General features: G+C 39.6%; 1 protein-coding gene, 3 long non-coding RNA genes and 2 pseudogenes across 14 annotated transcripts; all 6 read left to right on the forward strand.

Moving 5' to 3' along the window:
• Positions 1–9,655: 9,655 nt before the first annotated feature.
• On the forward strand, positions 9,656–21,401 carry LOC147480742 (uncharacterized). Its single transcript, XR_015206046.1, has 3 exons — positions 9,656–9,801; positions 9,928–10,094; positions 21,315–21,401. It is a non-coding gene; the product is annotated as an uncharacterized LOC147480742 (long non-coding RNA).
• A 145-nt stretch (positions 21,402–21,546) lies between these two features.
• On the forward strand, positions 21,547–21,967 carry LOC147480743 (uncharacterized). The gene is made up of 2 exons (XR_015206047.1): positions 21,547–21,582; positions 21,678–21,967. It is a non-coding gene; the product is annotated as an uncharacterized LOC147480743 (long non-coding RNA).
• A 1,947-nt stretch (positions 21,968–23,914) lies between these two features.
• On the forward strand, positions 23,915–25,030 carry LOC147480744 (uncharacterized). The gene is made up of 2 exons (XM_086578269.1): positions 23,915–24,525; positions 24,608–25,030. Exons 1-2 carry the CDS (start codon positions 24,124–24,126, stop codon positions 24,674–24,676), a joined length of 471 nt encoding a protein of 156 aa, XP_086434395.1. The 5' UTR covers positions 23,915–24,123; the 3' UTR covers positions 24,677–25,030.
• A 429-nt stretch (positions 25,031–25,459) lies between these two features.
• LOC147480745 (uncharacterized) lies at positions 25,460–34,450 on the forward strand. Of its 11 annotated transcripts, none has more exons than XR_015205384.1 (9): positions 25,499–26,499; positions 27,772–27,852; positions 27,968–28,141; positions 29,236–29,406; positions 30,282–30,431; positions 31,853–31,917; positions 33,080–33,220; positions 33,339–33,452; positions 33,544–34,450. It is a non-coding gene; the product is annotated as an uncharacterized LOC147480745 (long non-coding RNA). The 11 variants fall into 11 exon arrangements; XR_015205387.1 differs by having other exon boundaries at positions 25,505–26,499; positions 28,064–28,141; XR_015205383.1 differs by having other exon boundaries at positions 25,460–26,211; positions 26,334–28,141.
• A 27,308-nt stretch (positions 34,451–61,758) lies between these two features.
• Positions 61,759–63,371, forward strand: LOC147480746 (AUGMIN subunit 6 pseudogene; annotated as a pseudogene).
• A 5,703-nt stretch (positions 63,372–69,074) lies between these two features.
• Positions 69,075–71,592, forward strand: LOC147480747 (uncharacterized; annotated as a pseudogene).
• Positions 71,593–72,089: the final 497 nt, after the last annotated feature.

A 72,089-nucleotide genomic window follows, 5' to 3' on the forward strand; every position in this document is an offset into this window, starting at 1 on the left:
TGACCCTTGTTATCGTCACCATTGTCATCAGCGTTATCATCATACTCATCAGCATCACCACCATCATCATCAGAATAACCATCACCATCATCATAGTCACTATCATCATCGTCGTCATAATCATAATCATCACCATGATCACCATCACCATCATCGTCATCGTAATCATCACCACGATGATCATCATCATCAGTATCATAACCAACGCCATTACCACCATCACTTGAAACCAACCTATCCCTTATAATCAGTAACAAGTCCCCAGATGATTCGACAAGGTACAAGCCATCAGCACCATCGACGGTGATGTCAACACCATCGCCATCAAAAGGGGGAGGTGCGACCCTTGAAAGGTTGGGACCATTGGGATGACTTACATCACAAGAAAAGACGTTTGTAAGGCAATCAACAAAGTAAAACTGATTTCCAAACCAAATAACATCTTCAATGCAAGTGTAATCCAAGTCTAATTTGGTCCAAACTCTGTCACCCATCTTACAGAAGGCTATCCTCCTCATGTCGCAATAAATTGCCATGACAAAAATATTAGAATTTGAGATTGGGTTCGCTGAAGATATTGCCTTATTGACATTGACATATTGGGGTTGTTCAAGCAAATAAGGAATATCCAGTGTAGTTAAAGAAGGCAGATGAATCTCATTATTTAATAATAAGAAAGGATTCAGTAAACTAACATAATAGTTTTCGTAACACGTCACCAATCAGCCATGGCTAGAAGTAATTATGAATCTATTTTTAGGGACTGGTAATTCCGAATGGTATTGTCTCTTCTCAGAGACGCTGTACAAACTTCGTGTTGGTCCATCACTGTTAGCTTGGCTAGGAAGCATAAGCAGAGGAACTTGATGGTGTAATCGAACTTCAAATTCAGTTACAGAATTATGCCATTGCTTACAAACAGCACCAAAATAGATTACATGCTTGATGTCAATTAACTTATCTGCAACGAAATGTAGAATATGGTCCGGAAGCTCGGACCAGTCAACCTGTCTTCTTCTACCAGAAGATGGAGGGGAGGAAGATGATCCAAACATGGAGGACGCGTCATTTGTACAAAGTATTCCGCGATTTGAGGCAGGAGATTATCAGACTCTTACTCTGATCTTAGAAAATACCACAATGATTCTGAATCCTATTTTTATACCCGTAAGCGAAGTGCTCTACAAACTTCAGTAAGTTACTACCTATCTAAGTCAGCCTCCATAGTTCACAAGAAAAAGAACAAAAGACAGGCAACGAGTTGGGACTGATATAATTAGGCAGATTATTTTCTACTACAACTTCCTTTAGGAAATCATTTTCCTAAAAGAATTCAGACAATAAATTAAAAGGTGAGTTTGCATGCTACGTACAGCCCAAGCTTCAATTTTAACTTTGGTTTAGGCCCCAAGATCAGAAGTGGGGAATGCCGTCCATGAGCTCAAATGAAACGTTTCTACTCGCATTAGCTTCATAAACATGCTTATACTAAATTAAACTCCATAGAGTCAATCAAGGTTATCAAGGTATAGCCACATTATAAAATCTCATGATACATAGATAGATATAACAACTAAAAAAACTTTAAAAAATACTTGTTTCGCTATTTTTGATCAAATATGGTGTGACAAATGAATACTCAAGAGAGGTTGTGCTTAATCTTTATCTGGAAGAAGTGAGAAGATCGAGGTCATAATTATTATATATGTTCATGTGCAAACTATTAGCATAACTAAATCTGTTGGCCCTAGACCTTCTTATGTTAACATATCCTATGTGTCTGATCTTATTGATCAAGACACAATGTCTTGGAAACTTGATCTGCTTGAAAGTCTTTTTTTACTGAGGTCACTGCTGCAATTCTCCAAATTATGCTTTGGATCCATCGAATATATGTATATGACGTCGACAAATGAATCAAATGAGATTCTGCAGCTGAATGATAAAGATACTTTGAAGATTGAAGTTTATTTTGAAACTTTTACATTTTTACTTGCTCAACTCTTTCTTTTACAACTGAATCATCATTAGTTAAACAACTCTACCAACCTTATGAGGTTAGACAAACACAATTGCAATAATAAACAACTTCAAATACTTGTTTTTTTTTTTCGTTAAACTAAATACTTTCGATAAACAACTTCAAATACTTATGCTTAATAAACAGTAGCATATATCCAAATTTTAAAGTTGCAATAGCTTAATATTTGGGTTTCGTTAACACATTTGCCATAAAAATGGGCATTCTAGGTTGAAACAGTACAGAGGCTTTAGAGATTTCGCTTCTGTATCTGGATTTTTTTTTAATTTTTGCAAAGGATAATTTATATTAAGCAAAAGAAACGGTTACAATGAAAGAATCATTAGAACTGGAGGCACTATTGTGCAAGTCTCCTCATTACATTGTTAAGGTGCGAATCTAAAATAGGTTGTGTTTTGGTCTTCGAGCTTTGATATGAAATCTGCTCTATAGTTCCACCATTACTTGAAGCCTTTAAGAAGAGACGCCCCCATTCTAGCGCATGCATCTGCTAAGAAGTTGACTTCTCTCCAAGTTGAGGAGATGAGGAGCCACTGCCATTTTCTTTCGAACCCTCTCCCATGCTCCCTTTCTGGAAAATTCTAATCACACGTCGAAGATGAATGATATAGCACGACACATAAGAAACTCCTTGTGTTCAGTCACTCCCTTCTGCGAAAGAGACTGAACTGTTTGAAATCGAAAATGCCCCAAACCTCATTTCCAATAAATGGAGGGAAGTGGAGACAATAAGATGATGGATGATGATGTAGATGAGGTAAAATAAGAAGAAACAAAGAATTGAGGAAAAGAAACCGAAGAAATCAAGAAAGGGAACTAAGGAAAAAGAAATGGCTATGAACTAAAGGGAAAAGGGAAGAAGAAATCACCGCCATAGATGTATATAGGGGGGCACGTGTGGCCGGTCGCATCCATTGAGATTAGAAAAACTCCACTACTACATAACTAATTGCCTTGAAAAATCTTCAAACTATAAGGACTTGCCCACACATATACACATTTTTTACAAACTTCCACTACCGTACCCCAAAATTTTCACAACTATAGTGAGATTATAATAATAAAAAAAAATAGTATGAAAAAAAAAAAACTAATAAAAAATATTCCAATAAGCCAATATTTTTTTTTTGCTTAGCTTCTCTTTTTGCCCTTACAAAATTATCATTTATTATTTATTTTGAGTCTAAAACCATTAAAGATGGACAAATGTGTCTTTGAATGTTTGATGAGTTTATGAGACTAAAACAAATAGTCAAAGGCCCAAAGCATAACCGATGAATTTGTATAATTATAATAACCCATAACAAACCCCTAAACTCTCTTTCCTTTCTTTCACTCTTAATTCTTGAACAAACGAACCCAAAAAAAAAACAAAACAAAAAAAAAAAACTTGGTGCTGCCACGCCGTTGTTCACGTTTTCTTCTCCACGCCGCACCTCTTGTGCCAAGACCTCACTCCACTCCACCGCCGTCTCCTTCCACCAACACTAACTTGGTGCCGCCACCGCCACCGCCACCACCAATCCTCCACCATCTCCACTTATCCAAAACCCAATCCACCATCTCCACCGGTTTTAAACCCTTCTTCCCGGATCACCGCCCTCACCCGCCACCACCGGTCCTTCACCTCACTATCACCACAACCACCAAACCAAAATCCCAACCCGACGGCGGTGCGGCACCACACCGCCTCCCACCGCGGCACCACCCACTCGCCACCACTTCATCCACCAAATTGAAACCCGACCCGCAACACCACACGCTGCCCTCCCAACGTGCACCACTTGCTCGCCACCACTTCTTCATCCAACATATTAAAACCCAACCCCACCAGCCACCATCATTATCATTATCGTTACCATGTTACCCACCGTCACCACCATCATTACTCATTACTGTCACAAAAAAAAACAACAAAACAAAGCTTTCCGTAGAACTATCACTCATCACCGTCAGCATCTTTGCCATAGCACTGTCACATACTCCGTCAGCAATAGGGCAACAGTGTACTCACTGGTGGTTGGTGTTTAGAATTTTGTTACCGGAACAAAGATTTGGTTTTGGATTTGTTTGTTGACTGGTTTTGGGATTTGTCTGTATTGGGTTCTGTGTGTTGTTATTCGACGGGTTTTTGGGGTATGGGATATGTATAGTTTGGGGTTTGTTTGGTTTGGGATTTGTTTACCTGGCTGCGGGATTTGGCTATGAGAGGGAAAAAAGGTCTCTCTACCGACTATTTCTTCGGTGGTTTGTGCCCCACCCCCTAAGAAACGTGTCAATTGTCCTTTTCGGGATCGTCATGGATGCACCAATGGAGTGAACGGTAATGGGTTTACTGTTCCCTACATTTTCACACATTTCGATAAACAATATTTGGATTGCCAGTTGAGTATCGATAGGGTACAAGATGAGATTAAGGATGATTGTGAACTGTATTTGTCACTAGAGAACTCCTTAAATTCATTAGACAAATGGATTTGTGGCATTTGTCTTTGCATCCATGCAATTGGGATATCGTGTCGTCATCCAGATGATACCATAGAACCGCCTACTTTGATGGAGAGTGGAGAACCCGCATGTGTTATTGTGGGCATACCACACAACCCTCTAAGCCCAACACTACGGACCTTACACTCACGACAATAACGAGGATAAAGTGATACCCCTAATCAGCTTGGTGAGGTTTCACATCTTGATGAGACGCGTTACTTGATAGTGCATTCCGTGATACCTTTCCATCCTTGTGGAAATGTATACCACGCGGTTTGTCGTTTGGCTTTTCGGTGTCGTGAAATCTGCAAATCGGGATATTACGGGTGATCCTGGTTCGGTTATGCCCTGGTTCGTCTCTCCTTCTTCTACACAGTACTCGCAAGTTTTTCAACCACGTAATCATCGGGAATGTCGTTCTGGTACTAGAAAAAACCTTCAGCAAAAACAGATTCTCCATGCTTTGATGACATGGAATGAGCCTGGTGGGATGTTTCGCCTTTTAGAGTCTGTAATAGAGCCTCCTTCAATCCAGTCAACCAGGAAATCTGTTCCCACTCAGAATGTGCGTCGATGCTTACAGAAAATTGCCGATGGACATTTTGCTGCAGCGGTACAAGTGTTATCATCATCAGGGGTTGCCTCCATATCAGCAGACCGGTGACATGCATTAAAGGAGAAACACCGATCGCTATTGCATTAAACCACTGTGAGACCAACGGTTCTTTTGGCCGAGCCCCTTTATTAGTAGAGAGAGACACCTTATTGTCATGTATTAAGTCGTTTCCGAAAGGTACTTCTTGTGGTCGTGATGGTCTCTGTGCTCAGCACTTGTTAGATGCCATGAGTGGAGGCCGCAGCTGCCTATATCGCCTAACTTGTTAGATGCCTTAGCTTCGTGGTGAATCAGTGGTTCCAGGGCAATGTCCGCAGTAAGCGCAGAGCGGAATTCATAGCGAAAGTGCTCCGCTCACTCCACTTCTTAAGCGGATAATAGCATTCGTTCGATAGTCGTGGGTGGGTATGGTTGGCGCACGCCTTGTTTCCAAAATTGCAATGAAGGGGGTTTCCAAAGAGGTGGTAGGTATTTATAGGATTTCCAAGATGGGGTCGGTGTCCCCGGTGGAGCGTAGACAATTTTGCATGCTGTTAATCGCATGATATATGCTAACTTGGTGACAATACATATCTTTCTATGTTGCTAGTAGATTTTCAAGAATGCCTTTAATATGGTGGATCGGACCACTATGTTGAGAGAGGTTCGCATTCGCCGTCCCATTATTTCCCTCGGGGTGGTATTTGTATTGTCACCGCAAGATTATACTTAGGGGATGATTACATATATTCCGCTCTATGGGGTTCAGCAAGGTGATCCTTTGGGTCCCTTCTAGACATCGGTGTTGCACCCTCTGATTCTATAGATCCAGTCAAGTTGTCAATTATTGCTCCAGGCTTGGTACTTAGATGATGGGACTCTAGTTGGGGATACAGAACAAGTGGCGGCAGCTCTGCGTATCATTCAGGAAGAAGGGCCTTCTTATGGGTTGGTTCTTAATGTGGCCAAGATTGAGATATTTTGGCCATCACTGGATCCGCGTCGTTCCACTCCCAGTCTCTTTCCTTCAGATTTATCCTGTCCTCCGCATGGGGTCAGATTGCTTGGAGGGGCAGTTAGCACTGATTCTTCGTTTGTCATGAGTCTTGCTCATAAGTGTGTCGAAAAGGCTATGACCCGATGGACCATTTAGTGCATGGAGGATCCACAGTGTGAGTTAGCACTTTTACGAGCTTGTGTTGGGCTCTCCAAGTTGGTTTTGCAGTTAGTACTTGTCCACCACTTTTTTTAGGGAGGCAGCTAAGACCTTTGACAAAGACATTCGCATGGTTCCGCAGGCATTATAGTTTCGGCGGTCCCGGCCGGTGATTTGCAGTGGCGTTTAGCGACGCTTCCATTGTGCCTTGGTGGGTTAGGTATCTATTGTGCCTCTGATGTCTCTGCTTTTGCTTTTGTGGCCTCCCATTTTCAGACTTGAGCTTCAGAAACCACATTCTTAGGAGTTGTGGTCCCGTGCCTATGGGTGAGATCCTTGGTGATGCTACCGGTGCATTGGCGTCTCTGTCTTCCGATTTTGACTTTGATTCTCACGGCGTGAATGTTACTGGTCCCCTCAAAAACCACAAAAGTTTTGGTGGAAGCTTTCTGCGAAGAATTGTTGCTAGTCTTTGAAAGGGAGTTTGAGTTCTCAACTTCGAAAAGGATCATTGGATGCTTGCGGTCGGAACATGCAAAAGATTTTCTACTTGTTATTCGATGGAAGGATGGGGACGATGATGTCACAAGGTGGAGTATCGTGCCATTCTCGTGCACCGTCTTATGATTCCTCTCATTACCTCGACGGGGGTCTTTGTCCTGTATGCAAAAAAAGTAGATTAGATGCTTTTGGGGACCATGCAGCACATTGTAGACATTTTCCTGGTTTTAAATACAGATATGATCATGTTAGAGACATTTTGTGTGATGCATTTTGGAGGTCAAGGGGTACAAGTGAAGAAAGAGGCTCTCGTTAACTTTCTTACCGATCCTAATGAGGGCAGATTGACGCCGCCCGCGAATGTATTCATATACAGTTGGGTCCGAGGGAGACATGCATGTGTTGATGTAGTAACGCCTCTCCGTTAGTAGGGCTTGGGAATGGAGTCTTTGAGGTGGGAGAAGCAGCTAAAAGAGCATCGACAGGGAAGATGGAGAAGCATGAGGAAGCTTGCACGACTAACCAGCATTGTTTCATTCCATTTAGTTTCGACACTTTCGGTTTCTTGAACAACAGTCATTGAGCTTCAAGAGACTTCGAGAAAGTTATGGACGATAACGTTATGAATGATTGGGTCTAACGAGTTTGTTTTAGAAGAATAATAGGATTTGCTATTCAGAAAAGGACTTAGGGCGCTACTTTGTTGCACGCTTGTCCTAATTATTTGTAAAATTCCTCATGTGATTATCAATAAAATTTCCACTTAAATAAATAAAAAAAAAAAAAAATTCAGAAAGGACTTGCTAATGACTTGTTGCACGTTTGTCCTAATTATTTGTAAAACTCGTTACCATTATCAATAAAATTTTCACTTAAAAAATAACTTTTACTTTCAATGTTAATCTTTTATAGTTTTTCTCCACATGATAGTAGACTTATAGCATTATAGGAAGTTAACAATTTGTAATTAGCCATCTATGTAGTAAATCACCATAGGCTCGGGCCAAATGGCTAGTTCTTTCATAATATGTAGTCAAAAAGACATTATAATTATTACACCTTGAAGCATTTTCAGTTTATTTTTTTCAATGTAGCGAGCCCGTACAGGTTTTGACATTATAATATCTAAATTGTATAATTTTTCTTTATCAAATAAATGTTCAATTCTTTCTGATTAATGGCAATATAGTTTTTGAATTCTCCCCCTTTTAATTATTACTAAATTTCTAATTTTTAATACCATAATTTTACTTTCAAATAAACCGCACGTCACATTTGGATTTGTGAATATTTAGCATCACTTACTCAATTTTAGAGTGTTGCTACATCCCTACGTCGACTTTGCTAGTTACATATAAAAAAAACTTTGCTAAGAGTTATTTCACTTGCTTTTCTCTCTCACTCTCATCTAGCTGACTAGCTGCAATAAGTTATGTTAAAAAACTTGTTATAACATATTATACCAGTAAACTCTCTACTCTAGCCCCAAATTAGTGAAATACTATTCACCTCTATCCAGTATGCTCAAGGCAATCGGCCCCCTAAACAAAGTTCTAATTGCTATCTACGCTAATAGAAATCCTAAAACAAATAGGAAACAAATTGTACAAGTTCTAAGAGAGTTGTTTATTGAATAATAAAAGCGCCGCTTCTAGTTGTACTAAAGTAGAGGGCGGCACGCCTCGACTTCCAATACTCCCCTCAAGTTGGAGAGTGAATGTCAAGAACTCCCAACTTGCGAATTAATCTCATAAAGGTGTCATTGCCGAGAGGTTTAGTGAAGGTGTCGACTAACCGATCCGAGGATGGAACGAACGGGAGATAATAACTTGGCTTGTATCTTTTCAGAAGAAATGACGATCCGGTTTGATGTGCTTCGCTTCATTCATGGAAAACTGGATTCTAAAAGATATGTAGGGCTTGATTGCCATAGAACATGGTCATCGGAGAATTAGACATAATGAGGAAAAATGATCCATATCATTAAGAGAATTTGATCACAATGGATGTAAAACAATCATCGAGGCCTTGCATGAATTTCATAGAATGACTATCTTCAATCTCTTTGGTAAAAATAGATGCATGACCACAAGTACAAGCAGGCATAGTTGACAAAGAACTTAATTCATCCCATAAAGATTTAAGCAAAGTGAAGTAAACAGATACTGGACGGTTGTCTTGTTTGAGAAGAGTGAAATCCTTGGCCTAAAAGACCTTGGGGTGCGTTAATTTGTGAAAAAACGGGTCACCTAGATCTTTCCAGATTGGATGCAGAGTGGCATAGAGGATGCTTCCACGGATATCCGGGTCTGGAATAAATGTAATTAAAAATCCATGAAGCAAAAAGATCATCACATCGCGACCACTTGGCGTTCTCTTTGGGGAGTAGTGGGAGGTGCGTAGTGACCCGGTAACCATGTCGGATAATTGACACGGATAATAGAGGAGATACAAAAACAGCCGTAGGGGCTATCCGAGTGGTGTACAAAGAAAGGATCATCCAAGGAGAGTCATTATTGGTGTTTGAGTTGTCGGTCATTGAGAATTGAGAGGAGTGAGAAGCTTAGAATACTGGTTAGGGTTTGGATCCAATTAAGTAATAAATTAGAGAGAGATAGATTTGAGAGAATATTTACTTGATTGATTTCTACGTTTACACTTGTTTATATAGAGTTTACAAGTTCTAATCCTAATCCACATATTGTTGCTATCTATGTTAATAGAAATCCTAAAACAAATAGGAATCGACTTCTAATAATGCCGTCCATGAAAAAGAAACCTTTCTACACGCATTAGCTTCCTAAACATGCTTATACTAAATTAAACTCCATAGAGTCAATCAAGGTTATCAAGGTGATACATAGATAGAATTAACAACTAAAAAAACTTAAAAAAATCCTTGTTTCGTTGTTGCAGCTAGACTTAGCAACTAAGCATTTTGATCAAATATGGTGTGACGAATGAATACTCAAGAGAGGTTGTGCTTGATCTTTATCTGGAAGAAGTCAGAAGATCGAGGTCATAATTAAACCTGTTGGCCCTAGACTTTGTGATGTTATGTGTCTGATCTTATTGATCAAGACAAAATGTCTTGGAAACTGAATTTGGGCTTTTTTCACTAATATTGGGCTTTGTCCTTTTCAGGCCCAACTATCTGTTACCTTAATTTGGTTCTGATTCAGCCCGTAGCACAAAAAACAGCGAGAGAGAAGAAAGAAAGATGCGCAAGCTCTTTTCCAATCCCTCCGATCTGCTTACGTGGCTACACCCACCAATCTGAAGGTCCTTATATTCTTACTGCTGTCATTCAGGTATAACTTCCATTTTATATGTTAGGCAGTCAGATTTATGAATTGGATTCTAAATTATGTGTGTTATTTTAATTGATAATAAGTGTACCAAATTTTTTAAACTTAAATGGGTTAGATGGAAATAAGACACAAAGATTTGATGGAGCACTTAGGAGACTTAATTCAATTTGTGAAGAGCTCAAGGTAGCTGTAAAGTGGAAAAATGTAGGATAAGGATACCGATAGCAGATTTGTTATTCATCATGAAACATATTTGTGGTTGCTTCTGTTGAGTTAGTTGAAGGCCCTTGTTTCTGCTCTTATTCACGGGTTATCACATTGCAGTGATTTTTTGGAGAAGATGTGCTTCTGGGCAACAGAACACAATTATTAAGGTTAAAATGTCCTCTAGTCTTGAGGAGGGATCATAGGAAGAGTTCGTCTTTAAAATAGTCCTAGCGGTGGCATAGTCCAAGCTTTGGGCATCAGGCACGAAGATATTGAGGCTTCGCCCCCCCCCAAGACAGTCCCTAAGGGGTGCTATGTTGACTGAAGCAAGCAGGGAAGACTCCCTATGGCTCATTCCTGTGCTCCTTCATCAATCTAGGTTCGGTTAGGCTCAGGGGACAAGGCTGGCCGGCAAAGCAACAGGGCCTTTGGTTGCAGAGCGCTCTAGGTGCACTTGTAGCGAAAATCTTTGTTGCTTGTGCCACTGACCGAGAATGACGTAATAGTGCGGACTAGAGTGATCTGGTTTGCGTGGCGCGCGGGCCTTGTCTACCAGAAGAACCTGTAGCTTGAGGTGGAACCCTTTTTTACAAGACTCCAGACTAGAAAACTAGCGACTCGCTTTCTTTCTTGCCCCATATCTATTGACTTAGATGGTCTTTGCATCAAGTGGGAAGCCGGTACGGCCAATCCCACAAGAGAAGTCTGCTTCTTGGTGACAGGCCCCGGTAAAGAACGATTGGGCATTTGCATAGACAACCTAGGGGGCTCGGCGGGATGAACGCTTGGCTCGAGACATAATAGAAAGTATAAGTATGCAAGAACCCTATAAGGACAGCGAAAGGGATCCATATGTGCAGCTGTGAAGAAAATAAGCGAAGGACCCGTGTGGACAAAGGCTTCGATGATGACTCTCGTCCATAGCTTCTGGTTGCAGTTGGTAAAAAAACCCGATCATTGCGTTAGCAGAGCTCTGGGAATTCTGCGGATAAGTAATCGGCAGCCTGGGCGGGGGTGGTTCGGTTAGAGCGGGGGGTAAGGGAGATCTTCTAACCAAAGATCGAGCAGCTCTTGACGTTAGGCCGGAATGCCAGTGTCAAGGAACTGAAGGAGTCTAGAAAGAAAAAGCGTTCAGAGAGGCCACGGCATAGTCTTCTACTCTTGGATCAGAGGAATGGGCAGAATAGAACTCCATCGATCGGGTCTCAAAAAAGATAACCACTTGGAGTAGATAGAACTGATGATTGGATTGGGAAGGTCACTGAGCCACTAGAAGAAAGATTTCGTATCAAGTACACGCTAATGGAAGCCAAGCCGACAGGCCTTCTATTGAGGGGGCGTATTCATTCTTGAAAGAATGGACTATGAGAGAGAATACAAGACAAAGCCCCCTGGCACCTCTCGGACATCTCGGCCAAAGCATATCATATCGTAAAACAAACAAAGATGGTTTGTGGTGTTAGGTCCGAAAGGTACCCTATATCTGAATTGAGGTGAGCCCACCCGGTTGGAAAGAAGAATGGAGAAGCTGACCTGGAATAATGCTACGCTTCATAGCCTCTTATTTCACACTTAGCTAACTGGTCATTCTCCCATCTGTCCCTGGGACCAGTTTCTGTTCCTATCGGTCTTTAACCCACCCTTCCATTCATGTCTGGCTCCGTTTTTCATTCCTTTCGGGATTCGATTTCTCTGCATCCGTAGAGGCCAAATCATACGCTGCTAAAACTAAAGCCAAGTAGTCCTCCGCTTCAGCAATCCCCATCTGCTGCATCTAAATATGCTGTTTCATCCGCCGAGACAAAAGCATATGCCTTTTTTGTTTTTCTTAGCCTTCCCTTCCTTATGGAGTTGGTTTGTTCCAGGAAATAATCTGACTTAACTGGGCTCCCAGCTCCATAAGGACTTATTCAACCCGCCTCCCATTCCAGACGAGAGTCAGTGCTAGGTTTAATAATTCCTCTCTTCCAGGTAGTAGCTATTAGTGAGTGATCGGGTTGCTAGGACGAGAGGTCTCTCGAGCCTCCTTAGACCTCTGATCTTCCTTTTGGCCTGTCTCTTCCGATTTCTTATCTGCTTTGAGCCTCTGTTAGTAGCTATCTTTGACTTCCTCTCTTTGGGGATGGTTATAGAGCTTTTTTTTTTTTGATAATTGAATTTTATTAATGGAAGGGATCAATTACATACCTACATATACTTACCACACAAATCAACAGTCTTGATGTACTATATGGTGACAGAGAGGATCACCCTTAGCACAAACATGAAAGAAACAAAGAGCTACACCAACTAGAAGAATACTCCAACCTGAAGGATATCACTCCACCAGTTACAAAGAACTATTTATGATCCCCTGCCAGTTAAACACCAAGTCCCTGAACCTGTAGTTCTTCCTTTATAGTGTTGCCGATGACCAATACCATAAGAAAGCCTTCACTTCCACACAAGCTCTTTCAGCTGTAGTACACTTGTTTCTGAAAACTCTATTGTTTATTGATTTCCACAATACCCAAATCACCGCGCATGGAGTCATTCTCCATACCTTAGCAAGCCAAGACTCCTCTGAGCTTAGGCCATGCCACTAGCCATTCTTCCAAAGAATCTACCCGAGCTATCCGAGGAAATGCAATGCATACCGCTGCATCATAAGCGCCCACAATTCCAGCAAAAAAGAGCAAATGAAAAAAGGTGAAAAATATTCTCGTGAGAGGTTTGACACATAGAGCATATAGGGGAGATGTCCATTCCTCTACTTAATAAGGGAGTTTGTCATTAAAGTTCGTCCATGCAATCGCTACCCAAAAGAAGAACTTGACTTTAAGTGGAATGAGGACTGGCCCGCACCAACTTTGTGGGAAGCTTGTAACGCCGTGAGCATTGCCGCATACTTCCCATCAAGGCCATAGAAGGAACTAATGTAGAAAACACCATTATTAGTCAAACGCCAACACCACGAGTCCCGTTGATCCGTTAAGACAATGTTGCCTAACATAGCAGTAAATTCTGCATATTGTTGCATTTCCTACCATTGCTAGCTCTCCCCGAGATGAAGATTCCAAGAGATACTAGTCGAATCCATACCGCCAAACTCACTCGACCATGCCGCTTCTTCAAACTTGAAGCCTGAAAAATGAAAGGAAACTTCACCCGTGGCGGTTCAAAGACCAATCCATCGGTCCGACCAAAATCGAATGCTATTACCATTCCCAAGACAAAGGATATGCCGTTTAAAGTCGAGAGAGTCATGGAGAATTCCTTTCGCAGACATACACCATGTGAGTGTGTAACCCGGTTAGGCCATCCACCATACCTACTAACTCCGTGATTTTCGCAACAATCACCCTCTTCCATAAAGGATTGACCTCATTTCCATATTTCCACAACCAACGTCCCAAAAGAGTTTTGTTCATTGTCACAAGGTTGCGGTAGCCAAGACCACCACTCTCCTTGGGTGTGCATACAATCTTCCACTTCATTAAATGGTACTTCCTTTTAACTTCTGTGGAACCCCAAAGAAAATCTCTAACCCTTCTTTCGATTCCCTCAGCCACACTAACCGGGATCGTAAGCAAGGACATGTAGTAAACAGGCAAATTAGCTAACACACTTTGCATAAGTATCAATCTCGCACCTTTAGAAAGAAGTTTCCTCTGCCACCCACCCATTCTTCTTTGAACGATTTCTATCACGGGATCCCATATCTTCTTATTCTTGTACGATGCACCGAGAGGTAATCCCAAGTATCGACAAGGCAGAGTACCAATACCACATCCCATAATTCGAGCCAACTCTTCCAGGTTATCAGCCTTACCCACTTCATACAAATTGGTCTTCGTCATATTAGCCTTGAGGCCTGACAACGCCTCAAAAATCAGAAGTACCGCTTTGACAACCAAAAGTTGAGACAATGAAGCATCTATCATAAACAGAGTATCGTCGGCAAACTCTGTAGAATGCCCACCTCCGAACCAGTAGAAGTTGGTTTAAAGCCTTTCATATATCCTGTGTCCATAGCTTTTAAGGCTAAACGGGCCGAGAGCCTCCATCACAATATTGAACAAGAACGGAGATATTGGGTCTCCTTGCCTCAAACCCTCGCCGGGCTTTCTAAAGTACCCCCGTAGTTTAACCTTCGATGAGCACGTAAAAAGAGGCCAAGAGGTACTCAATCTGATCCACCCTCGGAATTTATCACCAAACCCCATCCTTCTCATCAAGTAATCGAGAAAATCCCAGTTAACACAATCGTATGCTTTGGTTATATCCACCTTTAATAATTTGCCTCACTCCTTCATTCTAAGACGGGCGTCGATACACTCATGTGCAACAAGAGGGCCATCCAATATCTGTCTACCACCAATGAATGCACTTTGCACACACGACACAATTGTCGGTAAAACTGCCTTAATCCGTGTAGCCAAAACTTTGGATATTACCTTATAAATACCACCGACCAAGCTAATTGGTCTATAGTCACCAACAGATAATGCACCCTCCTTTTTAGGGATTAAGGTAATGAAAGTTGAGTTGTTTCTTCTGTCCATAGACGTAAGCTCCTGAAATTCAGTTACAACAGCCATAAAATCTACCCGAAATGTTTGCCAACACTTCCGAAATACAGTCATTTGGAAACCATCTGGCCCTGGAGCTCTCTCCCCACCCAATTCATTAATTGCAGCCAATATCTCAGTTTCATCAATTGGGACTTCAATACCGACTGATTGCTCTTCAGAAACTTTGCTAAATTCCATTCCTTCCATCTCGGGCCTCACTAGCGGATCTTCTGAATAAAGTGCTTCATAGAACTCAACTATATGATCTCGAATGGCTGTTTCATCACTAACTTCCTCGTTCCCAATAACCAAACGGTTTATACTGTTAACTCTTCTTCTCGCGTTAGCAAACTTATGAAAAATAGCTAGTATTATCTTCACCTTCTTTAAATGACCGAAGTTCTAGACTTCTCGCTCCAAAGATATTTCATTCTTCCTCATGAGACTTCTCAAATTTCACTCCAAGACACGCAGCACACTTTCTTCATCTAGTGATAGTGTAGATGTTTCCTCTTTTTTGTCAAGCTCATCAATCTCTTGAGATTTAGATTTGATAAGCAAGTCCACCTTGCCGAATATTTCTTTGTTCCACACCCTTAATTTTTTCTTGAGTTCTTTTATCTTGCACCACCACACAAAGCTTGGAGGACCCTCAAAAGCAAAAGAAGACCACCACTCATCAATCAAATGCATTAAATTCTCATTTTCAAACCACATAAGCTCGAAAACGAAACGGTAAAGGTCCTCTTTGTCGACCGACCAAGAATCCAACAAGATAACCCGTGGTCGACATATATTTAGGATAGGCAATTTCCTTAGCTTGAGGAAATTGTTCATCCCATTCCATCAAGCAAGGAACCTATCTATCCTACTCAAACTTCTATTATCCCCCATGTATACAAGGCCCCATTTAAAGGATAGTCGACCAAGCAGGCCTTAGAAACAAAATCATCAAACTTACGATAAATTTCGTAAGTCTACTCCCACCACTTTTTCATGACTAAACCAGATAATATTAAAGTCACCACCGATACACCATGGTAACTCAGACCACTCTTTATATCTTCCAGCTCATTCAGGAAATGGGTGCGACTACTATCATCATTTGGACCATAGACCCTAGTCATGAGCCAAGAAAATCCGTTTGATTTAAGATTGCACTTCACAGATAATGAGTATGCCCCAAACAAGCTGTCTGTAACTTCAACTAAGTCTGAATTCCATGCCACCATAATTCCCCCTGACAATCCACTTAAACCCATTGCTGGAACACATGCATACTCCCATGGCTGTCTCCACAAATCCCCAAGAACAGAATGTTGTCCCTCCCCCAGTTTGGTCTCTTGTAATAATAACATTACAGGGTTATGATTCCTTATCAGTAACCTTAAGTTATTGCATGTTTCATCGTTTCCGATTAAGACCCCTTAAATTCCAAGACACAAATTTAATCGACATGGGTACCTACATTATCCCCCGCCATAGTCAAATCCTGACCTCCTACGTCATCCCTGTCCACCACAACATGTCCAATGCCACCATTGCTGCTGTCGTGCAACTCCCCAAACAGTTTTTCTAGACCAGTTCTGCCCGACCAAGTAGAAATACCGAGATTTACGGCAAGAGGAATCACCATAAATCTAATCCAATCGCTCACATCTCCTGGATTTTGACACCTATACAAGTTACTAGCATTTCCCATACTTAAAGCGTCGTTGGGAGCTTCTATAGGTTGTTCCTCAATCGGCTCACGGCATGGAAGAGCATTATCTGCTCCATTGATCGAAGAGACAGATTCATTAAGACTCAAAGATGGGCCTGGATCTGTTACCTCCATTCTCTTTCTATGGTGGGCTGGATTCGCAGGCCTACCCCTACCTTTGTAAGCAGTAGAAATACCCATTCTCCAATTAAATTTGTTAGGCCACGGTAGAAGCCCATATGCACCCACTGACTGAGATCTCCTACCCTTACCCATATGGGCTTCTTTTTGACCACCGAAAGATGTCTCCTCCCCCTTGTTCTATGGGCCCCATACTTTCTGTTTTGTGCTACAATTAAAGACTCGTGTTCTAGCTGGACTATTTGAGGTACAGAATGTGTGGCCACCTCAACATTACCCTGTTTTGCCACCTGTTCACTCCCAATATTATCATGTTCTGCCACCTGTTCACTAACTACATTATCACACCCTGGTACACAGTTCTGAGGTTGTTCTGTACTGCTCATCTCAATATCCCTTGCCTCACACTCTGCCAGAACGTGATGCTGACAATCACCAACTAGAGGGATGTCACCATCTTGTACAGCTAAAGGATGCTCCTGCGACTGTATCCCCAATTCAAAATTTGAATTCTGAGCATTTACCGCGATGCCCAACAGACTACCTGATGCGTCCAGTGTATGGCTGCCACCTGGACTGCTAGCTATATTCCTGTACACATCATCCTGATCTCCTGCTCCCTCTCCGGTGTCATTCTCCGCCACCACACTACCAACGTTCGCCAACTCCGGCCAACTAGGTATATCAACCTCCTTTTCCCCATCTAATTCCACCTCAACCCAAATAGGGAACATATACCCCCTTTCCTCCAAACGAATAATTCTAGGAACTAACCCCACATCTCCCACCTTTGATTTTACCCGAATCTTCTTTCTGCACACATCTAAAGAGTTCTCGTCTAGGTTCATCGAGCTACCGCATGCTTTAGTTAGAGCCTTTGCAATCTCTCTGGTTTTTAAGTGAATAGGGACTCCTGAGAAGGAAAGCCAAACTTCCGTCAACTTCAAGCGATTTTCATTGACACTCCCGACTTCGGGGTTCCATCGCCTAAAAATGATTTCTCCTTCGCCACACCGAAGATGCGGCATCTTGATAAGTCTCTCAACATCCTTTTCTGCTTGAAAAAAGACTAGCGCTTCGTCTCCTTCTTCCATGATCCTGAAGTCAACTTGGCCGAAAACTATTTCAAGATTACTTTTGACCCAAACCCAGTCCGGTGTCCCTTTGCTAGAAAAAGAACATAACACTGTCAAAGTCCACCATGAAGAGTTGAGGACAGACCCCATTGATCTCACTGTAACTGTTGGCACGCCAGCCTCCCACGCTAGAGTTGTAAGGTCTCGCCATTCAGATGTAGGGTTTAAGTCTCTCCTCTCCAGGTTTGGCCCTTGTGGTTCGCCATTACTTAAGACATGATTAGTTGAGACCACAACGCTTGATTGGGGGTTCAAAAGTTTCAATATCTTTGCACCTCGGCCAGCCCATCCATTGTTGTCCTTCCCTGCTGGGAAGCATAGTGTTTTGGTTCTCTCTGAACGAGCTCTTGAGAAAAACATCACCTGCAGGAATTCGCCTCTATCATTGTGTCTGACGGTCCCAAACTATTGTCCAGAGACATCTGAGTTTCCCACCGATGTTCCTGCCTTGATCAAGCCCAAAGAACATTGACATAGCAAACCGCCCAACCATTTTCCGTTTCCGACCGAGGTTGAGCAGACAAAGACTCCTCCCTCCCTCTCTCTCAGAATTCCTACCTCTTCGCTCCTTTGATGCATTTCTCCACCACTCGAACTCAAAAAAGATTTGCCTTCGATCACGCAAACAGCCGCTTCTCGTTCCATTAAATCTACCGTTTGCCATTAGAAGATTTGCTAACTAAGATTTGCTATTCTCGTGAGTGTTCTTCATTCTGGTGAAAGAGTGAGGGACTAGGACTAGAAGTGACTAACGGACAATCCTAGATTGGCCTTTATAGAGCTTCCGCCAATACTGAAGATAGTTCACGCGCACGGACTCCCCAATTCCTTCTATTGAGAGAGAATCCTCTGGATAATGAAACCTGCAGCTATTGCCCAAGTCGGGGTTTTATTTTGTTAGGATGGACATAGGTGCGCACCTTCCTTTTACTTCAAGTTGAGCAAAGGGTTCGCCCCTCCGATCTCTTAATAATAGTTGCTCGGCTACGAGGTACTCGTACTGAACTCAAACCCATGCACGAAGTCCAGTTTTTATGTCTGCAAGCACTCCCTTTTCTTTACACGCGTGCTGCTTTTCCAGTTCTACCAGCTCTGCTGGCTGCTTTCTCATTCGTGCCAGAAGGGGATCCTAAAACCTCGCTCTTGAATTGAGTTTGCTTTGCCTTTTGTCGAGTGAGGGTTGCCCCTTTCTCTTAGTTCTCGGTTGGACCGCCTTTCAAGGTCCACGAATGCCTAAGTGGTTAGGCCGAATAGCTGGCCAAAGGGTTTTTTGTAATATAAGGTACTGACGGACTGGACCTACTGATCTCTGTAGTAGCGTCTCATTCCATTTTGGCATAAGCACCTTCTCCAACCGGTGAATGTGGTTTTGTTTAGTGGCATAGTATCCTAACTCTATCTTCTATTCCCAAGTAGGATACGCGTGCACATCCAGCTAATAGAAAGGGCATATGTTCACGTCACTACGCTACGCAGCCTTCTTTATCAATAGTAGTGCCTGCCTGGTCCCTTGTCCTTGCTCAAGGACAAAACTAACTGCGGGCGATACTCAGAGCTGCGGACTTCAGCCTTAATTAAGTCCTACCTCCGCTCTAAGAACTACCTAGCTCATATTTTGAAAGGGCTGCCCTTACCTTAGCCCATGCCTTCCTTTGCGGCAGGAAGAGAGGACTTGGTTTCCCCTCATTATTCAACTACTAGCACAGGAAGGGACTAGCCCTATAGGAGAAGACAGAGAAGATGCAAATGCAGAAATTTAGCGTTTGCTAACTAGGATAAAGAATAGAAGGAAAATCACGGTTATCTCTGTCTTCGTCTTCAATCATAGGTAGGATAGTCTTAGACAAGAAAACAAGAAGGCTATAAGGCTAGCTCGATCTAATTAGTTATCAGGCATTCAAGCTTTATATATCCGAAAGCAGACGATATATTTATTACAATCGCCTTCTATTATCTAAATAAAAAAGGCAACTGAGAATCCTCAAAAAGAAGAAGCAAGTACCTCTAGCAGGGATACCTTCGGCTCATACATAAGGAGGGTCCTAGAGGAAAGAGAGATTATATACTGCATCTCTCCCTAACTGATCGATATAATCCATTCTAATATAATAGAGCCTAGCGTGCTCTAAACCTACCAAACCAATGCGCTTAAGAAAGACGACAGGCTACTCGAAGAAAGCATACTCAAGACTCAGAAGGACAGGGCGCATAAGAAAGAGAACAAGTAATAGGAAAGGGGAACTCATCTCTAGAGGAAGGGATTCTACTTCCTTTCACTCCTCCTCCGCTCTTCATTCACTCCTACTCTCTACAAGAGATTCTACGGAGCTAGCCATGCCAAGAAGAAAGCTAAGAGCAGACAGAGGCAGGCAGCTGCTATGCATAATAGCAGAATAGATTGCAGCTCTTGCTCTCTCTTCTCGTCTAGAAGCACTTTTCAATTAGGGTTGCTACATCTAGCTATTTGAAGCGAACTTGTCCTTATACCACTAGAATAGATAAAGGCTGTCAGGTGTTGTTAAGGTTTATTCTAGTTATTTTATACATTTACATTATTCTTGTATAAAGATGAAATTAGTGGAAGCAGTGATGTCCTCTAGTCTTGTATAAAGCTGATGGATAAGTGATTAAAGGGGATTCCTATGTCAAATGCAGCATACATAACAATTCACTTTCTTTTTTTAGAGGTATTTTTATGATACAATGAGGGGCTGGGGGCCTAGATTGTTTTGACTTTTGAATCATAAATTCCAGAGATTAGGTTGAGCTCGATTCAATTGTACGACTTCACTTTTAGACTGTTATATCTAGTGCCTATCTGTAACAAATCTGATAGTTAAATAGTTATACGTAAGGAAATAGAGTACTGAATGTTAGTGAGGAGGAAATAACAAGAAACGAGTGGAACTTTGCATGTTCGTGTTGTTTGTTTTGTTTTCTGTTTTGATTGTCTTTATATTAAAGTGTTAAAAAGTTTAAATACATGAAGTTGGTTTTCCTGGAAAGCAATAACCGATTTTCTTTTAATAGACACACTGATTTTTGTGCATTGTGCATTTGCTCTTATGCAATCTGTTTTTATCTATCAAAGGAAAAACTTAAAAAAGAAAAAAGGAAACAGTGTGCACGATATAGGTGAATCCCAGAGGGTGATTACATGTGTTGGCATATCATTTTACAATGTCTTGACAGGTGGCATGACCAATATTTGATCACAGTTGTAAACCTTTTTCATAACGTCATTGTATCAAGACCTGCACAAATATGAGGAGATCAATTGTCCAAATGGTCGATCAGTATTAGTTTAATATAAATATTACTAATAAAGTAATAAATATGTTACTACTTTCATATATATCTCACTTCCTGAGAAATGGTTAAATGATAACAAAGTTTTTTTTATTTGGTTCGAGTTGGCCATCCTATTAATTATTATTTGCAATTTGTAACACGTTTTTACATTCATTTTACTGCCGAGCAGGTTGTTTACATGGCAATTGTTGGATCTTTTCCATTCAACTCTTTTCTCTCTGGTGTATTATCGCATTAGGGACTGCAGTTCTTGCCGGTAAGGAAGTGCTTCTTAAATTATTTATTTTGAAAAAGGCATTTATTGGGGGATAAACAATTTTCTGTTGTATTGTAGAAAATATGCTTATATGACTTCAAAAAGACTGATGTTGTTTCTTTTTTCTATGCTAAAGTTTGTCTTAAGCATCCAAGTAAACAAAGAGAACAAAGAATTCAAGGTATATCTCCCCCCCTGTCCCTCTAGTGTGCATGTGTTTTGGTTGTTGCTGCTTCTAGGGTTGTTGATAACTGAGTTATGTACCGTCAATTGCAGGATTTACCACCAGAACGTGCTTTTGCAGATTTTGTACTATGCAATATGGTGCTTCATTTGGTGATTATGAATTTCCTTGGATAGTTGGCCGGAGAAGAGAGTTATGTCTGTGTTTGATAAGACCAGTTACTGGAACCAGCAGGAACTCTTTGTTATTTATTCGAAATTGTAATAGAAGAGTTTTGTTTCTTGGTTTTTTAGTTAATTGTTTTGTTGCATCGTTATTAAATACATCAGCATATCTTTGAGTAATGAGAGGATAAGATGTGAAACCGTTTGTTTTGCCTTAATGCAGAAGATTCTGCATTTTGTGAAATCTGGTGCAGGATATGGTTTTACGTTACCATCTAGAACCTATATCATCTTATTGCCTTGGAACACTTCGCCTCTAGCGCTTATGATTGTCATGTTTAACTGTGCCAGGCATATCATTGAAAAGACGCCATGTTGGATGAAGTATGTATTGGGCGGGCAGCCTCTGGACTCCCCTGTTCTGATAACGCAGGCTTGAAAATTGAAACCCCGGCTAGTGTTGTAGACTTGTAGCTAAAAATCAACAACTGATCAATGAACAGGAAATTCCAATTATTTGATGAAACTATTACCATTGTTTTCTATTAAAAAAAGACGTTGTTCGAGTGATAAAATTTTGATCTTTCAACTCTTAAATTTCTTAGAAGGGATTCAAGGAACGATTGTTCTAAAATATCGACGAATAGTGTCAATTCACCAGATATTTCATGGAATTGTGTACCATAGATTTCATGGGCATTTCAACAATCCGACGAGCCACATCATCTTTTGTCGCGCCATTTTTCTTAACAATTTTGACACAAACACACAAAGAGAGATGAAAATGCAGAACAAGAATCAAACCAACCAACAACACGTGTCATAGTAAAAACAGAACCATCAAATGCAATCGTTGTTACTAAAAAAGAAGAAGATGGTAAAAATTTGGAAGTAACGCTTGCTCTAATTAACAACAATATTTCTGGAACCTCATCTGGTTCAGGTGACTTTCATCAGGTAATAACATTATTTAAATGCCCTAAATGTTTTTAATTTATATTTAATTGCTTCTATTGTTTGATTTCATTAATTTTATGTTAGAAAAGAAATGGGTTGGAGAGTTGAATTACATTATTCACCATCTGAGGAGAATGTACCATTTCAGGCTATTGTGCTGCTGATAAATGACAAGGAAGGGCATGATTGGAATAACTATTCGCGTGTTAGTTAGTTTCGTAGATGAGAAACATATATCATACCCGGTGTGGGTTTGTCTTTTGTTTTCACTGTGATTTTATACCTGGTTTAAATTTTGTATTCGATGGACTGCCAGTTTGTCACAGAGTGTCGTTTGAGGGGTTCTTTCCATCTTGTGAAAGAATGGTGGGGTCTTATATGCGAGAAGCCACACTTTGCTCGTTCATTAATGTACCATTTGGCGGTCACTCTGATAGAGGTGTTATTATTTCTTTAGTTGAGAGATGGTGGGATACCACACACACCTTTCACTTTCCGTGTGCACAAGTTGGAATTACTCCTCTTGACTTTGTGATGCTCACTGGAATGAGCGTTGGGATTGGGCAAACAATCCCATTTGACCATGCATTGGAGAGCTTGACATACATGAACAAATACTTACCTAGATTGGCACCTGATTGTTTTGAGACCAAGGGCATCAAGTTAAGCGCATTTAGTCATCATTACATCAGTGCTACACAGAACAATTCATTGCAACCCGAGGCAAATTCGAGGAGGAGACAGAGTATGTTAGGGCATTCTTGTTGTACTTTCTTGGACATTGTTTGTTTAATTCGCGGGCATAGTGGTGTTCGGTTGGGATACTTGACTGGCCTCTTGGATCTAGAGAAGATTTGGGAGTATGATTGGGGGGGTGCTACATTGTGTCACCTGTATCGCGGACTTGATCGAGCAACCAGGAGTTCTGCTGCCAAAGGACAGGTGGTTGGGGTTCACCCGATTCTCGAGGTAATCCTTTAACTTAGTCCAAGCCTAATTTTAAATAATGAGCATCATAATTAGAATGCGCTCTTACTTAGTTAATTTTATCACAGGTCTGGTTTTACGAAAGTACTTAGCTTCAATGAATGCAATCCTCAATGATGTCCATGATCATGATTCATGGCCCAGGATGAAAGCTTGGTGTTACGAGAATCGTGCTAAGGAATTTCATGAAATTCACCACAACGTCCATATCTCCGCGACAACAGATAGAGATTCGATCTATTGATTCCATTAGATGGAGACCTTGGGAGAGATCACGCCACATGAGTGATGGGATTGTCAAATTTGCTGCAACCCTATCCAGATTTAGGGTTATCCTTACCAGTCACGATCACAAAGCATATTACTTGGGGATAGATACTGGCGACATGCTACAGGAGAGATAGCTGTACCTCGGGATCCCCCGGCGAACATGTTGAGTTCGAAAGACATCCCTGACGAGACTGTGGACTACCATCGCAGTAACGGTTGGATTGATGCCATTCACTTTTTGGATTATGACATTGATTACTCAGAGTATTGGCACCGTGTGTCTATTGGGCCGTTGCTTCCTGCAGTTTACCGAGCAGGCAACATTGATATGATTGGCAGGGATGGGATACGACCTGAACTTCGTATTCCTGGACCTGCATCTCCACAGTCTCATCCACGTTCCTACAATGCCTATGCGGCAGTTACACCGACACGAGGAGACAACTGTGAGTGGTATTATACTGTCATGGGATTCGATGGATGTGATCGGTACATTCCCATCTCATCTGTTGATGACACTTGCGTGGCTGAGCTCCAGCCAAACATTGTAGAGCTTTCAACGGTAAGTCAATGTATTCTATGTTCTCAATCTTTTTTCTATACATATTTAAGTTATTTGATCAGAAACTAAAAGACCTATCCAGGATACACTACGTGCCCGATATATCGACTCTCTTCAGTATGGTGGAGGGATTACGCACATCAATCTATAGCACAACTAGGGAAATGCAGAAGGAGAGATGGGAGGAGCGGGAGTGAGCACGCCTAACCGAGGAACAACTTCGAGGAGAGAATGCCCGACTTGACAGGGAGCTTCTCCGACTAACGGAACAGCTCCATCTGTTGGGTGTGGAGCGGCCAGAGTCTAGCAGTAAGAAGAGCAAGCGTAGAACGACACATTAGATTTCAGGTCTTATTTGTTCACACTTACTGTTGATATTTTCTGGGGGTGGAACATATGATGTAATATCGTTATAATGTAATATACTTGGATTCATGTTGCTTGAAAATGTAAGCAACATTGTCATTATTGTAAGATGTATATAGTGCTTCGTGTCTTAATTATTTATTTTTCCTCAAGTTCTTGCTGAACAAAAATATAATTTCCCATTACAAACTCTGGTTCTGATGCGTAGGTTACACATCAAACATGATATAGAACCCTTGGTATGTTTTGAATTGATATTAGATACACTTCGTGGTGACTAACTTAAAACGTTTTTCTTCGTTGCTAACTAATTAGTTTTAGATAGTTGACGATAAATTTCAATCAGTGTTGTTGTGGGGGCTATTGAAAATTTTGGTTTATTAATATTGGTTTTTTTCCCCGATAAACAGTTTTATTAACAGTGGAAAGAATTGGTTGAATCAAAGACCATTAATACTGAGTAGTTGAGAATGCTCCCAGTGGCCCACGTCAGCTCCCATTTTTTCTCTCAGACTGACACATCAGATTTTACTTAAAAAAATGAATTCTACGCTCTTTTTTTGGCGATTTCAATTGTTCGTAGCCCAAAATACATAAAAACCCAAAATAGATAAGTAGATAAAAACCTCCAATCTTAAATCTTATCTCCATTCTTAAACAAAAAGAAACCTGAAAAGTGAGAGCTAAGAAGTAACAAGGAAACCTCCATTATTTTCCGCTTGATTCCGAAGACCAAACAAATCAAAGATATTTTTATTCTCTCCAAAAAAAATTCATCTGTGCAAACCCTCTCTCTTATTCTTCTCTTATTCCAATTCACCTGTATTCGAAAATGAATCAAAATCTTTCCACTAAATACCTTTTTGACTATTGGCTCAATCTTCCTTGCCAAGTTAGGAACTGCGTTCCCAATGGCTTGAGAAACTCCATTGTTGTTGGGATTCGCAGTGATCACAAAAATAAAAAACAAAAGTAACCCATCAAAGTAACCCATCAATTATCTGGCTATGGGTTTTACGGGGGACTGACTTAAAAGTGAATGAACGAATTCTGATTTATTGATTGGTTCAAGAATATGTCCAACAACAACGACAGGAACAGGAAAGTTGATCATGGAGTGACGGGAGATTCTTCTATTCCAGCATTGAATCTTCATCATTACCGGCACTCCATGTCGTTTCAATCCCCACCAGGACCACTAGGAGCTGGAACGAGCAGCAAAGCTCCCATGATGATGGCGTCTGGACTCAATCCAGATGTTGAGTTGGCCGTTGAGTGGTCTCCCGATGAGCAGGCCATTTTGGAGGATGACCTTTTCAAGTACTATTATTTCCTTTCTTATTAATTAATTACCCAATTTTGTATGCTCCTTCCCCCTTCCCTCCTTACAAATAATAATCCAAATCCATTCTTACTTCTTTTCAACACTACCTTTCCACAAGTGCAATATGATCTGAAAAATGCCAGAAAAAGAAGAAAGGTATGATTTATGAACTAATGAGGAGAAGATTTATAAATACTCAGAGATAAGATTGTAACCTTAATTTCTTGAGATGAGAAATGATTTGAACAATCTGTAGTTTGAAGACTACAGTTGGTCAAAACAAGGTATGTGAAAACCCTAACTCAATTCTAACACTTTTCTATTTAAATTACTGATTTACATTTGAAAACATGATGCACAACTCTTTTTCTCTTTTTGCCAACTATATAAGCTCACACCTGTATAATAGTTTGATGTGCATTGACACAAGATGTTTGTGGAATACAATTCTGTGGCATACACATAGCCTTAAGCCCTTAACATGACTGATTCAATTGTATTGGTGCTTTCCAGACTTGGTGACCGATGTAATAAGGATACTCCATTTTCTGGATTCAGTGTTGACATGCCCACATGCTTTAGTAGTATATTTCTATCTGCTTTGTGACACTTTATATTTCTATAGGAGATAGAGATATACACATGTATCCGTCTCACATTTTAACAACAATAGGTCAACATAAAACCTGTTAGCTAATTGGGTACATTTTTTTTTTTTTTGTTACATATATATTTTCTAAGACAATTCAGTGAAGAATTTGGTGTTTTTCATCCCCCTGAGGGTGTAGGATTTTGCTGTACGTGCTCCAGATACTGCACTTGCTCTTTAAATGTTTACTCTGAAAACAAGCTCATAGCTTGATGGAACTATATCTGATATATATGGTAAATATCCCATGTCGTTTGCGAATTTTTGGTGTGATAGTCCACCCAACTGCACAACGGAAGTTCATGCTGTAGTGGTCAAATATTTTTTTAATTAGATATTAGATAGTACTGAAGGACTGTAGTTTCCTTTTGATAAGAAAGGACCTTTCTGGAAATTGTGAAATAGAGTTATGATCAGTCACTTGGATGATTACTCTTTGTTTCAATATAATCTACCAGGGATTTATTGTCGTCCTCCGCTAAAGGGATTTTTCTGATCAGATTGATCTGAAGTAATACTGCCTTACATATATATTTTCTAAGACAATTCAGTGAAGAATTTGGTGTTTTTCATCCCCCTGAGGGTGTAGGATTTTGCTGTACGTGCTCCAGATACTGCACTTGCTCTTTAAATGTTTACTCTGAAAACAAGCTCATAGCTTGATGGAACTATATCTGATATATATGGTAAATATCCCATGTCGTTTGCGAATTTTTGGTGTGATAGTCCACCCAACTGCACAACGGAAGTTCATGCTGTAGTGGTCAAATATTTTTTAATTAGATATTAGATAGTACTGAAGGACTGTAGTTTCCTTTTGATAAGAAAGGACCTTTCTGGAAATTGTGAAATAGAGTTATGATCAGTCACTTGGATGATTACTCTTTGTTTCAATATAATCTACCAGGGATTTATTGTCGTCCTCCGCTAAAGGGATTTTTCTGATCAGATTGATCTGAAGTAATACTGCCAACAAATCTGCGAAGAAGTAAGTCCAGTTTTATTTTATTATTAATACACTCATTAGACGATTCTTGATTGGATGATTCTTAAAAGAGAGGTTAGTATGTAAACTGATATGTGAAAGCCTTTTCCCTTTATAGTTGTATGCAGATATTTCATTCAATTTTTTCTTAGAATTTCTCAAGACCAAAAGGCAGTGTTAGGATATTATAATGGTGATTGTTGTGGTGTGATAGTGTTGGTGTTGCGAGTCTGTTAAATTCAACCTTGGTTACGCCCAAGTTCGAAGTCGCATCATATTACAATGCTTTGAGGTACTCTCAAATGTTCTTATCTTTCTGTTGGTTAAAAAATTAATACTTTAATCGGTTGTTGCTGATTGTTTTCCGAGTTAGGTGGCACCGTTTTATAGCCATTTTTACTTCCACAGACATACTTTGCAATGGACGAATTGGTTTTGGCATCCCTGGTCATAGAACACTTAGGAATTTTTGTAGAGATAGATTCCTGGTGATTAAAAGTGTTTGAAATAAGTGAAAAATCAAAAGGGACTTTTTCGATATCTTAATACTTCTCTCCCCACGAGATGAAATTCCCAAATTGTTTTTTTTATTTTTTTATTTGCTAACTACTCACTAACTTTGTGGATAATGATAGCTTGGTAAAGCTGATGAATTAATTAATTTCAATTGTCAACATCGCTATTGTAGTATTGGTAGTTTACACCTTAAGTTAGTCGTACCTCTCTACCTGTGGAGTAAAAGATGTTTCTTGCCCTTAGTGTTTGTACACCGGTATTTTCATTGCACAGTGTAATCAACTAATCATGTTCAGTTGAAGCCACTTAAAGAACTTAAATATTAAAACTTACTTAAGTCATAGCCACTTTGTTTTGTCTTGAAGATAATTGACAAACATGCATATTGTCCATGACTCAATTGCTTTGTTATGGGTGCATAAGGTTATTTAAGGTTCTGTAAGACTTACCAGTATGTCAGAAGATTTTACATTTGGTACACTGTAATAGATGGAATGAAGCTGCTTTTATGTAGCACAAATAAAGTAATGAGGTAGAGATAAATGTCGAGAGGATAGAGGTACAATGCTCAATAGTGTTTTTAAAAAAGCAAAAGAAATACTGTTGAAATCCCAGTTACTGGGGTAGGTAATTTCCTTAGCCTTTTTTTTTTCCTTAGTCCCCTGGCCTTAAATAAATTAGTATTGTGTGTTTATTTGTTCATAGGATACTAAAAGTGTAATTCCGCAGCACATTCTTCCATATTTATTTCAATGAAAGTGCTTTGAATCAAATCTTGCAGATTTTATATGTTCACTATCCCAAGTAGTGGATACATGGGGCATTTTCTTTTCATTATTTCTTATCAATATTCTTCTTAACCTCTAACAGTTTCTAGGCATGAATGGGAGAGGTCACACACAGAAAAAGTTCAATAGTTATGTGTAAAAAATCGGTGCTTAAATAAATAATGGAGCTATAGAAGCCATCATGAGCGATACATGATTTAATTGGGGAGTCCATTCTGATGTTCCAGCACCACATATGGGAACAAATCCACAGGTTAGTCTGATGTCTATCCACCTTTGTGTTGCATCTAAGTTTGATTTGTCCATCAACCGTGCAACTTTCTTTATGTGCTAATATATGCAATATACTTTGTCCTTCTGCATGTGAATCTTTAGGATTAATAGTTGGTCTTCTCATTTCTGTGTGGCCCTGACTTTTATGATCTACCTGTCTGGTCCAACTTATCCTTTATTTGTTTACAATAATTACTGACGTTTGTGTGCTCACTTTTGCATGTTTACTGACTTTAAAAACTTGAGTATGGCCAAATGATATACTTGATTCCTCAGAAGATTAGAAGCCATGTCATTCCCCCTGTTTTCTCAAAAGTGGACACGTATTCCCCCTTTTTTCTCAAAAGTGCAAGTTCAGCAACTAATGCTGCCTCCTGCCATGTCTCCATGCCGATAATTGCGTTAACTTTCGTCTTTTTGATAAGGTCTTCAGCTGTAACCAAAACCGAGTAATCAGATTATGATATTATGATATGACACATATCACTCCAGCACAAATACTTCGTAAATTCTCTTTCCTTTTTGTAAGGTCGCCAAGGAATGAAAGAGGTGCAAATTCAGCAAAACAAAAGGAAACACACGCCCTTTTCAATTGTTAGGTTGTAACCCTATTACACTTTCAGAGAAACAAAAAAACATAAACTCTCAACAATAGGAACAGAAAACCAAAAACTCTCCCCATATGCTAGGATTGACACCTTGGGAAAAACAAAAAAAAACAGAAACTCTTAATTGAGAGGATAGTGTTCGCATTGTTCTTGCTGAATTAATTGGTATCAACATGGTCTTATTATTATTGTTGTTATTTAAAATGAGTTGAATGCATTCTATTGACCACCGCGTGATTCAAATCAGTCGAACATGGACAACTCTTCACATACAAATGATCGTGTCAACACTCGGGTATGACAATAACAGCGGTAGCGACAAAGAATTCACCCCCAGCACATGACTGATCGAAGAACAACTCTCTTTGCGCAGAGAACAATCCCATTGAGATTTAAGGTATGGCCCATATCTTCTTCTTCTTAATCCTTAACAATATCTCTCTTTATGCTTTTATCAAAATACTTATATGGAAAAAAAGCATGCGTCAGTTCAATCTTCTTCTATTGCCCGTGCTCCAGTAATTCGAAATGTTTATGGTTAAAGGTAAGTGTATCATGTGGGTCTTTCGTATCTATGTTCCAATTCTTGATTTCGGTTCTGATTGGGGTCACATGATGTCACTCAATGGTTTACATATTATGCAGAAGACTTCTACCGTATCTTAGTCATTATTTGGGAGGTTTCAATATCTTTTATTGTTGCTATAAAGTTGTTGTTATTGCAGCTATAAGAGAACAATTTTTGTTGTTAAGATGATTTTGCAAGATGATCACCGACTGTATTTCTTTATTCCGTTGCTTTATATTCCATTCATAAACGACTTGGTAATACCTCTCTCACTGATTCTTTTCTATGTCGTTAAACCACTATATTTATTACATATGAGATATTTTGAAAGGATTTTTTTTTCCCATTTATTCATGGGATGTTTTTTTTTTGTTGAGGTGTAATTGAAAAGAGTAAGGTTAAGACCGACTTGATTGTTTGAGTATGAATGTGATTCCACAGCACCCAAGAGTGTGTGTGCATAGCTTCTCAAAACAAATACAAGTAGAGAGAAGTTGACACTGAAAACACACCATTGGGTGGTGACTGGTGAGTGAAATTGAACTCATGTGGATAGTGCATTTTCCTATAGTCTATACCATAAGTAGTTTCACTTCCATTTTCTTAAACAAACTTCACTCCAAGTTTGTGAGGCTTTACATATGAGCAAAGAAGGGTATCCAAGGTATGCAAAAATAAGTCGTAGATGACATCTTCAGGAACTAAAATGAATTTTGATTTCCATGCCACTTGAACCTCTTTTGTCTATTTTCTCAATAATGTTGATTTTTTTTTCTGAGCTTTACAAAGTTTAATTGAGGAGAGAAATTGAGTTTTTTTTCTTCTTTTTTTAGATATACTCCATAAGTGGGATAGTTGTGCATCATATTGATACAAACCGTGAGAACTATGGCATTGGTTTACAAAAGTTGATCATCACATTGATTTCAAAGGTGTATATATATAATTTTTTGGAGGTAAAATTCTTATGTCTAAGCATATAGTGTTGTAATTGTGAAAAATATGGTCGATAACCCACTCTCCATGATATGATGAGTGGAGAAACAAAATAATGTGGTGAATGTTCTTATTAAAAGAATATTTTTTTCACAAAAGAATGATATTTTAAATTATTTTTTCACAATATTGTTGCTATCAATGAGACTCTCTTAAAACTTGAGAGTTATCGGCGGTCAATTTTTTTATATGACCATGTGGATCCTGTTAACAATGTTAAAAGAGGTTCTTATGTGCTTTAATGTGAAAAACAGGTTATGTGCTTCCCTTGGTGGCCTAAGCTTAGCATCCATGTCTAAATCATTAAGGTGAAAAACAGGTTAATGTTCTTCCCTTTCTTTGCTCTTAAAGTTTAGTTTGCGGTTTTCTAGCTTTCCTTTCTTTGCTATTAAGCTTATCATCAACTTCTCCACTTACGAAAAAAGATCTATTAGCTAAAAGGGATCTATTTGCCTTCTCTAAATATGTTTAGGAGCAATCTCATTAGGGACGTGGAAGTTAGGGGTTTTGAAAATGGTTGACTTTGATTCTAGGTTTTTACGCTTATGGGTATTCGCCTAATCGTCAATTGGTTTATGACTTGAAGGTTGCAGGTTGCGTATGCCTTGAATTTGCCGATGAAACTCACTAAAAAATGTTTTAATTGATATCAAGTATAATGCGTAAGACATAGTATCAAGTAAATATCATAGTAAACAATGCCGGAGTTGAACTCGACTGTGATATATTTGTATCGACTTAAGTAGTTCAGCAAGCCAATAATTTGCCATCATTGATTTGGAAGTGTTTCATTTTTCCTTAGATGTCGAAATTAATCAAAACTCTCCATTCTTCTCATCTATCTCCACTAACCTACATTACTAGACCATAGGACCTACCTGCAAAATAGGAAGGTCTCAAACCACGGCCAGTGGACAATCAGTTTAAGTAGGGATTCTATATTAATCCTAACCTCTATCATAGCGGCATAGCATAGTGGGCGGCTCCTGGGTGCTCTTCTTTGACAACTAAATTATACGGAGGCATACGGAGCTATATAGGTATATCTGGCATCTGTATTTTTTCCAAATGCAGAGAAGAATTTAATTTTAGATAGAAATCTCTGAATAAGAAAGAAGTTAATCATATTTTTACAATCATATTTTTTACAATCTCTGTATAATTCTTACAATCATATTTTTTTCATTTACTTCGATGGGTGTTGACCTTGATAAAAAAAATTGGAAGTGATAGGGATGGTGTTTTTTCATATCGTGCATGGGGCTCTATTTATCACAGAATAGGGAGCCTCTTACCAACACTTGGTAACAAGCCTAGATTTTTGCAGCTGTATATCTTTGACACTGATCATGAGATTGAAAATCATCATGCTGAAAATGAAAATTGCACTAAAAGCCAGGACTTTCTAATAATATAGTTCCATAATCATAGTTTGGCACTAAAAGCCGGGACTTTATAATAATATAGTTCCATAATCACAGTTTGTTCAAGTCAACCCAAGTTTTGCAGACTCAGTAGAGACCCTCTGTTCGCTGAACTTTGCAAATCCACTTCGAGGGGTTGAGCATGGACCTGAACATAAACAAGTAGATCCTCAGGAGTTGTTCAAGTACAAGCAAATGGTATGCTTCTTATATCTTTACACTAATAATATCAAAAGGTATCAAAAGGGATGTTCGTATCAAAGGTACCTATTCTTGATGGTTGTATGAATCCGTCCCTTTCTTACGTTCTGAACAGGCTGAGAAGCAAAGGCAGGAAGAGAGGGAAATAATGAAATTACAGAACAGTTTCCAATAATTGCAGTTGAGGTTTGCTGCCCTTGAACAACTCTTCAGAAGTCTTCAAGAGAAGGTAAAGATAACGACTTGAGAATATTGATGATATTATTTTTTATTTGTGATCTAACTCAAAGTGTGAACTTCTGTTTTTGCACTTTTGACAGACGAGATCTCGAGAGTCAATTGGCAGAGGAGAGGAAAGCCAGACTCCAACAGGAAAATAGGGTTGTTGTTGCTCCAGCTAAACCATCTTTTTCATTGGAATTTTCATACCAAAATCAGAAAGTCTGGACATAGAAAAAGTCGCCACTTGGACGCTCCAAGTTGAGGCCTCCATTGAGAGGCATCACTAGCCTTCCTTCAATGCCCAAGATCCCCTGTAAAACAGGCTCTGCCCATCATACCTCCTCATCATCAATAGCTGAAAAAGATAATATTTCTGGGACAGTGAGAACAAGCAACACCAAAATTCTGATGCAACCAAGGCAAGTCTCAATTGCAGTGCGGCCTCCTTAAGCTTTAACTAAGTTTCATCAGCACAGAAAGCAGGTCTCAATTGCTACCCTTCACGCAGACTCACACATGTTATCCACAGTGAAACCAGTTGATTATTCAAATGTCCAAACCTTGATTCCACAGCACAAAAAGCATGTTTCTCTTGCTACTGACGCCATGAAACACCTTAAAATTTCAGACTGATACTGGTAGTGTAAGGGGTCAACTATGATTTGTGAGGGAGTCAAGAAGGATATCAAAGCTATTCTCACCAATGCCGGAGTTGAACTCGACACCAGAGGGAGAGGTTATTACTTCTGTGACCGGCAGAAGCAAGTACTTAGGCAGTCCATCATAGCAACATGGCTCATGGTCAAAAGAATGATAGGAGTCATTGTTGCCTTTCAGAAGCCCAGAACCTCAGATTACTAAAAGTGGTTTGAATTTTAAAACTGGTTTTCACATTTGCAGGTAATTTATTGTCTTAAACATGTAAAGCTCCTTTGCTACATTCAGTATGTACGTGAACATAATGTTAAACAACTTTATCAATAATATTAATGCATAGTTTCTTGATGGCTGTTGAATTTTGATGCTTCACAGGTCCAATGTCTTGGGAGCTAATTAATCTCCATTAAGGCATGTGTCTTTTGATAATCTAGGAGAAACTGAAAGAATTGAATCTTCTCAGTTCAGGTTTTAGAAATAGAGGAACAGGACCGTAGCTATAGTATGCATACAAACCACCAGAACTGTGAAATTGGTTTACTCATTGTTCACAAGAATGATTTCAAAGGCATATATAGATTTTTGGAGATGAAAATTCCTATGACTAAGCTTATAATGCTGTGATTGCTTATAATTCTTATGTGCTTTAATATGAGTTGGTAGTTGCTATGAGCATAGGGGGTGTTTTAACCTACTGCACGACTTACCAATTGTCAAGCTATCTTCGGTTTAAAAGTGTGTTTTGCAGTGCCCAACTTTTATCTTTCATCCTTGGGTTAATAAGCCCCTGCAAGAGCTAAAAAAATCTAGAATGCATGAATTCGTGCTAAGTTACTTCTAAACAGTTAAATTAGGTATATAACTAACTAATATTGATTCGGAAATGGACATCAAACAAAGGAAGCACCAAATAAAGGAGGTGTCAGAGGAAACACGGGCATAGACGTTTCAGTTCAAACGTAGTGCTTCATCAGCTACTCAACTCAAGTCTTTTTTCTTTTTCTTTTTTTTTTTCTGTGTGTGTGTGTCTGTGTCCAAAACACAGCCTTCAACTTTGCTCAATCCCTGGGCTTCCGTTTTACGTTCATTGTGTTGTGCGAGACATACTTTTTATCATAGCATCACTTCGAGACAAAGAGGGTTTATATGTCGAATTCACAACTTAATAGTATTTGGCAATCAAAGTAAGTGCAATTATCTTTAGTGTCTGTGTTAAGTTTAAATATTCTTTTTTTTTGAATTTCAGACAACAAACAAGGTTTTATAATTATTCCAACTATTAAATTAGAACACGTTCTAAGATAATAGTGTCAAATTTACCGTTTGCCGATTTTCTCTTCAATTCAAAGTCACATTGGGAAGGTACTCGGTTTATGCTTTATATAAGATTTTGAAGGTGTCAGCCCGAATAGTTTTGATGTCCATGGAAATACGAGGTTGAGTGGTGTTGATGCGGGCGAGGAGACTCCTGCTTTCTGGGCCTGAGTTGAGTTGTCTCCCCTCGGGGAGAAAGCTAAGGTAGGACTCTCATCTAGATTTGAAATTGACATCGATTTGTCTTTCACTACTGCTGATGTATCAGCCAGAAAAGATATATGTACGCTTTACACTTACTAGATCAAGGTTTGGCTTGCAATCCCCTTCAAAAAATATTAGAAAAACATAAACCCTTCAAACAAAGTATGCAATGATAGGCCGGGCATAGGCCTATCATTGCATATAAACACAAACCCTTCAAACAAAATATTAGAAAAACATTAGCTATTAATATACATATATTATTTACTCAAGTGGACTTTAGGTTTTTGAGTAATTAGCTATCTATGTAGCAAGTCCGGCCATAGGCCGGGCCAAATGGCTAGTGATAATGAAAAAAATACAGCCTATTTTCACAAGATTTGTCAAATCAAGCAAGCCATGTTAACTCACTTATTATTATGGAGCTGACGACTGAAGAGGACATGCTACTACAAAGACAAGAAGATATAGCCCAACACATAACAAATATTGGGGGTTGGCTTGAAAGCGATTGTGAATGAATCTAAAAGAAATATTTTTGAGACCTAGAACTAAATCATCTCATCTCTTCTCTACTCAAGAAAAGCTTATAGATCACAAGGCACGAGGAAGAAGATCGGGGATACTTTCGAAAACTCCCATACATCTTTTGACACCGCTTTGTGAGAACGAAAGCAAGTAAACATTCGTTCCAAATGACTAATTTAGTTTAAAAACTCTTACCATTGTGATGGCAGGAGCAAAGAAAACAAAGGGTGGCGCAACCATGCGCAGCGTCGCTGTGAGAGAAGAAGAGCACGAGATACCTGAAGGGGGGGGGGGGGAGAATGTCGATCACCATGATGTGAGTAATCCCCTCCAAAGACCTATGACCAGCACCGACGGACCAGTAGCTCCTGGTGTAGGCCCCAGGAATAACGCTGAAGAGGAGTGTCAAGATGGTGAGAATGCTGTCCTCACCAACCCAGAGTCTGTTCAAGCAAGCCAGGTAGTACAGGCTTTGGAACAGCAAATAAGCAATCTTGAATGAGAAGTACAAATTCTTTGAGGCATTTGCATCAATCGACATAGGGGAAGGAGCCACTCATCGATTCAAGATGACGACCTTCCAAAAGGTGGTCGCGCAAAGGAACCCAAGGCGTGGGGCCCGCGAGACATCCGAGTCGTAATACAATAACTCGGATGAGGACTCCTCGATACAACATCCAACCAAAGTCAATTAACCAGGGGATCGTGGACGCCGACCCTCGACATAGGAAAAGAACTCATACCAAGAAGCATTCTACCAAAGAAACTGCATGGGAAACTGAGAAGAATGACCTAATCCGTCAAATGCATCAGATGACAGGCAAGGGGAGAAAAATGCAAGACTCCCTTGTTCAATCCGCCATAATAGGGGCAGGCAGATCTCCTTTTGCATCTCGAATAATGAGAAAACCTTATCCCCGCGGTTACCGTCAACCGAAGTTTAGTGTCTTCAAAGGCAAGTCAGATTCGGTAGATCACGTGTTCCAATATCGAGCAACTATAGGACAATATGAAAGGTATGACCACATCATGTATCAAGAGTTCAAAGCTTCCCTGTCTGGATCTACGCTCCAGTGGTACCACAGGTTACCTGAGCGGCAGATCAGGTCCTTAGAAGAAATGTTTAGGACCTTCATAGACTGGTACTCATGCAACAAGCACCAACCAAAGCGGATCGACGCATTGTTCAACATCAAGAAAAAGGACAGAGAAGCATTGAGGTCCTACATGCAACGATTCATGGAAATTTCAATCCAGATAGACTATTGTGACGAACAAACTGCCATAATAGCTTTCAAACAAGGGTTGGATGAAAACAACGTCTTATTCGGATCCCTCTCCAGGAAACCCCCCCCTGTGATTTAGAGGAACTCCTAGACAGGGTTGAGACTCATGCGGGGTGGGAGGAGGATGTCCTGAACAGACGTCAGGAAGCAAAAAAGGCTAGTCGGACAGCTCCTGTGGCCTATCGAGAAGGGAACTATTCCCTTCAAAAACCGAAGAGAGACCGTCATCGTGGCCGCCAAAGGGCTGAATCCCCATCAAAGGGACGGATGCCCAGAGGACAGTACCAGAATGTAACCAGTAATGCAAATGGAAAACCATAGAAGAAGCCACGTGTGGAAGGAGCTGAAGAAGCTCTTCCCTCGATGGACAGAAACTTCGCCCCTTTGAACAAAATGCCAGATGAGGTTCTGGACTCGATCAAGAATCAGAGTTACCTCAAATGGCCAGGTCCGCTTAAGCCAGGCTCCCTGAGTACCAGAGACCAAAGGACCAACTGCAAGTTTCATTAAGAGTAAGGGTCATAGCACCAGAGTTTATAGAGAAATCTAGATTCCGAGAGTGAAAAAAAAACTTAAAAACGCATAGAGAAAGCTTATAGAGAAAGCTCCCACTGGCGGTGGCTGCCTTCTAAAGGCACTGTCGCCAGAAATCTCCCTCTCATTCTTGTGATTATGGTTCCAAGAACAGATCTAAGTTGAGAAGAACAGAACTGAGTTGAAAGCATCTCTATTTGAGAAGATTCTCACTGAAGATTGCTAGATTCGTTCTGATTTCTAAATGGTGGCAGTAATTATGTGGGTAAAGGTTCTACCTTTCTAGCACTATTATTGTCTTTACTACCTTCGATTTTAGTACCCATTGCCATCTTTGTAGTGATGGGGAGAAGAAGAGAACAAATATGTTTTCATAGTTGCATGGGCTAAGAGGATAAGTTAATTTACCCATTTTATTCATTGAAGTCTGGAAGAGTTTGAGTTGTGACGTAGTATGGAGCTTCTTGTAATTCTGTTTGGAGTTTTGAGTTGAGAAGATGATGGATTAGGTTTGAGAACTTGAGATTGCAGGTTGTGAAGCTTTGAAGGCTTAAGTTTGAGACTTAATTTATTTATATTTGGCTTGAAACAACAAATTGATTTGCAGATTTGGCTTGTACTTTCCGCAATTGTTACCTGGAGGAGATGGATTGATGGGTCTGCAAACTCGTTTAATCCTCTTCTTTTGATTGGAAACGGCTTGTATGTTAAGTTTTTGGTAGTACTGATGAGCGGAGCTACGGTGAAGTCTTAATTTCTTGAGCAGCTTTTTAGAGCTTTGCACTTTCTTGATTTGATGTATGAACTAGAGATAGCAAGTTAAGTCTTGAAGGCTAGAGTTTGGGATCAGATCACTGAAGTTGTTTGAAGCAATGAAGGGTTACACGATTGAACTTGAAATTTCTATTAGCTTTTCAAATCAGGAAGATGAAAGCTTTACATGCTCTGATTTAGATTCATGGCGGATCTTGTATCGGTAATGAACTGTTGGATTTTTTGTTTGTAATTCTGGTGACTGTGGGGTTGTGTGGTAGTGTGCTACACCCATTGGAATCTGGAGGTGGTATGATGTGATGCAGTGGAGCTGCTGGCAATTCCCTTCGGTGCGTTTCAATTTGTGAGGGTGTTGCGATTTGAGGACTGGAATCTCAGCTAATAAGCTTCGATGGTTTAAGGACTGGAATCACAGCTGAAAAGCTTCGATGGTTTGGGGACGGGAATCTCAATTGATTAGCTTCGACAGTTTTAGTCTGGGATAAATTGACATTTAGCGATTGTACCACCATCAGAAACTGCAGTTAGGCTTGTGCTTTTCACATGGGCACTGACCGAAATGAGATGGTAGCTGCGACTATACGCCCGACGCTCTTGGAAATTACCTTGGTGCGTGGATGACCACAAGGGTGCTAGTTGCGGTGGGGCAGCCAACAATGAGGGTGAAGGTTTCCGGGTCAAGAAGGTGGAGATCTGGTCTCCCTGACCCGTTGGTCCTATGGGCTTTTCAGTTTTGGGTTGGAAATTGTTGGGGTTTTTAACCAACTTGGTAGTTTCCAACCAATTTTCTTTACTAGTTGGGCAATGCCTAATGAGGTAACCATTTAGTTTATCAAAGCCCTTATGCAAACTTGGGATGTCACGCATAGTGGGAACTTAATCCAACCCGGGTGGTGCATAACCCCTATTGTAACCTTATTATTATTATATATAATATTCACATTTTGCCTACAAAAAAAAAAAAAAAAAACAGCACCAGAGCCTGCAGAACTCTGAAAAATGAACTATAGGATCTGATTGAAAGGGGGTATTTGAAGCAGTTTGTAGCACAAGAACAGTGAATCAAATATAGCCCGAGGAGATCGGACGCGTCGGTTCGGGATCCCCAGAACCGGACCGCTCAATGGCGCCTCCCGATAATAAATATGATTTCCGAAAAAGCAAAGCAAACGGCGGCGGATCATCGAAAAGGGTGCGCAATATCGATCGCGACGCCAAGCAAATGAGGATCATAAACAATGAACTCGACTATGGGCGACAGTGTGTCAATCACGGTACCCCACAAAGATCTCGCTTATCCTCTTCATCGAGGTCGGCCGTCAGTAGCATCCAGAGCCCACATGAGGATGCACTTGTTATGACACTTCCTTTTGGAGGTTATGATTTGCATCGCATATTGGTTGATCTAGGCAGCTCAGCAGATGTGTTATACTACGACGCATTCAAAAAGCTGCAGATTCTCGATTCTAAGATGATTGCCACCAACTCCAACCTATATAGATTCAGCGGGGACAAAGCTCTAACAGTTGGGGAGATCCAACTACCCGTTACTACAGGTTTGGTAACTCTTATCATAAATTTTGTTGTGGTAAAAACTAACACACCCTATCACATGATCTTGGGCAGGACCTGGCTGCACAGATTCTGAACTGTTCCTAGCACCTATCACAAATGTCTGAAGTACCCATATAACGGGACAATTGAGACAATCAGAGAGGATCAGGTGGCTGCCAAAGCATGCTACGCACTGGCGATGAAGCAGTCCCCACTCCCTTTTGAACCAATGGAGGTGGGGCAACCCGCCAAATAGCAATTACAGTTGGATCCCCTATCTTGGACTTGGTCTCAAGAGAGAGGGAGGGGCCCCCCTCACTAGAGCCGTTAGAGGAAGTGGAAATTGTGGAGGCAGCTCGTCAAAATCCACTTTCATCGGCACCTTGTTGAGTTCTAAAGAGCGTCAGGCTCTAATACACTTCCTTCGAGAACACAAAGACGTGTTTGCTTGGTCGTTCGAAGAAATGCTAGGGATTGACCCCCATGTGGCATGTCACTAGCTCAATGTCTGCAGTGATGCAATAGTGGTCAAGCAGAAACCCAGAAGGATAGGTGCTGACAGATCCAAAGCAGTAAAAGCCGAAGTTGAAAAACTAAAGGCAGCTAACTTTGTCAGGGAGATCAATTTCCCCACCTGGATTTCTAATATCATCCCAGTACATAAGAAGAATTGGTCATGGATAATATGTATTAACTTCACGAATCTAAACCACGCATGTCCAAAAGACAGTTACCCTCTACCGCAAATTGACAAATTGGTAGATGCGATGGCTGGACATGAACTGCTATCTTTCACAGATGGATCATCTGGCTACAACAAGATCCCATTGCATGAAGAAGACCACAAGCACACAAGTTTCACAACCGAGGATGGCCTGTATTGTTATCAGGTCATGCAGTTCGGGCTGAAAAATGCGGGGGTCACGTACCAGTGTTTGGTTAACAAAATGTTTGAAAGATTGATAGGTGACATTGTGGAGGTGTATGTAGATGATCTCTTGATCAAGAGCCTGAAGCGGGGAGATCATCTCTCCCACTTGAAACGTGCATTTGACGTTCTCCGAGGGTATCACATGAAACTCAACCTTGCGAAATATGCTTTTGCTGTCTCATCAGGGAAGTTTTTAGGGTATCTGGTTACTAAGCGAGGAATCGAGGCAAACCCAGATCAGATCTGGGCGCTCATAGAGATGCCTTCACCTAAAAATATGAAAGAGGTTCAAAAAGTTATAGGCAGGCTAGCAGCCATGAACAGGTTCATCTCTAAGAGTTCAGATAAGTGCAAACCTCTGTTTAAGTTACTGCGAAAGACTACCTCATTTTTATGGATAGAAGAATGCCAAAAAGCATTCGATCAGCTCAAAATGTACCTGGGGGCACCACCAATCCTTTTCAAACTAGTTGAGGGAGAAGTTTTGGGTCTTTATCTCGCTCATCCGACTACGGTATCACTCATGTATTGATATCGTGTGGATGAAAAGAAGGTTGAAAAACCCGTCTATTTCTTGAGCCAAATGCTCCTCCCTCAGAGAAACAAGATATCCTAAACTTCGAAAAGAGTCGCTTTAGCCCTTGTTTTTGCAGCAGAGAAGTTACGACCATACTTCCAAATCCACACTATTTGGGTAATCACGGAATACTAGTTACGATCAATTCGGAAAGGCCGAGCAGTCGGGGAGGTTAGCTAAATGGTCTGTGCAACTATCAGGATATGACATTATATACGTCTCACGAATTTCAGAGAAGGGTTAGGCACTAGCAGAATTCTTGGGAGATTTCCCAATAACCTACACTGGGTACGACTCAACCACCCCCAGTTCAGATGATGACATCCTGCCTGAATCTCCAAATACCCATCCAGACCCATGGGAGTCGAGCTCTGGGTGGCGACTATTTGTGGATGGATCTTCAAATGACAGAGGTGCTGGAGTGGGAGCTATGTTAGTTACTCCTAACAACATGTGACTAGAGAAGTCCATCCGATTAGGTTGGAATGCCTCTAACAATGAGGCAGAGTATGAGGCAACACTTGCTGGCCTCACAATGGCTCTCGACTTAGGCCTAACACACCTCATAGTTTTTAGTGACTCACAGCTGGTTGTGTTCCAAGTTGATGGAGGATATGAGGCCAGGGAAGAATGAATGGCCAAATATCTAGAACTGATGAGGGGTATTCAGGGCAAGTTTGAGAACATTCAGTTTTATCAGCTACCTCGATATGAAAATCGGCACGCAGACGCTTTGGCGTATGTTACCTCGATGTTGGGCAAAAGCGAGTCTCGCTCCATCCCTATAGAGTTCCAAGAGAAATCCAGCATCTAAGCACTCACAGTTACAACAATTTGTGTTATTCCAGCCAAGTCCTACCTCAAAGATGGGACACTCCCTGAGGATAAGAATATAGTCAGGCGTCTGCTTGCAAAAGTACACATATTCACCCTCCTTGAAGATGATCTATACAAGAAATCCTTTTTGGGACCTCATCTCAGATGTCTCTCCCCAAACCTCGCTGAACAGTTTATGTGAGAAGTTCATGAAGGAATTTGTGGTAACCACGCTGGGGGCAGAACACTAGCTCTTAAGATCCTAAGGCAAGGATACTTTTGGCTTTACATGCAAAAGAATGCATAGGTTTTTGCCGCAAATGTGAAAAGTGTCAAAGATATGCGCCACTTATCCATGCTCCAGCAACAGAGCTGCACCCATTGGCCAGCCCATGGCCATTTGCACATTGGGGAACTGACATTGTAGGACCTATACCACCCGCTCCCGGCAATGTTAGATTCTTACTGGTCGTAATGGATTACTTCACCAAGTGGATAGAAGCAGTTCTCCTTGTTTTCATTCGAGAACAGGAAGTCAGAAAGTTCATTTGGAACAACATTGTCTGTAGGTTTGACATACCCAAAGTTATCATCTCAGATAATGGGCAACAGTTCGCTGGAGGAATGATCACTGAACTTTGTGAGGAGTTTCACATTACCCATATGTTCTCAACTCCAAGGTATCCACAAGGCAATGGCCAGGCTGAAGCCTCTAATAGGGTCATTTTGGATAACATGAAGCATAAATTAGTTGACGCAAAAGAATTATGGGTCGAGGAACTACCTAAGCACTGTTGAAGGGGACATTCTTGTCAAATCATGGAACACACAACACCTTTGCAAATTTTTTTTTGCTAAAGGTAATTGATTAATAAAAGAATAAGAGTTACATGGAATCCAAAGTAACAAAACAGAAATAGAATAGGAATACAGGGTCATTACTAGAATATGGTTATCTAGTTAACAAAACAAAAATAGGTAGTATAGTGGTTCTCCAAATTTTTTATGAAAGAGGGTCGAGATTCCCACCATATACTATCTCCCTGAGTTAGAGCAGCCCCCAGTTTGGCGCAGCTGTTTGCTCCCAAATTAGTCTCTCTCCATGATGGAGTGACATTTATCCATGCTGCTTTTCCCTTCAGAGATTTCCATATTTCCTTCACTCTCCAATGTATTATGTTGTTCTGGAAAGCGTGACAACTGATGAGGAATTGCATTCTACCCAAATATATCGCCATCCCGTGATCGAAGCTTGCTTAATGGCCCTGCACAATTGGCATTGTTTCTGCCATGTAATTTGTGGACGTACCCACAACACCTTCGCCAAATACTATATCGATGAAATTGTTATTCTATGCTTCTTTATGTATTGTTCACTCCTCTCCAAGTCATCAATAAAGTTCTCCATATTGCCATCGAATTTATTCCTTGCATCAGTTCTTTATTTATGATCCACCATGGACTAAGCCTTTAGGGAATTATCTTCTCACTATCTGTTAAAAAATATAGTATGCCACTTTGCTTTAGAACCAGTGATACTGACCAATAGTGATAAGCGCCACTTCTTTATAGGCCAACTCATCTGACAGCCTCCCCCACTCCAGGCTGATATCATCAGGGATGTGAAATTTCTCTCGAATTAGTTCCAGGGAGGAAAGATCTCCGAAGTTTACAAGTGACCAGTTGGGATTCATGATCGGAAAAGAGAGAAAGTTTCAAGTTTTGGTTAAACCTTAAGCGGGATATCAAAAGGTTTAGTATACAGAGAAAAATTAGTGGAAGAGGTAATTAGGGTTCTCTCACCAGATCCTTTATGTACAGATAAGATGGATGGTTACGATTAGCCCAAGCATTGTGTCTTTTCGAGATGAAACTGCCATCATTACCTTTTTCGGGAAATGACGTGTCTGTTCGAGCCATCTTTTTAGAGTCTTAATTAGTTGGATACATAAGCAGTTCCAGTAAACAGTTTAGAAAAAAGATTCTCACGCCAAAAGCAGTGTCGCTTCAAGCGCCCACGTGTTAGATGGCACGAGAGGGGGCATCTTTAAGGGGGGTTTCCCATCATTGAACAGATGACACGTGTATGGGAAATAACCTAAGATTATAGATGTCCAGAATGAGACGAGAACCATCGGATCAGTTATGTGAATAAGTGATCTCGGGATTAGCACGAGTATTTAGTGGACATGTGCTAGGCACGTGGCTGACTGCCTCTAAGTATGACAGCTTTCCAAGTCGTTAGGAACTGATATAGACAATTCTGGAACAGAAGGAAACTAAAGATGGCGATCTCTGATGGTAAGGAAGGAATCGTGATGACATATCTTAGGAGTTACCTTTTAGATATAATCTTCCCATACACGATGGGACATTATAATCAACAAGGAAACTTACCTCTCATAAGATATGGTATAGATTCAGACTTCCATAAGGAGAGGAATCCTAATAGGAAGGTAGAGTCCAAAGATGGAAGGGAACTCACAAGCGGTGAGGACAATCCTAACCCTAGGACTCTCGTAGCTCTTCCTATATAAACCAGAGGGATTTGCTCTTAGGAACTACACAAAATAGGGTTTGATTCTTCGAAATAAATAAGGAATTACGTAGGCAGCCGCCAGGTGGTTCAACCCTGGACTCACAATCATCTCATCTATTCTCTATTCAGTAAAAGCTTCTAGATCACAAGGCACAGAGGAAGATCAGGGGATACTTAAAAACTCCCCTACAGTATGTTCTTACTCTTTCTCTTCCCCCTTGTACTAACACTTGCACTAACAGTTTCCTACAATGCAAAAATTAAAAGAAAAAAAATTCAAACTAATAAACTAACCTGATACCATTATAAACCAATAAACTAAAGAAATTTAGAAACTACTAACCTGAGATTGTTGCACACTAGGTGGTGGCATGGTTGGATGAGGAGTGGACTCTTGCTCTGATGTTATGTTCTTACTCTTTCTCTTCCCCCTTGTACTAACTCTTGCACTAAAAGTTTCCTACAATTCAAAAATTAAAAGAAAAAATTCAAACTAATAAACTAACCTGATACCATTATAAACCAATAAACTAAATAAATTTAGAAACTACTAACCTGAGATGGTTGCACACTAGGTGGTGGCATGGTTGGCTGAGGAGTGGACTCTGGCTCTGATGTTATGTTCTTACTATTTCTCTTCCCCCTTGTACTAACTCTTGCACTAAAAGTTTCCTACCATTCAAAAATTAAAATAAAAAAATCCAAACTAATAAACTAACCTTATACCATTATAAACCAATAAACTAAACTACTAACCTAAGATGGTTGCATAGTTGGTGGCATGGTTGCCTAAGATGGTTCTTTTAGCTTCCAGTTTGCACGAGTTGGTGGCATGGTTGTTTGAGATGTAAGTTAGAGACACAAGTTAACCAAAAGGGAAAACTTGAGGGTAACTAACAAAATATTTACTTACATATTTAGCTGGTGGCACTAAGTTGCAATAATTTCTCATATTATGGCCAACTTGAAAACACCTTTGTCATACAATCTTATAATTCTCATATATAATTCTCTTTTTATAATTCTCATATATAATTCTCTTTTTATAATTCTCATATATAATTCTCTTTTTATAACTTGAAAACACCTTTGTCATACACCTTTCTCATATATAATTCTCTTTTTATGCATCATTTCCATACATTGCAATCTTATATCCTCTAGCATTGCAATTATAATCTTCCCTCTTGCTTCTTTGATTACACCATTATATGTCACACACATGTTATTCTAAAGTGCATCACAACAGGGTACAAAAGAAAAGAAAGCTCTAGACCACTATCTTGGATCTTGTTGCTCAGTCAAATATTTGTTTGCTTCATCAGACAGTTTTGCTATCTCTTCCATGGTAAGATTAAACTCCTCAGGAATGCTTGCCTTGGCAAGCTGCCAAAACAAACTCTTGTAAATTACACTTTGTAATTTGAAACATTTAAAATTTTAAATTCTTGTAATTTAAAATTGCATATTAAAATAACAATTATAAAACAAAACACATTTACCTGGTTGTCTCTTCTTCAGGTTTGCATATATATGCCTTGCACAACATCTATGGTCTGCAAATGGTAACATCTTCATTAATGACTTGTTGCAAACCTTTTTGTTGGTCAGTGATTAGAGTCAAACCAACACCATGGGCAATTCCAAGGTCATCAATCAACAAATCAAGAAACCATATCCAACTGCTTGCATTCTCAGCTTCAACAACAGCTCAAGCAATGGGAGACATTTGATCATTGTCATCCCTCCCAACTGCAGTAAGAAGTTGCCCTTTGCAGCACCCCTTTAAAAAGCAACCATCTAAACCTATGACAGGTATGCAACCTTCCACCCAACCCTTCTTACATGCATCAAACAAATGTACATTCTCTTAAAAACAGGTTGAGCTAATCCAACAACTTTATCTACATTTATTCTCATTGTACTCCCTGGATTCCTCTTTAATATTTCAAAACCATAGTTCCTAATTTTTGAATATATCTCAACCAAATTCTTTTCAATGTCTCCCATACACTTTCTCTTAGCCCTGAAGCATATTATTTTTGATACATTAAACTTGTAAGTTTGCAACACTTCAAACTTGAAATCACTTAACTTCCAACATGGATTACTAATGATTCTATCATGATAAGCTTTAGTCAACCACTGAGAGTTAGCAAGCCTACTGGTTCAAGTTCCTTGAACATTTATGCACATTAACAAGTGTCTTGATTTGGAAACTTTCTTCATTCTGCATAGGACTAGCCCACAGTCTCCAAGGACATTCACCACCTTCTGGGTAGCATCTTGTTTGCATCCTACTTGCTTTGTTGATATACCACTTAACTGGGCACCCACTAGCAACAACATATTCTTTTAAAGCACCTTTCAGTTCATTTCTATGACTGAACCTCATCCCAACTTCAAATTGAATCTTCTTTATCTCAGTCTTGGTATTAAATATTGGGAACTTGTTCCTATTTTTAGCTGCCAACCTAGGCCTGATCTCATCCTCTTCACTAGTAACCTCAGGACTATCATGATTATCACTACTAGCATAATCAGTTTCATTTCCATCCACTATTGGTGCTAATCCCTCAATACTTGGACCACCTCCATCAGTTGGAACATCCTCAACATTCACATTGCCATCCAAATTGTCATTGACATCCTCAATAACTTTTGACTTCTTCTTCTTTTTCATACTAACCAACTGTTGTGTTCTTACTTCAAGCAATTCTTCATCCACTTAAATGATCTAAACTAGCAGCATTAGACTGATCAGATTCATCCTCCATTTCTACTATAGTCTCAGATTCATCACTACTCAAATCCTCTTCTATAACAGGGGCATTGGGACACAACTTCATTGTGTTCAATATATACCTTAACTACACCTGTTCTCCCTCATACTCAACCATCTCAATTGTCTCTTTGTCACTAAGGATTTGGTGGATATTATTCTGCAAAACTCTACCTTGAGGTACCCAATACATGTTAGATAAATTATGTATATTCAAATCATCCTTCACTATCCCCAAAAGTTTAAAATAAGAAATCCTATCAAAGTCCAAATCTGTGACATACTCTATTATACCACTATAATTTAGCATTGGTGAGGTTTTAAATCTCTTGGAATGGTGGAATTCTATCATCATACTCTCATGATTAGTTTCCACTGAAAACGAAATAAAAATGATTTCAAATAAAATAAAGAACAAACAATATTATATCAAACCTATACAAATAAAGAACCACCAATAATATTATATTATTATAGGCCATATTCTATACAAATATCAAAATGAAACACAAAGAAAAGTAATAATAATATAACTTATTTGTTTAGATAGTTAAACTAGGTTTTCTTTCAACAAGAATTTCCACAAGAACACCTGAATTTCTTCAGATGAGGGTTTGTGAAGTTAGGGATTTTGGAGGGAGATCAACATCAGGACTTTGAGAAAGCAAAGTTCTTGAAGACTCACATGAGTGAGAGCATGCGTCCTTCATTTCTCGTTTACAACTTTTAAATGGAGACTCACGTGCTTCGTGCAAGCACTACGTACGTGGAGACTTAGTTGCCATGTGTACGCATTATGTCTGCCAAATCATCAAATACGTATACATACTTCACAGTATACATAGACGGTACCCATTTTAGCAATATTTGAAATCTACGGTACCCTATTTCACAAAAAAAAAAAATACAGTACCCATATTGTAAAATCCACTATAGTTAAGTACCCATATCAATAATTGTTTCTTAAAAAAATCTATATATGAACATGCATACAGTGAACTTTATATTGAAATGTACAAACAGGGCCATTTCTGGATCCTTTGGAGAGCGTTCCTAAATAGGTTCTCACAGGTATGTGTTGAAACACAAATTCGCTCATAATTTTTCAACTCGGGTTTTAAGCTAACCCGATTGTGCGTGGCACACTTTTCCTCACATCTCAATGACAGTCAGAGGAGCCAAGGTCGATCAATCACGTCTACTACTTATTATCACACCATCCTACTCCTAATTGAGCAAGATGTCTTTATTAGGTATTATGAGGCTTAGGTGGTGGTATAGAAGAAAATGTGAATGGAAAATAAAAAAATGATAAGTATGAGAGAATAAGGTCTTCAAGATATTTACACTAGAGAAATCTTTGTTTTCTTTTCCCCGCTTCTACATGAGTTTCCATACTTTGCTATTTTAAGCTTTTTGAACTCCTTTTGATTTGATTTTGGGGAGTTCTAACTTTGATTTTTTTTTTTCTTTTTGATTTTTGGGAAATATAATTCTATTTTTCTTTTCTTTTTCTTTTTCTTTCTGAAGTAAGTAACTGACTTTGATTTTGGACAAGTCTTTCTCTTTATTTTTCTACATTTCATCCTATTTCTCATACTTATCATTTAGGTGGGTTTATTTTATTTTGGGTTAATAGATGGGTAAGGAATTATGGGTGAAAGTGAAAGGTTTGATGAAAGGTTCAGTAGGCGGACTAGCGGTAAAATGTACAGGTATGAATTTTTGGCTATGTCGATCCAAAGAATGCCTAAATTCTCTCATAGGATTTGGATAGTGATCAAGTAAGTAGACACATGATTTTCTCTATTCGGAAAAACTATCCCTATATGTCATTACTCATAATTCACACATATCGAGGCTTTTTGGTTAGATTCTCACCAGATTTGGAATTTAAATAGTCTAACCGTGGGACTCAAAAACTTACTGCTATGTACAGTCAATGATACTCGGTGCATGAATGCTCATGAAAAGATGTAAAAACTATTGCGTATGTATTATCTTAAGTTTCTAAGAATAAATCCTAATTCGAATGCTAATGTGAGATTTCTAGACAATTTTCATCACAGAAAAGGAAACAAGACTTTGTCACTAAATATGCTTATTCAGAAAGGAAATAAAACTATATAGATCCTAAAAATTTTGCTTGATTTTTGCTACATGTTCTAACCACCCCCAAACAGAATGATGCTTAGTCTTCGAAGTATCAAGAGGAAGAAATTACCTGAGAACCGTGAGCGAAATTAGGACCGGACATCTGCAACATAAATTTTTTATAACCAAATATATTATACAAAAGGAAAAATGATAGCACACCAAACACAACTAAATATAGTTACATATATATATACACATTGTCCTACTCAAATTTTACCAACCACTAGATACTGACTTTCTCTCATCATCTCGAGTGAAATGCATTTCCTTAGCATCGCGCCAATATATAATGGTTTGCCAAATGGTGCTCCATTGTGGTGCCCCTGATTCATTAAAATGTGCCAACATATCTTCATCGTCAGGGAAACAGCAGACGTACCTCAGGTATCGTGAAGGTCGTTCACACCATGTCTGAAATCTTAATGAACGAGTTATTTTGTTCGTAGAGCACATAGAATCTACTTTAACCCAGTCGATGAAAGTGACCGAAAACTGTGGGAAATGTGTCCTCATAAATCGGCATGCGGTTACAGGTAAAAGTAAATATTCGTGCCGAAAATTGCGAGCTCTTTTCAAATTAGAGATAACACAGTTTGTGATATCAAAGAGTATATGACCTTGACCTATGCTATCAATATCGGTTATATCGATCGATTACTCGCGTATCGCTTGTAACCCGATTAGTTTTTATCGATTTTTAAACTTTTCTCACTTAACCGATTTAATCACCGAATTGACCGATTAATCGGCCGAGCTGACCGATTTCTTACTAAACCAAGAAAAATATTTATTGAAAATATCAGTTCCCCATCCAAAAACATTCATAAAATTAACAAATTGGATTTTTAAACCGTATTAATAATAATGAAACCTAATTAATAAACACACAAAACTAAGAGTTTACTTATTTTCTTCTTTTAACGAATGTTAAATATACAAATTATTGTACTCTCTCTCTCTCTCTCTCTCTCTCTCTCTCTCTCTCTCTCTCCTTATTCCTTTAAATATTTAACATAATTGTTGTGTTTGACTTTTCTCACTTAACCAATTTAATCACCGAATTGACCGATTAATCGGCCGAGCTGACCGATTTCTTACTAAACCAAGAAAAATATTTATTGAAAATATCAGTTCTCCATCCAAAAACATTCATAAAATTAACAAATTGGATTTTTAAACCGTATTAATAATAATGAAACCTAATTAATAAACACACAAAACTAAGAGTTTACTTATTTTCTTCTTTTAACGAATGTTAAATATACAAATTATTGTACTCTCTCTCTCTCTCTCTCTCTCTCTCTCTCTCTCTCTCTCTCTCCTTATTCCTTTAAATATTTAACATAATTGTTGTGTTTGACTTTTCTCACTTAACCAATTTAATCACCGAATTGACCGATTAATCGGCCGAGCTGACCGATTTCTTACTAAACCAAGAAAAATATTTATTGAAAATATCAGTTCTCCATCCAAAAACATTCATAAAATTAACAAATTGGATTTTTAAACCGTATTAATAATAATGAAACCTAATTAATAAACACACAAAACTAAGAGTTTACTTATTTTCTTCGTTAACTAATGTTAAATATACAAATTATTGTACTCTCTCTTATTCCTTTAAATATTTAACATAATTGTTGTGTTTGGCATCTCAGTAGTACTCTAAAATTGAGTTGATTATATGATTATGAGAATTTGATATTTTTGTTGCATCTCGGATAACTATTTAGAAATATCTTGTATGATTATATTATTATATATTTTGAAAGTGTCAAATATATACATCCGATATAACTGATTAAATCACCGATTAATCGCCATATCGCTCCCTCGGCCGATTAGTTTCAAAAATCGATTTTAACCGCTTAGACCTTGAGCAAGCGCATGGAAAACTACACATGCAGTGTCATTGGCAGTAGAAAAATGCCAATTTCCCATGATGTTTAGAAGTACAAACAACATCGCATTTCCCACGTTCATGGTCATGCTTGCTAAGGGAATGGTGGTTTATGGCCATCTGCCAGGTGTAGCTCGTTTGTCTATCCGTGCTAGACCATCACCATATGTCCAGTGAAAATGAGGCCATGAAAATGAACGGTACAAATTCTGGCTAATGTATGACCAAGTTGTTGCTGGCTGGTGATAAGGCAGATCGAAAGTTAGGGCAATCGTTGGCTCAGAGAAAATATGTTATGTGTCCCCAACTGTGATTATGAACCCGTCTAGGAAGAAACCGTGTGCATGGTTGAATATTCGTGTCTTCCATATTGGCATAAAAGTATGCAGCCAAACTTCCATATTGGCATAAAAGTTGAATCGCTTTGGTTCTTCATTAGGAGAGTGTGATTTTCCAAAAACTGTGAGTGGTTTTGCAAGAATTCTTCCTGTGCCACTTTGTGTATTGCCTGAGCTTCCTATAATTCCAGCAGACTTGTAACAATGACCTCCTGACGGACATACAGGGCTCGCAGGCCTTGGTGAAGAAATTGAATGCCTTCCATAAGATTAAAGATGTTATGTATGACATTTTCATCAAAGAAATGTTCAGAGTATGTGTTGTGGTTTTCTTGTTCCTTTGTCAGGTTTATTGGAGTATCTTGAGTCCAAAAACCAGCAGCGCACTTTGCGTGAATTGCAGTAAGGCGAGCTATTTGAAGAGGTATTTCTAGATAAATAGCTTGATAACCCCAATGCAACATAATTCACGTGACTAGGGTAGGCAAAGGGGCAAACCGTTCTTTGGTCCTTGTGATCGAGTTCCAAAGAAATTGGAATATACAAAAGTCATCCTTTTGAGTCTGTATCACCCAGAGTATCTAGAGAAGAGGTTTGGTCACTTTAGATGTTTTTGATGTTCCAGCCACATTGTGTCCTAACCAGTGGAGAACGGATCGTTGATTATGTTGCAAGGAGAGCTGAAGAACAACTTGGTTTCTGTTTCCGAGTTCGCCATGAGATACAGTGGCCTGCATTAGTTGCTTGATGGTATAAAATTATGATTCCTGACTATGCACCTCAGGGTTCTCCATAGGAATTTGAAGGATTTCGGAGATGATTTCTGGAGTCAATTCAAAACATTGTCCATGGGCATGGAAATAGAATTTACCATTGTTAGGTTCGGTAAATTGGTAGAACATCATCATCAATTCCCTGGAATAAGCAACTGTATAATGATATAGTAGAGGTATCCATCCTCGACGTACAATTTCAGTGTCAAAATGTGGGGAAAATAGGCCTTCATGAAAAAAAATCAATTTTTTTTTTCTCGGACACTATTTTTCTTGGTTGATCCATTTGAAAGTATAAGTGAGGAAAGAATAATGAAGAATGAGTGAGATGAAGATTGTTGAAAGAAAGAGATTTATAGCCAAGATATGAACATTTACGGATCAGGATGACAAGTGCATTAGATCCGGAATTAATATGTAGGAAAAACACAGATAAAACATGTGCTCTGGTCGCATCACATTTATGTGGTAGTACGTTCAAATAAGAAATTCCCGGGTAGGTCTTTTAATGTCAGATTCTCGAGACGATTAAGAGGTGTTCAGAAATAATAGATAATACGGAGGAAGGTTTCATAGGGCAGTTAGACCAACATGTATTTTCTATCTTAAGTTGTTAAATAGGGCATTTAATGTCACGTCCCTAAGACTGTTATCGAGGCATGTAAAGAGCTAGAACATATGGAGGAAATGGCCACAGGGTAGTTAGACCTACACGTAAATTCTTAATTGATGTAGCAAACCTCAATAATGGAAGCTAGTTAGAGCTTCTGCCAGGCGCGTCGTGACATTGGTTAGGCATACCTAAGTAGCGTGCGCGACTTGATTTGATCATAATGATTCGAGCTTGTTTTGTTTATGGGTTTCCTTTTTTATTTTTTTTAAGAAGTAAAAATACAAATAATACATACAAATATAACATTGGCAATTTCTCCATTTAATACGTAAACCTTACAAATGTGTTATAATTATTTAATACACCACGCTAATGTACAAAAACATTAAAGAAAAGGAAAGATGTACGTTACATAGATCTAGATATGTTGAAGGATGTTATGCATAACTAACAGTTTGACAATGATAAACACCGTTATCATGAAGACCTTAAATGCATCATCACGTTGCTGCTTTTCAAATTTTTCGATCGGATTCATTATGTGATAAAAGAGTAGAGTATGGAAGAATTAATTTGTGGAGAGATAGAGAATGGGATGAGTGAGGGGGTTGATATTTAGAGCATTCCCAATGCAAGTGGATTTATTCCCCCCCCTTATCACCTCCACGTAGGCAGTTATTCCCCCTTTTTTCACCGTTTTGGTGAAAAGCAAGGTGAAACTGAAAAATCTCGGACCGGATGTTGGATTCCGTCTGGAGGCTTTTTGATCGAGACGAAATGTAACATCCCATCTGGTATTTTGTCTGAAGTTAAAAAAAAAACCGAAAAAACACGCGAGACGGAATGAAACATTCCGTCCGAAAAAAAACTATTTTTTTTTAAAAAAACACACGAGACGGAATCCAACATCCCGTCCGAAGTTCACAAGTCAGCCACTATCTCGGTTGAAGGTTTTACCTTGGTTTCAACTTGGCAAAATAGTCACAAGTTATTCACCTGTGCATTGGGCACTGGTTTTCCACAAAATGGAGGTGACTATTTTCACAAACCCCCTATTTTCACCTGCATTGGGAATGCTCTTATAGGGAGTAGGGAGAGATATGACCGTTTGGATGGAGGCGTCTTGAAAATAAAGCCATTGGGCCTAATGCTTAATGTTAAGTTGGTTGTATTTGTGGATCAGTCCGTTGGACTCGATCATTAGGCCCAATGCTTAATGTTCGTCATGTCCCGGATTTCTCGAATTACTTAAAACGCAGATTCCCGATTCATTTCGACCCCAAATTTGACAAATGAGCTACCAAAATGATCAGCATGAAAAATGTCATTCAATGGAATATCGCATGCTCAAATGTAAACTTGTTTTTGAAAAAAGTGGGAGAAGAACTATACAAAATGTGAATAATCGTTATTTCCTTTTTGATTTTTTTTTGATATACTTATTTTATTTTAATTCATTTCTCTCAAAAAGAAAAAAGAAAAAAGAAAATAGAAGAGGTTTGGTAATACACGTGGACTCTAAGTAGCGCTGGTAGATTTCACCAGCAAATGTGCTGGTGAACAAATTCAGACTCTTAAAGATGTAATCCACTTTGCTGCTGTTTGTAAGCAGTGGCATCGTTTTGTTTATGATGAACTTAGTGTTTCAATTTCAATTCACCACCAAGTTCCTTTGCTTATGCTTCCTAGCCAAGTCGACCCTGGTGGACCAACACAAAGTTTATACAATGCTATCGAGAAGAAGCATTTCCAGTGGGAATTACCAGTCCCTAAGAATAGGTCCATCTTAAGTTCTACCCATGGATGGTTGGTCATACTTTATGGTCATACGCGTGAGCTTGTTTACCTGTGAAACCTTTTTTATGTAAATATAAACTAGAATGTAGTTGGTGTGTGGTTCCTCACTTCCACCAATAAAAACTCTACCAAAAGCGATGCTGATTCAGTGAAATTCATTATGCGATTTCAAAACTGGATCGTTGCTTCCTGTGAGGGAAACACCTATTAGGCTACCAACTACTTAGCAACTACTTTTTCAAGTTGATTATTGTTCCTTATTCTAGCGAAATGTACATGAATTGTTTCCAACAGGCACAGGCGCACAGCCTGTATGGTAACAGTGGTGATATTGGTAATACCTTTGTTCACCGCTACTTCAGCTAAAAGAGTTAACAACAATAAGTTCATACTTTTGAAACAAAGCAGTAGTGGGGTATAGTTGATTGAACTCGGTGTTGGAAGCTTTGACAAAAGTTCCTATTAGAATTAAGTCATAACCGAAAAATGAAAATTCCTTAAGCTATGAAACTCTAGACTGCTAGCATACTAACTGTTTCTCACCAGCATCTATGGAATTGTGGCAGATTGTATAACCGACTCATTAGATGTCTATATATGAACTGATGTACGTGTAAGCATTCAGGTTTGGACTATACTTTTCATTTTGAGTTTCTATTGCATTTATTAGATTTAATATATAAGTCATCTACGCCCAATACACTCTTCACCGCATCCTATCTCGCCATAAGTTCCTCTTTAGTGAATGTTTTGGATTTATGAAGTTCAATGTGATGATAAATATCAAACTATTTTTCATACAGAACTACGTTCTTGAGACTTGATTCCATCGATAATTTGGGTACGTAGGCAACTGAAAGGTACAGTCTCATTATTCACTCAATCACCATCACTTTTCTCACTATTTGTTTACGTTATTAATCTCTTTCGTCACCACTTGGTGTTTTGATCATATTTGGTCGAAACATAATCCTTTACTTTACACCTCAAAAACTTGCATGGTATCATAAAATTGTACATAGAGTTCCTAATTTCGTAAAACTTATATTCGAATTGGAACAAAAAAAGAAGTGAATCTGCAAGTCAGTCAATTTCATCTAACAGAGTGATATATTGCAACATGCTGAGAAACTCTGGACAACTATAGACAAAGGAATCACATTGTATATTTTACACCAAATTGTTAAGGAGCTAATGTAAAATCTTTCGACTCTACGTCCATAACCAACAAGAGACAACATACATTAAACACTCCAAACCAACAAGAGACAACAGATATTCAGCACTCCATATGCAAGGATGCGACTAAAGACTTCCCTCGGCAACTACACTTTAGGAACTAAATGACGAGATACTTCATCAACAAAGTCGAGGTGTCGGCTCAATCCAAATTGGACGAGGCAGGATCATGTCGGACTCCACTGGGCAGTATGGTTCATAGGCCCCGTCTTCCAAGTTGAAAACACCAATGTCATGAGGACCAACTCCATGTTCTTCCATACCTAAATAGCCTTCATGGTAATCATTGGTGACATAAATGCAATCCGGCTTGCATCCTTGGAAGTCTGTAGCTGATACAGAGAAAGAAGAATTATCCCCAAGGAAAATTGCACGACCACAAAGGGTTTTAAACTCAACCCACTTAAGCTCAACAGGGTCCAACTTGTAGGCGAGGAATCCACGAGTAACATAGCTAAATTGACCGTTATCAATTTTATCAACATTTTCATTGACATGACCCTTGTTATCGTCACCATTGTCATCAGCGTTATCATCATACTCATCAGCATCACCACCATCATCATCAGAATAACCATCACCATCATCATAGTCACTATCATCATCGTCGTCATAATCATAATCATCACCATGATCACCATCACCATCATCGTCATCGTAATCATCACCACGATGATCATCATCATCAGTATCATAACCAACGCCATTACCACCATCACTTGAAACCAACCTATCCCTTATAATCAGTAACAAGTCCCCAGATGATTCGACAAGGTACAAGCCATCAGCACCATCGACGGTGATGTCAACACCATCGCCATCAAAAGGGGGAGGTGCGACCCTTGAAAGGTTGGGACCATTGGGATGACTTACATCACAAGAAAAGACGTTTGTAAGGCAATCAACAAAGTAAAACTGATTTCCAAACCAAATAACATCTTCAATGCAAGTGTAATCCAAGTCTAATTTGGTCCAAACTCTGTCACCCATCTTACAGAAGGCTATCCTCCTCATGTCGCAATAAATTGCCATGACAAAAATATTAGAATTTGAGATTGGGTTCGCTGAAGATATTGCCTTATTGACATTGACATATTGGGGTTGTTCAAGCAAATAAGGAATATCCAGTGTAGTTAAAGAAGGCAGATGAATCTCATTATTTAATAATAAGAAAGGATTGTTTTCGTAACACGTCACCAATCAGCCATGGCTAGAAGTAATTATGAATCTATTTTTAGGGACTGGTAATTCCGAATGGTATTGTCTCTTCTCAGAGACGCTGTACAAACTTCGTGTTGGTCCATCACTGTTAGCTTGGCTAGGAAGCATAAGCAGAGGAACTTGATGGTGTAATCGAACTTCAAATTCAGTTACAGAATTATGCCATTGCTTACAAACAGCACCAAAATAGATTACATGCTTGATGTCAATTAACTTATCTGCAACGAAATGTAGAATATGGTCCGGAAGCTCGGACCAGTCAACCTGTCTTCTTCTACCAGAAGATGGAGGGGGAGGAAGATGATCCAAACATGGAGGACGCGTCATTTGTACAAAGTATTCCGCGATTTGAGGCAGGAGATTATCAGACTCTTACTCTGATCTTAGAAAATACCACAATGATTCTGAATCCTATTTTTATACCCGTAAGCGAAGTGCTCTACAAACTTCAGTAAGTTACTACCTATCTAAGTCAGCCTCCATAGTTCACAAGAAAAAGAACAAAAGACAGGCAACGAGTTGGGACTGATATAATTAGGCAGATTATTTTCTACTACAACTTCCTTTAGGAAATCATTTTCCTAAAAGAATTCAGACAATAAATTAAAAGGTGAGTTTGCATGCTACGTACAGCCCAAGCTTCAATTTTAACTTTGGTTTAGGCCCCAAGATCAGAAGTGGGGAATGCCGTCCATGAGCTCAAATGAAACGTTTCTACTCGCATTAGCTTCATAAACATGCTTATACTAAATTAAACTCCATAGAGTCAATCAAGGTTATCAAGGTATAGCCACATTATAAAAATCTCATGATACATAGATAGATATAACAACTAAAAAAAAAAACTTAAAAAATACTTGTTTCGCTATTTTTGATCAAATATGGTGTGACAAATGAATACTCAAGAGAGGTTGTGCTTAATCTTTATCTGGAAGAAGTGAGAAGATCGAGGTCATAATTATTATATATGTTCATGTGCAAACTATTAGCATAACTAAATCTGTTGGCCCTAGACCTTCTTATGTTAACATATCCTATGTGTCTGATCTTATTGATCAAGACACAATGTCTTGGAAACTTGATCTGCTTGAAAGTCTTTTTTTACTGAGGTCACTGCTGCAATTCTCCAAATTATGCTTTGGATCCATCGAATATATGTATATGACGTCGACAAATGAATCAAATGAGATTCTGCAGCTGAATGAAAAAGATACTTTGAAGATTGAAGTTTATTTTGAAACTTTTACATCTACAGAATGACACATATACCACGGTCAATAAGAACGTTTATACCACATTTCTTCCAAAAACCATGGGAAATACTTATATACTACGGCGGAAATTTCTTTGGTCATTGGTTTACTAGTATATGCCACAGTTACATGAAAACCGTGGGATAAGTTGGGCTATATACCATGGTTAGTTTTTTTTTTCAGCATGAGAGTACTCCACATCTCCACTACCTTAAACATAAATAGTGGTATATAAATTTTCCACTTTCTACCATGGTTTATGACTTTATGCCAAATAGTCAAATACGCCGAAAAAAAAAATACACATTACGAAACTCATTCAAATTGGATTGCCGCTATTCTCTCGGTCTCTCCCCACAACTTCTACAGTTCTACGACTCTCTCCAAATTGCGTTACCTCAAATTGCAAAGAAGAGAGAGAGAGATGGGTGAAGGGAGAGAAGGGGATTGGGAGTGTGGAAGCTGCACAAACAAAAACTACGCGTTCAGATCCTTTTGCAACCGTTGTAAGCAACCTCGAATTCTAGTCGACAACAAAACCCCTGTTGATTCGAAATGGCTACCTCGCATTGGTGATTGGATCTGCTCAGGTGACACATTATTCATCCTTACCTTAATATATAATTGAATGATTTGTGATTTCTGAATGAGGTTCTTTTGAAGTCTTTGTATATTTCTACTATTGTTACTCACCTACTTCTGGATTTTTAGGAAGAGTATCAGTCTGCTTTTCCCGAATCTACAAATGACAGTCTAGGGCCTCGCTTTTGATTACGGAGTGAGTAATGACGACATGCCATACAATGACGGGGCTTATGGAAGCGAGTCTACCAAAGGTTTAGGTTTATTTGTTACTTGGACACAATGAAATTTTGTCTTGCCATTTTATTTTCTTTACCTTCTTATTCTTCTTGGTTGTTGATTTATATTAAAATATGACAGAGTGGGATGGGGTACTCACCTAGGATATGAGAGAGGTAGTAGGAGTTCTCACTGGCCATTCTCGTGAGTATATGATACTCACACGCCAACCGCTTATAGCCGAGGTATGAACATACAACATTCTTTTGGTTCTTTCAAGAAGGTTTATTATGCGAGTTTGGCTCAATTCCAATTTTCACATGAAGGGAAAAGAGCTGATATGGGAGGAGCATATTCCAGATTCTAGAGGGATTACTCATCCAGGGATTACACCTCAACAGGAACCGATGATGTAATTATTGTTGCATTTTCTTGCACCTGAAAAATATAATATAGTACTACTTAGTGTCATCTAACTGTGTGTGTGTGTTCAGGTGGGTACTGGTTCATATTCATCTATCTATTCTGGTCGTCGCGTGAGAGATCCCTATGGAAGTGGCAGAGCTTCGGGATCTTATTACTAAGGTGAGTTAGATTGCAGTTACTCTAAAAGAATGTTTTTTTAGGACGTGCACCTCATTGCACATCTGAGAAGTTACGGTGGATCCTAAAGTGTTAGAAAGCTCGTTTGGAGGCTGATTTAGTGGAGAAGCTGGAAGTCTACTCGAAAGTTTCGCCTGCCAACGTTCACATGGATGCCAAGATTTGATTATGCATGGAACTCTTTTTATCCTATTCATCTTGTATCTTTGAAATTGAATGCTTCGGGATTAAATCTTTAAGATATATGCTCCAAGAATGAGATTGTGTAGAGATTAACTTCTTCAAAACCGGAAGATGGGCATTAAAATAATCAAAAAGAGGAATCTCTCAAGATTCATATCGTGTGTGACGCCGATGCAATTTATAGATCTATTTGGCCCTTTCTCAAATTCTTTATAGATGGATAAATTGATAAGCTTCTTCAAGCAATTGAGATACTTAATGGATCTTAATTATTGAAAACCGTGGTTTCAAGTTTGTGCTATTGGAGTGTGGTTTTAATGTATGTCCGAACATGGAGAACATTCTACTCTAGTGTTTTCTTGGTTGAAAGTTATTCTCCGTGTGTCGGGTTTGCTTCTTCCATCATATCCGGATTTTGGATGTATGCATTGGTTCCTATCGTGGTTGAGGATACTTGAAATTCATTCTCGCTTTGTTTTATAATATTCTTGTCCGGGTAATTTTATCTTCACGAGATAACTCGAAGTGATTTGTTTTTCACGGAATTATCGCAATCTCAACAAATGCCGATTCTTCACTGCCCTAACACCGGTTCGTTGATTGAATAGTTAAATGACCAACGAGGGATCCTTTGGGTGACAACCGACTTGTGAGAACTTGATCGAGTGCTCATTGCGTGTTCGCCTAGTAGTTGTCGATTCACGAAAACCGATGGCAATTCAAAGACTCTTATGTTTCGCTCATGTTTGTTTTTCAAAGACACATTAGAGTTAGCATAATTTTAGTGGAGTGAATCTTATTGGTTTCCTCCTCAAGTTTGGTAGTCAAGATTCAAGGGGTATTTGTGACGGAAGATTTAAACTTAAATTCTACAACTTAGAATAGTCGTTTGATGGAGTGAATAGAATTCTAATTGGGATTTTACGCCAAATATTTGTGATGGAAGTTGGATCATTGTGCATAGTGTGGGGTTATGTGGAGACACGCATCAAGCAATAATGTGTTGTGACATTTTCTTTTCACAAATATAGATTGGAGACAATCCGAGTAATATTGATAGCTCCATTGGTACCGCAAATTTAGAAGCTACTTGACATATCATTCTCTAATTACGAGGTTTGATAATCTTTCACTTAACGGCATAAAACCGCCTCGTGACCAAGGCCGATAGCACTTGAAAGGAGAAAGTTTCTTAAAAATGCAGACACAAACCGTAAGAAGACAAGCTATGTGGTCAAACTTGGCTCACGCGAAAATGACAAATGAGTTTCGTGGTCTTTGTCGTAAGGCCTACTTGCAACAAGAGCTAGAAAAGCTTCAAGACTTACTTAAACAAAGCAAAGATGGATGGTGAGCTATGGGATGATCGTGTATCCAGCTCCTCGTGTCAAATTCACATTTGGTTTCCAAAGGCTGACTTCGCTTGGAGTCCTTGTTAGCTCGAAAAAGTCAACATGAAGTTTTAGCTTCGTGTCCTATTGAAGATTTGATAGCTCATCGTGAACATAGATATCGGATCTCCGGGTCGGCGTTGCTTTCAGCTATGGATCAAAGCTCTTAGATTCCTTATACGATGTATTATCTATACAGACCGGTAATATGGCTTCAACACAAGTCGATGATAGAGAGTCAACAGATAGTTCATTTATCAATGCAAATAGAGAAAAACATCATAGTTCAGATACAACTCATTTGCAAGTAAGTGATGATATTCTTTCTCGAAAGTGGATGATCGAAGTGGAAGAGTCCATCCCACGCTTGACATAGCCGAAGTTCTCGGTATTTGGACACGCTTTTACAACGTATTCATAAACAGTCACCGCAGGCGGGCGGCGGCTAATAATGGAGAGGGGCCAAAGCTTCTACGACGTGCACATGACGCCGGGTACTAGCGGCCATGCCAAGTCTCTAGCTTCAAATTCCTTTGCGAACATCGACAACATTTAGCTAGCATACAGGTGCTAATTAATCAATGAAGGATTCTCGCTCCAAAGATTAGAGAAATCAATATCAGAGCTTACTGCAGAAGTAAACACTATATCCTCCACTCTTCCTCCCATGGCCAAATACCAGGGAAGATCTACTTCGCCTATACAGGCTCAAAGTAGTGGGCGGATGGCGGAAACTGGCATTGACGAGGTCTCTGAGGTGACTTCAAAATTGTCAACTGTCCAGCTTGAGAAGGTTTCAGCTTCTCCTGCGTTGAAGCTCCCGCAATTATTCAGTTTAACTCCTAACTCTTCTGGAAAAGGTTCAAACACTCAAAAGCGACACACTGCAATTTTACAAGTCAATCCGGTTGAGAGTGTGGCTGAAGGAAAGTCTGTTGACCTGCCTATATCAAATAATAATGTTGATAATCTACAAGGGAGTGATAGCTCTTATGTCCATAACTTGAGGAGATCAGTCCGAAGTCGCTCTCAACTGCAGCCTTCTTGCGACATGGATTCATCAAGAGACAATCATTCCTATGATGGCTCAAACATTTCTTTGTACCTTTTTGGGGACTGGATTATCCGGTGCCGAATCCCCACCAAGGTGCTTGGAATTAAGAGCAAGCGACTCTTTCTCCTCTCGATGATACCGCTACTTCGAGCGGTGCTTTCGATGGTCCTCCGCTGGGAAACTATGATGAAATAGGAGTATGTTGATCGACATGGATTCACTCCCCAAGTACACAAGCCCGGATAATGGATTTCGTTCAAGAAGGGGGTTCAAAATATGCAGCTTCGGCTTGCCGAGGGATCAGTTTATGGTATGAATGAAGCTCGGACCAAGTCTTCTCGCCTCCTTTGCTAATGGATACCTCGCCATGGAGGATTCTTATGAAGACTTGCTTGCCCCATTATCCAAACCGATACGGCTTTGATGGAGGCCGAGAAAAGAGTATTGATTAAATCCAATCCGTTATTTTCGCAGAGCTTAATCGAACGATCGATTCGAGATAGAGTGCACGCTTAACTCACATGATTCATTGAGCGACTCAAGCAATCAGATTGGGAGCTAGAGTGAACTGTTATCGCTTCTCTCCCAATTGTGCAGTTGGGAACCTTAATCCATTCGCCGTAAATCATTTATTTTCCCTCAATTTTTGTATGTTTTTTGTTTGCTCTTACATGTTCTATATTCAATTGTTGTAGACTGAATCAGAGCCAATTGTCGATGGAGCTGCATATGTAAGACACTAGCAGCTTAGGATATGGGTTCCCACATCCCAAAACATGACAATCGCTTACTTCCTCCAAAGAAAAACAGCCTTCATACCGGGCTATGAGCATATTAAGGCCCCGCAATGATCGTATTATCCGGACCTTACCCATACCGCAATGGAAGCTCCATAACACCTTGAACTCACAAGGTCAAGTGCAGTTACCACAGCCACACACCGGTGCCTACACTTCTTGGAAAAGGGTAATACTGGTTTTCTGTTTCTTTGTTTTTGGCTTTTCACTCATTTTTTACCAATCAACACAGTAAAAGAAACAAACATTTAGGAATCTCTTTTTTCACTTTTTATTTTCTGCCACCAATTTATTGGACGTGCTATCCAAAGAGTAATTATAAAGATTTTAACTCGATCAATACTTTAACTTTTAAGTTTGTGGGAGCCACAGAAAGTTATGCTCATCTATCTTACTGCTTTTATATCTAATTGCATTAAGTTTATTCAAATTCAATGGCTATAGTAAAAGGTGGTGACATCATTAGTAGAATGGATATGACTCGTGAGTCTGCAGTGAGGCTTTCTGGGAGCAATCATGAACTTCAATCGCCCAAATAAGCCATCTGGAAGGCTACTATATGTACAGGTTTATGTTTTAGGGATAAATGCTATATTTTCGGATGGTTCTCTTTTACGGGGAAGGTGGGCTTAGGTTATTTGAAATTGTTGTTAGTTTGTCACTTGCTTATATGAGAACTTCGCACCTTTTAGTATTGTAAAGGAGTCACTAGCTCACTGCTCTAAACTCCGCCAATGAAACTTTTTGGCTTTATGTTAACTTGGATTACCAATTATCAGCACCATAGTTCCACAAACAACACCATAATTATGGAGAAGAAAATCAATCAAATGTGAAGGAATAAGTACACGCGAGTCTTAAGAAGTTAGCTGTAGAGGATCTAAATGTTGTCAATAATCAATAGTCTTACCACATTACTGATAGCTAAATCTCTTGCTTGATTATTACATGTGCGGCAGAACTGGCTAAAAAATAATCGTTCAATCATTTGAATTATCTAGGCTCTAGTGTTGCAGTGCATGAAACAATTTCCATTATGCAGCCTTCCCAATTTGTTAAAGTTTTACACAATTGTATTGTTTGTAGACTCATATAGAAGAAGTGTGATAGGTATTTTATGTTTAATTTCTAAATCTGTGTCTGGTCATGTATATTTCAAAATTTTGATTTTGTGATGCATCTTTTCTCTGTGTTAGAGCAAAGCAATGGCGTGATGGAGATTGGATGTGCACAAACTGCAGCAACCACAACTATGCATCACGGTCGCAGCGGTCTGATAGGTATGTGTCCGTTCTTCTCTATTTGTCCTCTGGGTCTCTACAACTAAGTTACTCTGTCATTTCTCCATGACTCCATGATTATCTGAGGTTTTGTCAAGGGAAAATGTCTGCCTCTAGCAAAGTTGAATGTTACGTGTTGTTCTCTCAAACTCATAGACGAATCTCTACTAACTTATATATGATATGTAAGGGCTGCGTTTGGTAAGCCGAGGACAAAACTTATGGTCTTTTGTCGCTCGTGTTTCTGAAAAAGGAAAACCCCCGCTTCTAAATTTTCTTAAAATGCTCCAATAAAGCATACACACAAATTTCATGCCACGTGGTGAAAATATATACTTCTCCATCCTCGATAAACTCGCCATGAATATGGCGGATGAAGTTATGGCGGCGTAAAAATATTGGCCGACTGAAAAAAAATACATTGAGATTTCAAAGAAATCTTTTTACTTTTCCAATCAAAGTCAAGCTAAACTTCCGTTCAAGATCAACCTCTGGATTTACCATCAATATCACATCATGTTCGTGATTGTGCCCGACCGAGCCATAGTTTTGTATGTTTTGCGCTTTCTAAGTATGTGTTCTTTTCGAAATATTTATTCCTAAATCTTTTTGGTTCCGTCCCAGTTCCCTCGATTACAATAACAATTTAGAATTAGGTAGTAGCTGATTGTTTAATGCATTCCACTCTGCAGGTGTAAGACTGAGAAAGATGCGGTCAATCAATCTGTTAGTGTTGTGCTTTGACTCATCCAGATAACAAATTTAGAACTGAAGGAGACATACACGCAAGATGAACTTGACGCTGTTCGACTCGATATTATTTAGTTCATCCAGGAAAATGGGGTGTTTCAAATGGGTTTAAATGAAGATGAGTTTTAGCTATGTTCGGACCCCTCCAGTTTAATTTATGAAAAGGAATTTGAAGTTTGTTTTCTTAGTGCACTCAAAAAATTAATGGAAGTTTTTTTTTTATTATTATTATCTTTTTTTGCAATGTTTGATAGTTTATTGTACATTTTGAAATTTGTTGGGAAGATGGAAATGTTGTATGTAGGCAGGTATGTGTAAATTTTGTTATGCAGTTCGGTTTTAAGTGGAAGACTGTTTACTAGCATTATTATTAAAATATATATATATATATATATATATATATATATATATATATATATACCACGGTTTGGCATAAACCGTAGTGTTTAGTATAACTATATACCACGGTATTATAACACATACACTAACATAAACCACGGTTTCAATAGCTTATATGCCACGGTTCTGTTGACAATCGTGGTATATAATGGGCATACAAAACCACGGTTCTTTGAAAACCGTGGGTATCCGTTAAAACATATATACCACAGTTTTGCTATTATTATATACCACACCACCTATTGTCACGGTTGTATAACAGTGGTAAATATATTTATACCACACTTAAAAACAGTGGTATAAGTGTCATTCTGTAGTAGTGAATTACTTGCTCAACTCTTTCTTTTACAACTGAATCATCATAGTTAAACAACTCTACCAACCTTAGGAGGTTAGACAAACACAATTGCAATAATAAACAACTTCAAATACTTGTTTTTTTTTTCGTTAAACTAAATACTTTCGATAAACAACTTCAAATACTTATGCTTAATAAACAGTAGCATATATCCAAATTTTAAAGTTGCAATAGCTTAATATTTGGGTTTCGTTAACACATTTGCCATAAAATGGGCATTCTAGGTTGAAACAAAGACAGAGGCTTTAGAGATTTCGCTTCAGATCTGGATTTTTTTTTTTTTGCAAAGGATAATTTATATTAAGCAAAAGAAACGGTTACAATGAAAGAATCATTAGAACTGGAGGCACTATTGTGCAAGTCTCCTCATTACATTGTTAAGGTGCGAATCTAAAATAGGTTGTGTTTTGGTCTTCGAGCTTTGATATGAAATCTGCTCTATAGTTCCACCATTACTTGAAGCCTTTAAGAAGAGACGCCCCCATTCTAGCGCATGCATCTGCTAAGAAGTTGACTTCTCTCCAAGTTGAGGAGATGAGGAGCCACTGCCATTTTCTTTCGAACCCTCTCCCATGCTCCCTTTCTGGAAAATTCTAATCACACGTCGAAGATGAATGATATAGCACGACACATAAGAAACTCCTTGTGTTCAGTCACTCCCTTCTGCGAAAGAGACTGAACTGTTTGAAATCGAAAATGCCCCAAACCTCATTTCCAATAAATGGAGGGAAGTGGAGACAATAAGATGATGGATGATGATGTAGATGAGGTAAAATAAGAAGAAACAAAGAATTGAGGAAAAGAAACCGAAGAAATCAAGAAAGGGAACTAAGGAAAAAGAAATGGCTATGAACTAAAGGGAAAAGGGAAGAAGAAATCACCGCCATAGATGTATATAGGGGGGGCACGTGTGGGCCGGTCGCATCCATTGAGATTAGAAAAACTCCACTACTACATAACTAATTGCCTTGAAAAATCTTCAAACTATAAGGACTTGCCCCACACACATACACATTTTTTACAAACTTCCACTACCGTACCCCAAAATTTTCACAACTATAGTGAGATTATAATAAATAAATAAAAATAGTATGAAAAAAAAAAACTAATAAAAAATATTCCAATAAGCCAACATTTTTTTTTGCTTAGCTTCTCTTTTTGCCCTTACAAAATTATCATTTATTATTTATTTTGAGTCTAAAACCATTAAAGATGGACAAATGTGTCTTTGAATGTTTGATGAGTTTATGAGACTAAAACAAATAGTCAAAGGCCCAAAGCATAACCGATGAATTTGTATAATTATAATAACCCATAACAAACCCCTAAACTCTCTTTCCTTTCTTTCACTCTTAATTCTTGAACAAACGAACCCAAAAAAAAAACAAAACAAAAAAAAAAAACTTGGTGCTGCCACGCCGTTGTTCACGTTTTCTTCTCCACGCCGCACCTCTTGTGCCGCACCTCACTCCACTCCACCGCCGTCTCCTTCCACCAACACTAACTTGGTGCTGCCACCGCCACCGCCACCGCCACCACCAATCCTCCACCATCTCCACTTATCCAAAACCCAATCCACCATCTCCACCGGTTTTAAACCCTTCTTCCCGATCGCTGGCACCTCACCGCCACCACCAGTCCTTCACCTCACTATCACCACAACCACCAAACCAAAATCCCAACCCGACGGTGCAGCACCACACGCTGCCCTCCCCGTGCACCACCCACTCGCCACCACTTCATCCACCAAATTGAAACCCGACCCGCAACACCACACGCTGCCCTCCCAACGTGCACCACTTGCTCGCCACCACTTCTTCATCCAACATATTAAAACCCAACCCCCACCAGCCACCATCATTACTGTTACTGTTACCACCAGCCACCGTCACCACCATCATTACTCATTACTGTCACAAAAAAAAACAACAAAACAAAGCTTTCCGTAGAACTATCACTCATCACCGTCAGCATCTTTGCCATAGCACTGTCACATACTCCATCGCCAATAATGGCAACAAAGCATTAATCGACCGGTGGTTGGTGTTTAGAATTTTTGTTGGCTGGAACAGCATTTGGTTTTGGATTTGTTTGTTGGACTGGTTTTGGGATTTGTCTGTATTGGGTTCTGTGTGTTGTTATTCGACGGGTTTTTGGGGTATGGGATATGTATAGTTTGGGGTTTGTTTGGTTTGGGATTTGTTTACCTGGCTGCGGGATTTGGCTATGAGAGGGAAGAAAGGTCTCGCCCTCTCAGCTATTTCTTCGGTGGTTTGTGCCCCACCCCCTAAGAAACGTGTCAATTGTCCTTTTCGGGATCGTCATGGATGCACCAATGGAGTGAACGGTAATGGGTTTACTGTTCCCTACATTTTCACACATTTCGATAAACAATATTTGGATTGCCAGTTGAGTATCGATAGGGTACAAGATGAGATTAAGGATGATTGTGAACTGTATTTGTCACTAGAGAACTCCTTAAATTCATTAGACAAATGGATTTGTGGCATTTGTCTTTGCATCCATGCAATTGGGATATCGTGTCGTCATCCAGATGATACCATAGAACCGCCTACTTTGATGGAGAGTGGAGAACCCGCATGTGTTATTGTGGGCATACCACAACCGCCCTCTAAGCCCAACACTACGGACCTTACACTCACGACACACAGGAGTGACAGTGATACCCCTAATCAGCTTGGTGAGGTTTCACATCTTGATGAGACGTTACTTGATAGTGCATTCCGTATACCTTTCCATACTGTGAAATGTATACCACGTGTTTGTCGTTTGGCTTTTTCTGGTGTACTGAAATCTGCTCTCTGGGATATTATGGCTGATCCTGGTTCAGTTATGCCCTGGGTTCGTCTCCTTCTTCTACCGCGCTGTACTCTGCAAGTTTTTCAACCACAGAATCATCAGGAATGTCGTTCTGGTACTAGAAAAAACCTTCAGCAAAAACAGATTCTCCATGCTTTGATGACATGGAATGAGCCTGGTGGGATGTTTCGCCTCTTAGAGTCTGTAATAGAGCCTCCTTCAATCCAGTCAACCAGGAAATCTGTTCCCACTCGTATCGTAAATGTCGTCGATGCTTACGAAAATTGCCGATGGACATTTTGCTTTGCAAACGGTACAAGTGTTATCATCATCGGGGTTGCCCAATATCTGCGAGACGGTACATGCATTAAAGGAGAAACACCGACGCGACAACCACCCTGTGAGACCAACGGTTCTTTTCTTTGAGCCCCCCTTTATTAGTAGAGAGAGACACCTTATTGTCATGTATTAAGTCGTTTCCGAAAGGTACTTCTTGTGGTCGTGATGGTCTCTGTGCTCAACACTTGTTAGATGCCATGAGTGGTGCTGCAGCAGCTATATCGTCTAACTTGTTAGATGCCTTAGCTTCGGTGGTGAATCTGTGGTTACAGGGGCAATGTCCGTAGCCGTTAGCAGAATTCATAGCGAGTGCTCCGCTCACTCCACTTCTTAAGCCGGATAATAGCATTCGTTCGATAGCTGTGGGTATGGTTTGGCGACGTCTTGTTTCCAAAATTGCAATGAAAGGGGTTTCCAAAGGGGTGGTAGGGTATTTATAGGATTTCCAGTATGGGGTCGGTGTCCCTGGTGGAGCAGAGACAATTTTGCATGCTGTTAATCGCATGATATATGCTAACGGTGACAATACATCTCTTTCTATGTTGCTAGTAGATTTTCAGAATGCCTTTAATATGGTGGATCAGACCACTATGTTGAGAGAGGTTCGCATTCGCTGCCCGCTTATTTCCCTTGGGTCGAGTATTTGTATTGTCAGCCTGCAAGATTATACTTAGGGGATGATTACATATGGTCTGCTGCTGGGGTTCAGCAAGGTGATCCTTTGGGTCCCCTTCTCTTTGCACTGGTGTTGCACCCTCTGATTCTATAGATCCAGTCAAGTTGTCAATTATTGCTCCAGGCTTGGTACTTAGATGATGGGACTCTAGTTGGGGATACAGAACAAGTGGCGGCAGCTCTGCGTATCATTCAGGAAGAAGGGCCTTCTTATGGGTTGGTTCTTAATGTGGCCAAGATTGAGATATTTTGGCCATCACTGGATCCGCGTCGTTCCACTCCCAGTCTCTTTCCTTCAGATTTATCCTGTCCTCCGCATGGGGTCAGATTGCTTGGAGGGGCAGTTAGCACTGATTCTTCGTTTGTCATGAGTCTTGCTCATAAGCGTGTCGAAAAGGCTATGACTTCGATGGACCATTTAGCTGCATTGGAGGATCCACAGTGTGAGTTAGCACTTTTACGAGCTTGTGTTGGGCTCTCCAAGTTGGTTTTTGCAGTTCGTACTTGTCCACCACTTTTTTTTAGGGAGGCAGCTAAGACCTTTGATCAGCACATTCGCATGGTTCTGCAGGGCATTATAGTTTCTGATGGTCCTGGCTTCGGTGATTTGCAGTGGCGTTTAGCGACGCTTCCATTGTGCCTTGGTGGGTTAGGTATCTATTGTGCCTCTGATGTCTCTGCTTTTGCTTTTGTGGCCTCCCATTTTCAGACTTCAGAGCTTCAGAACCACATTCTTAGGAGTTGTGGTCCAGTGCCTATGGGTGAGATCCTTGGTGATGCTACCAGTGCATTGCGTCTCTGTCTTCCCGATTTTGACTTTGATTCTCTGGCTGTGAATGTTACCGTCCCCTCAAAAGCACAAAAAGTTTTGGTGGAAGCTTTCTACAGTAAGATTGTTGCTAGTCTTTGAAAGGGAGTTTGAGTTCTCAACTCGTCAGAAAGCAGTCATTGGATGCTTGCAGTCGGAACATGCAAAAGATTTTCTACTTGTTATTCCAATGGAAGGACTGGGACAGCGTATGTCACAGGTGGAGTATCGTGCCATTCTCGTACCGTCTTATGATTCCTCCTTACTCGACGGGGTCTTTGTCCCAGTATGCAAAAAAAAAGTAGATTAGATGCTTTTGGGGACCATGCAGCACATTGTAGACATTTTCCTGGTTTTAAATACAGACATGATCATGTTAGAGACATTTTGTGTGATGCATTTTGGAGGGCTGGGGTACAAGTGAAGAAAGAGGCTCCTGTTAACTTTCTTACTGATCCGAATGAGGGCAGATTGACACTTCGGCCTGCGAATGTATTCATATACAGTTGGTCTGAGGGGAGACATGCATGTGTTGATGTAACCGACGCCTCTCCGTTAGTAGGGCTTGGGAATGGAGTCTTTGAGGTGGGAGAAGCAGC

Source organism: Coptis chinensis, chromosome 8 (genome assembly GCF_015680905.1).
Source record: "Coptis chinensis isolate HL-2020 chromosome 8, ASM1568090v1, whole genome shotgun sequence".
Taxonomy (NCBI): Eukaryota; Viridiplantae; Streptophyta; class Magnoliopsida; order Ranunculales; family Ranunculaceae; genus Coptis; species Coptis chinensis.

Coding starts and splice junctions, on each gene's coding strand:
- LOC147480744 (XM_086578269.1), top strand. CDS start 24,124: ATGTTGAGTTCGAAAGACATCCCTGACGAGACTGTGGACTACCATCGC. Junction 24,526..24,607: donor ACATTGTAGAGCTTTCAACG/GTAAGTCAATGT, acceptor AGACCTATCCAG/GATACACTACGTGCCCGATA.